The sequence below is a fragment of the Sturnira hondurensis genome, unplaced genomic scaffold (genome assembly GCF_014824575.4).
Source record: "Sturnira hondurensis isolate 20B ecotype Veracruz unplaced genomic scaffold, ASM1482457v3 Scaffold0006413, whole genome shotgun sequence".
NCBI lineage: Eukaryota > Metazoa > Chordata > Mammalia > Chiroptera > Phyllostomidae > Sturnira > Sturnira hondurensis.
The window spans coordinates 55,764,563-55,835,506 of NW_028079044.1; positions in this window are offsets into that span (position 1 = coordinate 55,764,563).

Sequence of the window (70,944 nt, forward strand, 5' to 3'; positions counted from 1 at the left end):
TGATGTGTGTGGTGTGGTGTGTGTATAATAGCATGTGTGCTGCATGTGGGGGGTGTGATGTGTGTGATGGGTGCAGTGTCTGACATGTGGCGTGTGATGTGTGTGGTGTGTGTATAATAGCATGCATGTGGTGTGGTGTGCATGTGTTCTGCAGGAAGGATGGAAGAGCTTGGGCTTGGCTCCGTGGGGACTCTGCATCTCATCACAGGACTGATGTGACAGCAGGCGGTCAGGAAGGTCACTGGAGCTCACGAGGAGGGTGCCGTGGGGAGGGCCCAGGGGTCAGGGACAGCGGGAACTGCAGGCTCATTCCCGGGGAAAGGCCGGGCCTGGCGAGGAGGCCTGACCAGGGCAGTGACAGGTGGCTCCAGTCACCGTGAGGAGCGGCCACAATCACAGACTTGTCAGCAAAGCAACTTCAGTCACCTATTTGCTGACGGGGGACAGTGACTGGGGGTGACTAGAGGAGATTTTACGAAGGACATCTGCGGAAATAAAAAGAGCACCTTCGAATCACTCGTTGTCCTTGCGAGGTGGCCAAAGGGACAGCGTCTGGCAGCTGCTCAGAACCGGTTCGGTTCATCGTTACCGGCCGAGCGAGAGCGCTGATGATTCAGTTTTTGTTTAAGGGCTGGACGGAGTTTACCCGGCCGTGGCAACCGTCAAATAGTTCCGGCTCTGCTCTGATATCAAATTTGCATAGATGTCCATAAAAACAAGCGGAGGACGTGCACCGTTTCCACGCATCTTACTGGGACGAAGGCGATTGCTGTTTTAGCCACTTGAGGAAACACGTGAGCGCCGGCTGGGAATTAGCAGGAGTTCCAACGTCAACGCTGCCAGAGGAAGAGGAAAACCCCAGCCCGGCCTGTGTCCCTCCCGCCGCGCCCAGCTGCGCTTTCCGTGGAGGTAGCCGGAAAGCGGACAGATGCTGGGCTGCGGCAGGGAATGGTGGGGCCCCCGTCTTGCGTTATCGCCGCGGCCAGCTGGGCTTCTGCCCACAGTGTATTTACTTGATGCAAATCAAACGCCCAAGTCCCGGTCGGAGGGAATGAGGGTGTGACCAGTCCGACCGGGGAGGTCAAAGCCGTCGTCCTGGCCAGCTGGGCCGAGAGGCTCGGCTTTTGAAGTTCAAGATCCGAATGCTCTTGGGTGGCCCCCTCTCCCCATTCAGGACGAGGCTTGTTTCCGGGGGACCCCTGCCGAGGAGACTCCCAGGACACGTCTCCCCACTTCCTGCCCTCCGGCCGAGTCCTGGACCTGATCACACCTCCAGGACCACGTGGAGGAAGGCTGAAGTCCAAGCACGGCTGTCAGAGCGCGGCCGCCACCTTGGCTTCTGGGAGAGGCCGCAGCGGCGGGCTGTGTGGGCCGGACCCCTGGACAGCCCACCACTGGGACTCTGGTTTCTGTCTGTGCGATGGTTGTGTTTGAATGGCAGCTTTCCTTATCTTCCAGTTCCATTTTAAACAGAGGTTTTCCAATTTCAAACTCATATATTTTCAGCCACCCGGGAGACAGTGAAGCTACTCTCGTTCGTAAAATAAGAATGATAGAATGGCAGATTTATCAGAGCGGATCAGGGTGTTAATGGGACGGGACGCTCAAAAGGATGGCGGTTCAGGCAGCCAAGATAACGTGCAGGTGCTTCTTGAGTGGCTTTCGGGCCCGTGGAAACGGAACTGTTGACAGAGTGCCGTGCTGGGATGAACGGTTTCTCAGTGTCTTCACAGGTGCTGAATGGGTACCCACCTCCTTCTACCCACTCCAAGTGTCTTCCACCAGGAAGCGTGCCCTGATGAGCGACCTGGGGAAACGTCTGTGTGTAATTTATAAATAGCTCGAGGCGTCCTTGCTCCCTGGGATGTATACTATAGTTATGTAATTTATAATGCAGTATGTAATGTATACATAGCTTGTGGTGTTCTCACTCACTGGGTTGTATACTATAGCTATTTATGTAGGTATCTTATGTCACCAATAAACTAAAACCTTCTTAAAGTCCTAGACCACAACTCGGTCTTTGTTACACACGCAGTGCACGTCCTCTGGCATAGCAGACGCTAAGGAAACAGTTTACTCTAATGCTCCCCCCCCCCAGTGTCCTTTCCACACCCTCATTTGCTATAACTTGAACTCGAACTCACTCTTCCGTGTCATCTCCTCCACGGAGCCCTTTCTAGGTTCTCCAGAATCGAAGGAAACGGAACACGTGGCCGAGGTGGCTGAGGACAGTCAGACCCTGGTGTGGCCGCAGGTAGCACTGGGGACCCGAGGGTCGGCGTGGTCGCTGCAGTAAAGGCACGATTTCAGGAAGAACTAAGTAGGAGATGAAAGCCTGCAATTCAGGTGAATGCTCAAAACAGAAGAAGAGAGACGAGATGGCCTGTGAAGTGGATGGATGAGCTCAGGACAGATTGTATCAGAGCGTGTTTACGGAAGGAGCAATGAGGCGTGCCGACGAGGCAGGCCGGAGCAGAGACTGATTCATGCCGAACACCCTCAGGAGGCCACAGGAGTCTTGCGTTTCAGATCCTGTCTGAAAGCTGGTGGCTTATCGACGAACCAGAACGGAAGAGGTGTTTGCAGAGCGGATGCTGCCAGGGGGGCTGTGGACCACGTTGCAGGAGAGGCCCCAGCGTCACCTCCGCGGCTGACCCTCCGCAGGCAGGAAACCCCGACCCCGGGCTCTTTGGTGCAGGAGACACGCTCACAGTAAGTAGCCTGCTTTGGTGCAGGAGCGCAGTGCCACCTTCTCCACGCCTCCCCTCAGGCCCCAGGAAGGGGCCAATGCAAAGCCAAGGCAAAGCTCACCTCCTCGGTCTTGCCCACCTGCGGCCCCACAGACCGGGAGCACCCTTCCAGGCACCATGACAAGCGTCCCAGAAGAGACCTGGGGGCAGGCAGACTCCCCGCAGCCCACCTCCCCAGCTGGCACCAAAGGACCAAAGTCACCGAACCTGACAGTGGAACACAGAGAGTGTTGTACAGGCTGCACCACTTGGGTCGTCGCATGTGTTTGGAGATGGCTGTGCCCCAAAGGACTGACTGGGTGACACATGAACAGCAGTCTTCAGTGAACCCTGTCACTGCCCAATAGCAGCCACTCGTCCTCGTGTCCAAGACCCTGAGGGCCACACTGTCCCTGCCTGTCCTGCTGAGACAGCCGGGGCGCCACCCCACCTCCCCTGTGCTGCGGACGGAGCTCCTGCCCCTACTCAGAGCGAGGGCTCCGGACCTCGGTACCCCTCCCCTTCCTGGCCAGTGTCGCTGTCCCAGGGCGGCCCTGACAAGCAGGTCTGGACCGTGACTGGGAGCACAGTGCAGAGATTGACCTCCGAAACCTTCAAATAAAAGAATTATAAAACACCCGTGACAGTTAAGTCCACAGAGCCTTGAGCGGAGCGCTGCTGGTTTCAGGGGGAGGCCGGGTTCCCTACCGGAGCACAAGGGGCCCAGACTTCGACTCTCACGACCTCTGTGCAGGTGGGTGGTCGCCTGCGATCAGTGAGTCCCTGGTTGGCCACAGGGGTGGCGGGCGCCGAGCTGGGCCTTTCCATGTGCCTGTGGAGTCACCTCCAGAAAGCAGGTTGGCTTTAAGGAGCCCCAGAACGGCACACCTGGAAGATGGCACACTTGGAAAAAGGCACACCTGGAAAACGGCATACCTGGAAGATGGCACACCTGGAAGACGGCAGGTGCTGCCCTTTGCAGAAGGGTCAGGTCTCTGTGCCTCTGGGCTCAGAGCACGGGGAGGGGGCCCTGCTTCCTAGGCCCATTCATGAAAATCACTGGGACGGACCAGCACCAGGCCACATTCTACCCCTCGAGCTAAGTTGGAATGAGGGTGCTGGGTGCCTCTGACGTTACATCATTTCAACAACCAGTTCATAATCAAAACTCACAATTAGGTTAAGGCACTATTTCAGCCGGTCTAATTAACCAATGCTCTCACGGCGTGTGTGCGGTGAGGATTTGGTGGGAAGGGCGTCTCTCCATTCTTGGGGAAACGTGAGTCGCCCCAAAGATCTCTGAAATCACGTTGAAAATACGTTCCAAGGGCCTCAAAAATACCCATGTGGCATTAATTCCAGAAATCAATCTTGAAGAAATCATGTGAAAGTTACAGAGGACAGTTTCAGGCACAGAGATGTTCATATTGTAAATAATGGAAATCAAACCATTTCAGCCTTAGGGAACGAGCTAAATGCGTTATTATACATCTATGTGAGAAAATAACAGGCAGTTACGAAGAATAGGTTTCAAAAGTATTTATCTATTATGCAAACAGATCAATGAAAATGTTGGAGGCTGGTACAGATGTACGTGGAAATTTAGTATGTGATAATGTACAATTTTATATCAGAAATAAAGGCTACCCACATTGATAGAATTCACTACGTGCATGGAAATAATAAAGCTATCTTATACCATCTTTTTCAGGTGTATTTTATACACACGCACATAGCTCTTTTATACTGCACATTTTTCAAATGAATTATACACACACACACACACACACACACACACATCAACAACTTGTCCATAGGAAATTAAAAATGCACACGAGGTCTATCCAGAAAAAGTCCAGCCAGTATTAATGTAACAAGAGTGGTTCGCACAACATCGATGTCACCTGGCAGCCAAGGAGACGGGACTGGAGCGTGCATGTGTGAACAGGACGACTTCCCTGTGCTAGTCAGTGGGGGTGGCAGACACTGCTGAGTGAGCATGTGCACTGTGTGGTCGTCATATTCAAAACGACAGAGCGAGTAGAGCAACGAATCTGTATCAAATCTTGCATTTGGTTTGAACATTCCTCAGGGGAAACGATTCGAAGGATTCAGAAGGCCGTAGCTGTGGGCCCCTGGTGATTGGCAGCTTCCTCACAATGACACGCCCCCTCCTGCATCGCATCTCGCTCGGAGTTTTTTTAGTGAAACATCAATCACCCAGGTGACTCAGCCCCTCACAGCCCAGATTTGACACCCTGCCACTTCTGGCTTTTCCCAAAACTAAAATCACTTCTGAAAGGGAGGAGATTTCAGACCACTGAAGAGGTTCAGGAAAGTAAGACAGCTGAGGACGATCGGGAGAACTGTGTGAGGGGCCTACTTTGAAGGGGACTGAGACGCCATTGTCCTACGTACAATGTTTCCTGTATCTTGTATGTTCTTCCATCGATGTCTCCATTTTTCATAGTGCCTGGCTGGATGCCTTCTGGACGGAGCTCATACACATACAAATATCGTTAGCAAAGCTAAGCAGTGAGACAGTGCACTTCAGTGGAGAGACAGTGTTGTCAAGGTAAGTCAGAGACAAAGGCACCATATTTCTAATATGTAAACAGTTTCTAAGCATAAGTAAGAAAGATGTAAGCAACCCAATAAAACAAATCTGTCAAAAGACATGGGGACGAGTAATAAACACAAACAGAAACAGCTTTGACGTATGTGAGAAAGGGACGGAAGCTCAGTGGCCCTGGTCATGAATAAGTAGAGAAGATTTCTAAGTTACGGTTTTGTCCTGTTATGGCGGCCAACAGGGAAATGATGGCGGACACACGTATTTGGAATGGTGAGAAAAGGCGCCTTCATGCATTTCTGGGGGAGTCTAATTCGGTACAGGTTTTTCTAAAAGCCATTTATTAATTCCTTCTGAACTGAGCTGATGTTTAAAATTCTCAGCACACTTGCATGCCAAATCTCAACTCGAAAAAATACATTTTCATGACCATCCTCCAAGTACGCAAAGATGTTTCTTCGAGAATGTTTACTATACCGTAGTGTTATTTCTCATAAGTAAGTATCAATAAATCAAAGCATCTGAGTAGGAAACAGGTAAGTGGATTATGACATAGTGAGTATATATTATATTCTCAGATAAATGAGACTGTTACATTTGTTACTTATTAACGAATAAGCCCTCTTGTTTCGGGGTTGGTTCCCCGTACGGAGCCGTCTCTCTCTCCTTTCCCTCAAGGTGGCAGGGGTTTCCACCTTCAGTGCTTGAGGTGTCCTCCACCTGTTGACTGTGGGCGCCTCAGCCTGTGGGGTCTCAGAGTCCCTGAGCAGTGGGGGGCCCTCACTCCCACAGGGCATAGGCACCTTGTCACGTGCCCACACCCGTGAGGCCCCCGGGAAGCCTGGCCCCACTGCCAGTGCAGGTCCGGGGAGCAGTGACACCCCGGCCCCCCGTGCCAGTTCCCTCCACGCTGCGGCTCCGCTAGGAGAGGAAGGAGGGCCGTGTTCTCCCTCGCCGCCCCCGTCAACAGTGTCCTCCGTCTCCGGAGTCCTGGCACCAGGGAGGCCACTCCTTCCCCGGGGTTGGGCAGGTTTGGGAGGTGCAGCCAGAGGCGTCTCTGGTTGCAGAAGCTGGGACGTTCCCGGGAGCTCGGGGAGCAGGTGGAAAACCCTGAGCTGAGACCTGGCCTCCCCCCAGGCCTGGGAGGTGGCCGCAACACCATCCTTAATCTGAAAACAACACAAAGAAACTGTTCCGTTTCTCCGTTTGATGAAACTCGTCACCTGCATCTCACAGCACAATAGGGGAAGAGAGGATGACGTGCTACCCCGGCTGGCGGTAAACGGCTGAAAGAATTACCCCGGGGGAGGCCAGGCCGCAACGCACATGCGGGCGCTCCGCCGGGCAGCTGACAGGACAGGTGCGGGGAGAGAGGAGGCTGAGGGGTTACCCCCAAACGACACTGATGTCCCCCCCAAAATGATGTGTGTACTCCCAGTGACATTTGCCTTTATCGGTAAAAGTCCTCTGGGCTTTCGCATTCTAAACTCGTTTTCCTTTCAGCCGCCTGAGGGACGCGGGAGCCGTGGGCACGCACCTCCACTGTTGCTCTGTGCGCAGCTTGTGTGGGGCTCAGGGGGCAGGGTCTTCTCCAAAAGCTGAGGCTGCGCCTGCTGAGGGGGAACCCTGCCCCCGCACACTCGGGGCAGGACCCATTAGATGGATTTTCCGGGGAGACCCGGGCAGAGGGGCCAGCCCACACAGCACACAGCCGAGCCTGCCACGGGGGGCTCCGCGTGGGGCCCTCAGGGTGCTTCCCGAAGTGACGTCCCCCAACAGGACACGGTGGGGTCACAGGGATCTGCGTTTCCATCCCTTCCACTCTGATCCTCACCTGTTATCACCCGTAGAATGAGGTGCGGCTCCCAAGTCACCAGCACGTTGGACAGCCTGCTGCCCCTTCTCCTGTTTCCTTTTTCTCTTTTCAAAAACCCTCGTTTGATGGTGGTGAACTTTGTAATCTGTGAAATCTCCGAGCTGAAGAAATCCGTTAAATGCTCCCAAAATAAAGCTAGACAATAGTGTACGAAAGTATCAATTCTGCTTGCCTGTGGATGATGGGATTCGGAGTGATTTTGTGTTTCTTTACTCTGTCTTTATACTTTTATAAAAGTTCAACGGGGCACAGAAAAGCTAGTACATGTTATGAAAAGTCTGGACCATGTTCACCCCAAGGAATCTGGGCCAGAACTTGGGCAGGACTGCGGATGCAAACAGCTGACTGTCACTCAATCCACTTGGAGTCATTGCCTCACTCAGGCTAGACAATCCCGAGGGACGGGGACAGAAAGAGCCACAGTAATCATGCCCCTGAGGAGCACACCTGAACGCCCTGCAGGAGTCACATCCGGCTCCGGCTCCGTGGTGGGGGCTCAGTCTCTGAGAAGGGCAGGCGCCCTGAGCCACGCGAAGCAGCGGGCCATACCAGGTGGCCGCAGCAAGGGCTGCTCGGGGTGTGTGGGGGGATGGGGACATGAGGGCGATCTTTGGGGTTCTCTGGGGGCTGCACCTGGCCCTCCAAAGCCCGCTCTATGCTGGCTGTTCATTTCCCTTTGCCCCTCCTCACACCCAGAATGGGCTTCTCTTCTTGTGCTGTTGGGCCTTGAACGTCCCCTTCCCAGGCCAGGAAACGCCCGTGTCCCGTCCCATCAAACTGAGCTTCCACAACACCCCTGCAGTGGAACAGGAAGCAGAGGCCCCCACAGCTCAGGAGAAGGGGTGATGGGGGAGGCAGTCTTAGCTCTCGTTCTCTCCTGCTCCCCCAAAGCACCTGGCCGTCTGCTGCTGCCAATGAGGTCGTGGTGCTTGGCAAGCCTGTAGGCCGGCGATTTCAGCCTCAAAGGCCTAATTTGCTCACACAATAATATTTTTAGCGTGACCTTTAAGAGGCATTTAAGTATTTTTCCTCTACACACAAGTCGTAGTTTCTAAAACAATTGCCGAGGCATTTGGGTGCTGTTTCTATGCACTTTGAGTCCAACGTGTTCTTCAAAGTGAAATGTGACCTCAAGCAGGCAGTTTACCGTCTCACAAACAATCAGACAGACGCCGCGTCGGCCTCAGGGTGAGGAGGGCTTGGCCCAGCAGGTCGTGCTGGGAGGTGCTTGGTTTCGGGGAGCTGGGTGGTTTGGGGGTCCCTGGGTGTCTTCTGACCATGGGCAGTGCGTTTGCTCTTCTACTCATCCTTGTGTTTCTTGTCGCCCAGATGAACGCCTGATGCTCAGTAAATGCTTCTGGATTTCCAAACGGACGGAACTAAACTGAAGCCGGGTACCTGTCTCCCAACGATGACGATTAGGTTGAGGGGATGGAACCGCAAAGCTGGGGCGTGTCCTTCCTCTGGAAAGGCGGGACGTGGGAGCGAGAGTTTGCTAAACCCTCGCTGCCCCCCATTTTACCCGAGGACTGGGGGAGGGGCGTCAGGAAAAGGGCTGCTTTTGGGAGACACTGCGGGCCCCCTCACTGCCTGCCCGGGAGAGCTTTTCTGGGATCAGGAGGAAAATGCGTGTGTTCTGTTCTGTCTGCAGGAAGGTGAGCAGGTTTCCCATCCCTGAACCTCTCTCTCCCCCAAATCAGAAAGACCTCCACCCTTGTCACCCGGTCATGCGCCTTCGTTCCCCCTAGAACCCAGCGTCCNTCAAAGTGAAATGTGACCTCAAGCAGGCAGTTTACCGTCTCACAAACAATCAGACAGACGCCGCGTCGGTCTCGGGGTGAGGAGGGCTTGGCCCAGCAGGTCGTGCTGGGAGGTGCTTGGTTTCGCGGGAGCTGGGTGGTTTGGGGGTCCCTGGGTGTCTTCTGGCCATGGACAGTGCGTTTGCTCTTCTACTCATCCTTGTGTTTCTTGTCGCCCAGATGAACGCCTGATGCTCAGTAAATGCTTCTGGATTTCCAAACGGATGGAACTAAACTGAAGCCAGGTACCTGTCTCCCAACGATGACGATTAGGTTGAGGGGATGGAACCGCAAAGCTGGGGTGTGTCCTTCCTCTAGAAAGGCGGGACGTGGGAGTGAGAGTTTGCTAAACCCTCGCTGCCCCCCATTTTACCGGAGGACTGGGGGAGGGGCGTCAAGAAAAGGGCTGCTTTTGGGAGAAACTGCGGGCCCCCTCACTGCCTGCCCGGGAGAGCTTTTCTGGGATCAGGAGGAAAATGTGTGTGTTCTGTTCTGTCTGCAGGAAGGTGAGCAGGTTTCCCATCCCTGAACCTCTCTCTCCCCCAAATCAGAAAGACCTCCACCCTTGTCACCCGGTCATGCGCCTTCGTTCCCCCTAGAACCCAGCGTCCTGGCCTTGCGTCCGAGGTGCCTGCAATCCCTGAGCGAGGGTTTCTGCTGACGCGGAGTCGGGCGACCTCTCCCATGGGGAGAAAAGAATTGTCTCGGTGAGAGGTGGCTGCGGGCTGACTGTTCACTTGCATGGTCCGGGGGGTCGGGGGGGGGGCGGACTGCGCCAAGGGAGAGCAGTACGATGTCACTCACAGAAAGCCCCTCCATGAGCCGAGGAAGCAGCAGCCCCTCCCCCAGACGCCGCAGGACTGGGGTGCCGGCATGGGCCTGAGCCTGAGCCCAAGACCGATGGGCCTCCCCAGGGGACTCACTATTGGAACGCAATTTGTGATCGATCTTTAGTTTATCGTCCTGGACAATGAAGTCAAAATTCCTGCTTTCTCCTTGAGAGTGGCTATTTAATTGATTGGCTATTGTGCCCAGCAGTCCACAGAAACACCCCTCCTCCAGCTGAGCTGCTGGACGGACCCGACAGCCGTGAATCAGAGCGGCCGGCCCCGCTGCACAGCGTGGAATGGGTGCCGTTCTGCTGCCCCCGGCGCTGCCCAAACAGACCTGCGTCCCTTCCCAGGGTGGCCGAGCCTGGAGGAAGGAAGTAGTCAGACTGGGGGAGGCACCGGACACTAGTGCTGAGCAGAGGGACACTCGCAATGTCACTTGTAGTGTCACTCGCAATGCCCACCTGTGGCACCATAGGGGCAGCCCGGGGGCAGCTGATCGTGGGGTTTCAGCTGCCGTCTGTGTCCGCAGTGGGTGCCGAGGGGCTCCCAGCCTGCGGGCACCGGCCCAGCCCCGCCTGCAGTCGGGCACGCCGCACAGCGGGCAGGATCGGACGCGCGCTCGCACCCATGTCTGTGACCATATGGACATGGACCATGTAGCCACTCTGCAGGGCTACATATTTAAAACATGGGCTTACGTATCAATCCATATACACAAGTATAAGTTTACATATTATGTAGTATACATAAGCATATTATTTGATTCTGAACGTTTTCTTCTATTTCCTGGCTCTGGGAATTTTTATTCTGTTTTCTGAAGAGACAAAGGCATAGCGTCAGAAAGTGGTTGCCCAGGGCTGGGGACAGGGGGCGGTCGAGAGGGACTCCTTAAAGGTCCCGGGGCTTCCTGCTGGATGGTGAGATTTCGGAAGGAGAGAGAGGGGGTGATTCGACAACACGGGGAATGCCCTGAAAGCTGTGGATTGGCCACTTGTAAATAGTTAATGTTGTACGATATAAATTTGAACGCCATCCCAGAAAACGACACTCGTCTGGAAAAAGTGACTTCTGTACCAATACGGTACAGATTAAATATGTCAGCGGAGGGAAGGAATACGTGGCCAGCCCATGAAAGTGAGGGAAAGGGAAGCGAAAGGGGGCCCGGCAGAGCTCAAGCGGGATTTTTCCAGTTGATAATCATTTTTGTGATTGAAACTCCTGCCTTTTAAATAATTGATGCGGACAATTGCCACAGTGAAACAGGCAGTTGAAATCTGCTCTCAACAGATTAGAAACCAACTTCTGTTTCTCCAAATTTGCACTAACTCTACTTCAGGGTTATGTTTAGAAGTAATACGTGCGTGTGAATTTAAATACCAAGTCTGGTGCCTGAATACCAGGACCGAAGACTTACAGAATTAACTACCGTCTAAAAATCCCCCAGCTGGCATATAATCCCAAGACAATGCAATGTGTAAAGATCAAGCCATTCTCCGACCCTAAAACAGAAAGTTACTTGTTCAGCGTCCGCACTTTCCGACAGGTGTGAGGTGAGCCACTCGGATGACCCAGTGCCCCAGTAACCGCACTGAAGAACAGAAGACGGAAGACCGAAGTCACTTTCTTAATACACTTTATTCACCAAATATGTCTGAAATATTATCATGTCTATGTATACCCAACCTAAAGAACCAGTGATATATTCAGCTTTTATTTCCTCTCAATGAATGTTGGAGAGCTCGCGTGTGTCACCCTCACAGCGCGACTCTGCCGGGATGAGCCACACTTCGGGGATGCCTGGCCACTCGTGGCCAGAGGCTCCCTGGCTGGGGACTGCAGACAAAGCTCCCGATGAAACCATGTCCATAGCGCAGGGTGACGAGCTGGGGGCTGTCCTTCACGTGTGTGGACTTGCAGGAGATGAAGGCTGGCTCATTTTGGAGGCAAAGAGGAGGGAATTGGACCTGGCTGTTTTCAGCCGTCCATTCGACCTTCAACAAAAGACCATCTGTCCCAGGTCCTCGCAGAACAGGCTGGCCTTTGTGGGGGCTCCTGTGTCTACGGCATCCTTGTTAATGAACCTGCCAGCCAGAGAGAAGTCCCCCAACCCAGTGGGGTTCATTATCTCCCCCTCACATGGCTGACAAGCTGGTGACGCCCGCACACACTGGCTCTTGTTATGAGTTCACACCTTGGGAGGGCAGGGAGCATTTCCATCGCCCCCACCCCCCGCAGCCACTGCGGGTGTAGACACGTCACTGTTGCCACACACCCGCATGCCATTGGGCATCTCACAGCCAGGGGAGGGCCATTCGAAGTCCTGGACACACATGACAAGGAGACCGAGTCTGACAGGGTGCATGTGGGGGGGTCTGCGTCAAGGAGAGCGCGTTTTCAGCGGAGAGAGTGGGATGAGCCCGTGATGGCGAAGGAGAATTCGGGGCGGGAGAGCAAAGCTGGTGTCGCTGTAGAAGGTGCACAGCTCTGTCCCCGAGCTGCCCACCTGCGACAAGAGTGGCATGTTCCCCGTGGAGAGAGGCCCTGTCGGGCAGGCTCTGTGACCTGAAGACAAACCCGAGGACTCGAGTTCGTCCGAACGCTGCTGCTGAATTAATCACAGTCTGAAAGCTCCCTGGCATGGAGGGGAGCCGGCTCCGAACCTTGATTTGCTCACGCCGTGCCCAGAAAGAAGATGTGCGGTGGGGCTGAACTGCGGGTGGCTGTGAACCACGCGGCCGGCCCGCCTGGGGAGAGCCGGGAGTAGTCTCCTCCCGGGGTTTGTTTCACTCCGGGGCCTGTGAGACCCCTTACCTAGTAGAGGGCCTGAGGACGGAGCGGGGTTTCAAAGAGGCCATCCCAACACTTTGGCTGGGTTCTTTTCACTGAGGTTGTAGCGTTTTGACACAGGGATTTGACTGACTCAGGAAGACGGGATGAACTTTCCCATCGGGTTTGTAGGGTCAGAAGCAAATGCTTCCAGGCAGAGGGGCAACCCTGCTGTAGACTGGAGGGGCGGTCTACAGCAGGGTTGTAGACCCTCCGCTCCCCACGCCCGCCGCTCCAAGGGGCCAGCAGAGCCCAGACGAGGCTAACTCCTTGTGGGTGAGAGTAACGCCGGGCGTCTTAGATGAAAATTTGGGTGCACCAGTGAGCTTTCCAAGAGATTCTTGTAAAATCTACTTTCAAACGGCATCAGTTCTAAAAGCAGCGAATCGATGTCCGACGCAGTTCACCCAGGGGACAACTGTACGACTCCGTCATCTTGTCAGACGCCGCCAGACCACGCTCACTGCTCTCCACGAGGGGAAACTTCAGCTTCAGAAAGGAGGCTCTGGACTCGTCGGTGGTCAGTGTCTCTGGGGGGCCCTCGCCTGCGAAATGCACTCTTCCCATCGCCCTCCCGCTCACCCAGAAAAGTGTCCTGGTGGGAATAGGAAAATCAAAACTGGTGAATTACAATAATGTTACATAAATCTGCCGAGCAACATAAAAGTTCTGTTACCATTCCCCAAGGCTGATGTCATGGAGTGCTTTAGAATGTATTGTCAAGAAAGGACCTCATGTGCATAATCTTATGTACCCCCCCCCCCCCCGACTTGCCAGATGAGAACACTGAGGGCCACCTCCCCCTGGACGGGATTTCTTCGAGGTTCTCCAGCGCTGGGGCCTGGCGGAGTGCGGGTCTGCCCAGTTCTCACACCGGGGGGCTCTCAGCCTTTCTAGCTCAGCCCAGAGAGCTAACACAGACGTGAGATTTGGAGCCTGGGTGAATGAGGAGGACATTTTCGTCCCAAATAGCTAAACTGGCTGCTTTTACTCTGGCTTCGATCTGAGCCAATTTTCCCTGGACATTTGCTCTCAATCTCGGAAGTGATTCGAAATGACCCAGAGAGCTGGTCGATGACGCACAGCCCACGCTTCACTCTCCGAGATTACCCATGGCTCCACCTGAAGCCGAGTGAGAGAATGTGTCTTGTCAGCGAGCACCTGGGTGACTGTGGTGTCGCCGGGACCCGGAAGACACTGGGGGGACCGCTGTCTAAGGTGTCGTTTACAGGCTTGGCGATCTGTGGCACCTCTGTGAACGTGCAGGAAACAGCAGGGCGCAGTCACCCAGTCTGTGGGCCCCTGCCCCGCAGCACGGACCACGGGAGGTGAGAGAGGGCCCGGCACCGTGCATGCCTGTCACCCCCCACACACGCCACAGGAAGGAGAGGGGCCAGACGGAACGGCCCTTCCTTCCACGGGCCTCGTTCGTGGGCAGCCCTTTCGCTTACACTGGATTTAATGGGACAGCCGGTCTGGGGTTCCATTTATAATGATGATATAGCTAATGAAGCGGATTCCTGGTGGCTCCCAGGATCTTTCTTTCCTTCCCCAACCCAACCCCTTAGTCAAACTGGCTTACAAACAGGGAGATAGACGAACTCACACAGGATTATGTTTACAAGTAGGGTTCAAGCAATGACGTAGTCAGTGGCCCCTGGCCCACCAATGCGGTGGCATCCAGGGTCCTGGGCACCACCCCCGGCCCCTTGTCCCATGCCCACCTCTGGACCTGTCACCTCCAGTGAGAAGCTCCCTGCCGCGGCTGAGGTCACCCAGATCACCCAGGGGGACCTGCCAGGTTCGCAGCTGGAAGTCCAGGGACGGGGTATCCCCATACAGCGAGCCCTGGTCAGTGAGAGATGGGACCCGGGACACAAGTTCTCCCCCGCGCCGTCACGGACGACGGGGCTCCCTACAGCCGGCGGGCCATCTGGCGTCTCTGAGGAGCGAGCCTGGGGAAGGGCAGATGGTTTTTCTCAATACGAAGCAGCACGCGGCGCAGCGGCGCTCGCCTGGAGCCGTCTTCCCTCCCGGCTGTCTGGCGCCCCTCCTCCTCAGCCCGGGCCCTGGCATCTCTCCGGGGCTGCACAGACTGGCTCCTGAGCGGCAGAGACAGGGGAGGCCGAGTTGCCGAGGTTAGGGGCGGTTCTCCGCCTGCCTTGTGAACTTAGGGAATCACAGGGAGGAGAGGACCTGCGATGTGTGCCCAGGTGTGCTGGTTCCAACTCAGCCAGGGTGGTCCTTGAATGTCCCGGGACCAGAAGCGGTCAGCACACGGACCGGCGCCAAATCTTCCCTAATAACCCCCCCCCCAAGTTTTGTATAAATAAAGGCCACCTGGGGTATGGGTGGTGTCGGGGAGAAGGACCGAATATTTGCTGGTGCGGCCAGAGCCCCGCCTTCAATGACCAAAGTGCGCGCGCACGGAGAGGCGTGGGGACACAAGGCCTTTGCCTCCCAGTCCCCTCTCCCAGTCAGGGTTTGGGGAACCTCTTCCAAACGGAACTGGACCGCGCATGTGCGCACTGCCTCCTCCCAGCCTCCCCTCGCCCCTAGCCGTGTCCATCCACCCCCAGCGGGGAGTCGTAGTCCTCCAAGTCCACCCGCAGCTGTTTGGCTGTGGGCCGCCATCTCCGGGCTACACCCGGGGGCCTGGGATCAGTCAAGGTGCCCCAGAGCAAACCCCCAAACGGCTGACCACCAGGGAGAGCTGCGGAAAGACGTGCGCCCCCCTCCCCACGCCCGGTACCCAGGCCGCAGGAGCTCGGTGGAGAGACTCCGGGGGAGAGGCAGACCCCGCGGTCGGACTGGCTGGGCAGCGCTTGGCGAAACGGTGCGAACGCCTGGTCCACAGGCCTCATCGGCGAGGGAGGCTTTCCCTCCTCTTCCAAGAAGCTCCAGTTCGCCTCCCCTGTTCAGAGGAAACTTGTTTTCAAATGGTAACAGTTTGATTGCCCCTCCCGTACCCCTCCCGTGCTCCTCCCGTGCTTCGTTAGGCACTGAGATGGAGAGAGAGGTTGCAGTGGACTGGGGTTTACGTTTGAGTTAGGAACCAGCCAGGGTGGGTCGTTTCTTTAAGCGCTGATGGAACACGAGGCGGGTCAGTTACCCATCTCGCGGCAGACTGGTTTGCCTCCAAGATGCCAGGGTTTCTTTTTCGGGTGTATTTGTTACTCGAATGGCTCTTCCTTTCTCTTCACAAGCTCACTGGCCTCCAGGGGGTTCGCTTTTAGTGTGGCTGGGCCGAAGTCCAGTATAGATTCTGCTCAATGAGACCTCTTTCTGCTTCAGCGTTTGCTTGACTGTTAGTGCTGCGAAGTCAACTGTTAAAACACAGCGGTTGTAAATACAGAAGAAAGAGAGACCTAGCAAACCCCACCTAACACAGCCCCTGAATGTTCCCTAAGGCTGTGTGTGCAGGCTGGAGTTCCTGCACGTGGAGCCGAACATCTGGAAGAAAATGACTAAGCCTGTTTGCATCTTTGGATGGATGGATTACTTGATGCAATAAAGCCTATTTTCCATTTAAAAAGTAAAAGCGAAAGCAAGACAGTCTGGCTGGACAGCCGGCCGCCAGGCCCACTCCCTGCTCTGTCTGCGGTGGCCCTGGGCTGAGACGGCAGAGCCGGCGGCGCAGCCCCCACAGCCCCCACAGCCCCCACAGCCTAAGCCATTCACTCCCAGCCATTTGCACAGGGAGTTTGCCAAAGGCTGCAGCCGAGATTTGGACGCCAGACCAGACAGTAAAGGAAGACCGTTTGAGTGGGATCAGGACCCAGTGTCTCCTCACGTGCCCTGAGGGAAGGGTCTGGTTGGAAGGAATTTGAAGGCGATGATGATACCGCCGGCCTGTCCATCACCCGCTGGCCACGATGCACGCACCTGTGTATGAAGTCTGCAATACTTGTGCTCGGGTCACCTCTAAAGTTTGACACGTAATCCAGGGTGCTGCTTCCAACCCTCCTGAAGTTGTCCTCCTCATCTTGGCACCTCCGGAGCCTGGCCTTAAGGGATCAGGAGTCCAGCGGATACACATCATGTCTTTCGCCATCTCAAAATATTCTCAGAGAGGCAGGCAGGTAACTTGTAGTCTTTTCAAAACGAGCATTTGAGAGAGGTTTTATCTGGCTCCTGGAGATTCCTGGGCCAGCTATTTGGGGGAACCAGGACGAGGCAGCGTTTATTTACAATTTTGTTTAAAATTGTTCAAAGAGTTAACTCTGATTTTTTCCCTCCCAGAACCGCTGAATCTGGGGATGATGCTTCAGGAGCCGAAGGAAGGCGGCAGGGAGGGCAGGGCGGGGGTCCAGGTGACCAACCCCGGAGGCAGGGAGTGGGTGTGAGCCCCCCGCGCCACTGCCAGGACCCCTGAAGTAGATCCGATTGTTCTGGGGTGGGTGTCGGGGTGCACCACTGCTCCGGGGGGCTCCTAACCACCAACCGCAGGGGAGGGACAGACAAATAATGAGGGCCACTCAGGGTGGGCACGGCCGGAGCCCTTGTGGGGGGCGGGGCACATGGAGGGTGGAGGACTGTCTGTGCCTGGGAGGCGGGTGAGCTGCTGCGACAAAGCTTTATTCTTGCACTTTGGGCTTAAAACATATTTGTGTGTATAAGGCGCATGTATCATGTGTGTGCATATGTGTGTGAGTATATCTGGGCATGCATGTGTGTGCGTGCACACGGGTGTGTCATGTATGTGCATGTATGTGATGGAAATGCAAATCCAAATCCAAAGGGAGGGTTGCCATGGGAACCGGTGTTTGGATGCAAGTGGAAGGTTCGGGCCCTCGATGGGGCCAACAGTCTGGGTCCGGCTGCTTCTGTGACCAAACGGTTCCCTTTGGGGAGCAGAGATCTGGCAGGGAAAGAGAAGTAAGGGACCAGAACACCCATGTAAACACACTTGGCATTTACACGAAGGCCGAGAGCCGTGGCCCCACGTGGAGAAGCCTGCCGGGGGTGCCGAGAGGCATTCTGGCCCATCGGGGGCACGTGTACTTGGAAGCCAGGCAGAGCAAGACTCTGACCCACACCTCAGCCCCAGGTTCTGCATCTGTGACTCATCACATCAGTGGCCCCAGGTCGTCACAAGAGTCAGAGAAGCACGCAGGAGGGCATCTCCCCAGTGTGGCCCTCAGCGAGCAGGCAAGCCGCATCTGTGCCGTTGAGCCTGTTCGATGCCGAACCTCGGGGAAACGGTCTCCCTCTGAGAGGGTCTGCGGGGGACGGGTGGCCATCACCTGGCTTAGCAGGTGCTGCAGGAGGGGGCAAGAACCCTCCACTGCCCATTAAGACAACAGGCCTTGCACGTACCTGGACCCTGGACAGGGCACGCAGGTGGCAGCTCAGGACACGAGGCCCCACTCAGGTCAGGGGGAGACACGCTCAGGCCAGGTGCACCCGCATGGGGCCTGGGGAGGGCTGTGGGGCTCTGTGGCCAATGGGCGGCCCCCGAGCGGTGTTGGGGTGATTTCTCTAGGCAGCGAGCGTAAAAAGTCCACCGGCACAGAGGAGCACGCAGATTAGGCATGGTGCCCCAAATGTGCGTGTCCCCGCAAATGCACGGTTTCCTCCACTCTGAATGAGACGGCCCAGCTTTTAACTGGAAGCCCTTCTTCTACCATATTGGACTCAAAAGCAAGTGTGTTTGGATTTCGTGAGGGAAGCCGTGATGGAAGCCGTGATGGATGACTCTGCGGTACTGAAAGCTCATCATCTGGGGAGGCGGTAGCTAGCGGAGGGGCCACGGACACAGCTGGGCGGGTGTGGGCGGCAGCGACTCGAGTTCCGGTCCAGCCGTGGACTGTGCTGTCGCCTGCCAGTGGCTGAGGCTCTCTCGGTCGTTGTCACCTACAACGTGTGCTCATCTCCAGCACGAACAGGCCGCGGTCACAACTGAATGAGGCAGATTACAAGGACTGTGCGGACTTTCTGTGTCCGAAGTGAACTGCACCCTCGTTTAAGTCCTTGGTTTTCAAAGAAAGAGATGTCTTGGTCCTTGCTAACCCCCACCACTAAAAACGGACTTCTGGTGTGGGAGTCCTGGTCACCACCCCGTGAACCGGGTCATCCTGGACGAGACACGTCGGTCCTCAGTACTCCCCTCCTGTGCAGTCAGGGAGATGGTGGTCGCTGGGGTGCTGGGAGCGTGTGATTCCGCCACGCACCAGTGACACCTCACAGGCGTCAGCTCTGTGTCTGACCTCAGCCAGGCCGGCGTCGTGGGCCCTGAGAGATGGCTGGAGCGTGTTGTGCTGAAGGTTCTTTGGGTAGAGGTGCCAGAACTTGAATTAATGAAATGACAGTCAGCGATGGCAGGTCCCAGCGGACTCCAGCTTGCTTGTCCACAGAGCACCCCCCGTGGTTCCTGTCAATGGCCCCCACTCTCTGCATCCAGACACCATGGCTGCGAGTTCCCCCCTCGCAGCGTGTGGTCTAAGCGCTAGATTGGCGCTCTCCCCGCCCCCCGCACCTGACTGCTCTCGAATTGTCCCGGGTGCATTGACTGAGAGAGTCAAATGGCTTCCTCCCAGCACGCGTCCAAGGCTGCACAGCGGTCAGCCCGAGTCCCTGCGGATCCCGAGGGGTTTGCAGAAAAGCAAAGATTTCTTCCCCTGGTCCCAGGTCGAGTGAGGACCGAGAGCTTCCCAGCATTCAGTGTACCTCCCCCTCCCGGCTGCCCTTCCCACCGTGTTTAGCTGGATTCCTCTTTTCTTTCCACATGCTCCTCCCCAGAGCAGGGGAGCTCAAGGCAGGTGCCAAATTAGCTGTTCTTATAAACACTCAAGTAGTAGGACCCACGGAGCAGAGGGGACCCTGGATGTTACTTGGTGCAACCTCCGTGTTTCTCTGATGAAAAAACCCTCGGCTCGAAGAAGCCGCCTTTCCCCCCATCCCAAAGCCAGCAGGGGTGGTCCTCTGGCCGGTTCTGTGGACGCCCACCCAGCCCAGAGGTTCTTGGTGGCATTGTACGTGTATCTAAGACGTCACCCTCGCTGTATCACCTGGTACACCGGCTGGGCTTCTATCCCTGCACTTTGGATCAGGATAGGATCTCGATGGAAGGGCCCGCTCAAGTCCCGCTTTGGTTTTCTTTCCCGAGTTGGTTCCACTCTGCCCTGCAGCCTGAGCCCTGTGAGTGAGTGCTGCCCACGCCTGCCTCCCTGATCCAGACACGGGAGTCCTGGTGTGGGAGACCTGAGCCCAGCTGTCCCAAGGTGTCTATTTTGATCTCGGCTCCTGAAATGTCTCTGACGTCTGCCGGCTCCATCTCTGGCTTTTATCTCTAAGCTGAGCACCACTCACTTCCGATCTGCTGTCTTCTCTCTAACTCAAGATTGAATTTACATCTCCACAGAGTCGCCCAGTGTTGAAAGTCCCCTCCCCCACCTCCCAGGACTGCAGTGAGAGCCGTGTCCGGAGAGAGCGCGGGCAGCCTGGAAGGCACGTGGGCTGGGGATCGGGCCATCACACCTCGTCCTGGGGTGTCCGCCAGGTCTAGGGAAGTCCTTTTTGAGAGTGACGGTCTGTGCCCACAGGGCGGGTCATGAGAGCCCCACCGACACCGTGTGGACCCACCCCTCGGCCACAGGGGAGGACGCTGGACTTGGGCTCCACACCCGTCAGTCGGGCCGAATGCCACACGGATTCTCACCCCAGCAGACTCACGATGGGCGCCGGTGGCGCCGGCATCTGCCATCTGTAAGCCCGCAGTGCAAGCAGAGGAGGAGTGGCGTGGAGCCGCAGCTCTGAGAGAGGGGAGGGGGAGGGGACAGGGTGGGGAGATGGAGAAACGGGGGAAGGGGAGGAGAGGGGGAGGAAGGAAGAAAGGAACGAGGGAGGGAAGAAAAAAATGGAAAGAATGAATTTTAACATTGCACAGTTTGGATTGGGTGACCACTTACCTGAAACAATCTATTCACTTTACAAATGTATCTGCATTGCCAGGTAAAAGATGAATGCATTGGTGTGCATATGTTAGAACACGACACATGTATATGATTGCATTCATGTGCTTATCACACGTGTGGGCATGCACCCCACCAATCAAATGCTTGGTGTATTCCAGGAAAGGACTCGGCTTAGGTGCTGTCCTCATACACACTGTTTTATAAAGGATCCATTTCACAGCCCCAGGCCCTTGAAATACACACACTACCACTCACCCGTTTTTATGCTGTCCCCGAATTTAGTTTTTAGTGTCTCACACTGCACGCTGCTCTCCACTTGCAGGAGTCTCCGGAGATGAGACGCAGACGGACCCAGAGGGTGATCAGCAGTTGCGCTGAGTTGCATTAGTGCTTTTAAGGAAACTGGAAATTTTGTATATTCCAACCTTGTACTGGAAATAGATTCCGTTGCCCCAAACCCTGGCTCCTTGGGAGCTGCGGAGGACACCCTAGGGTGTCGCCCTCCGAAGTTCTCTGGGTGGCGGCAGATGGGCCTGCAGTGAGGGGGGGGGTGCGGACGCCTCACAGCTCCTGGGAGAGACACCTTCCTCAGGACTCAGGGCCTGGGTGGTGGCCTCCGACATTTTCCATGTCTCTTCCCAACGGGCTTCCTGGCTCTGCACTTCCTTGGGACTCGAAAGCACCTTTCTGAGTCCTGGAGTCGGCCTCACCTGGTCACTTGTGGACGAGCAGCGGGAGGGAGCCTAACCCCACGGTTTTCCGCACAAAGCCAGCTCCCCACGGGTTACAACACGGGAACAGACCTGTCCTCCCCGCGGTGCCTCCAACCCCCCAAAGCCCCACTGTCCTTCTGGGCTCCCTCCCCCAGCCCCAGAGCAAAGGAAGAGGCCCTGCCCACCACCCTTCGGTGACCCAGAGGGCATCCGGGACCGCATGGCCACCAGAAACCGGAGAGGCCTCCCCAGCAGCTGCCACTGGGGGGACCTGGGGCACATTTCCCTTTAAGGACCAGTGGGGGCCCAGTTGTTGACTGTGACTGGGAACTCCCTCCCCAGAGGGCTGGCTTCGGACACCTTGTTCTCCCACACAGGCACCTCCTAGGCTCAATTAGGGGCGTGTCACTGGGGTGGCTGATCCCTGTCCCCCACGGGGGAGGTGTAGAGGTTCAGGCCCAGTTGTTTGGAGCTGGCGAGCATAGCCAGACTCCCTGAGCCCAGGGCACAGTGGGGTAGGGGGTGGTGACTGCGGCAGGTTCACAAGAAGAGAATAAACAGGTAGGATTCTCTCCCTGTTTTCTTAGTGAACCGGATCTTGTGTGCCTTCCTTAGGCAGGAGTCTGCCTGGGGTGTCTCCTTTCCTCGTCATTTGCATATTTCCTAGGAGACGGCCTCCCATCCAATCACGGGTTAGGATTTGAAAACAATCAGTGGACGTTGTGCTTTTAGAATATCGTTTTCGCGGTGGCCGCTGCTCGTCAGTCCCAGGGCTGCGTTTCCCGGGCCCTGCGTCTCGGAGACGCACAAGCGCCGCCCCCAAACGGCTGTCAGAACGCCCGCCCGCACCGGCTCTTCTTTCAGCCCCAACACTCCTCGGAGCGGGGAAGCGTGATGGGGCCGCGCAGCGCAGAGCAGGCTGCCTGTCCGTGCGCTAGCCCCGCAGAGCACACGCGTTTAGCACCAAATCCCATCTTTATTTTTCTCTGTGCGTAGTAATCCCAACTTCATTGTATTTTAAATGCAACTTGGATATATTTATGTGTGATATGTAACAGATAAAGTGCATCCAATATTTAAAATGTGTGTGCACGTGAACATGTGCATGGGTCTACGTGTGTGCACATGTCCTTTCGTTGGAGAGAGAGTTCTCAGCACTGACTCCAAGCCGTTGCGTGTAGACAGGACAGCCCGCCGTTGTGTCCCCGAGCTTGCAGGCCGTCTGAGAGCTCGAGCTGCACGAGGCGCCACCGGCTCCCTCCCCTGGAGAAGGCTGGAGGGGACCGGGCCCTTCAGCAGGTCCTCCCCAGCACCGTTCCTGGCTGCCAGACCCTGCAAACCAGAGGGCTCCTGCTCCAGTGCCAGCCCCCACCCGCGTGCAGGTGGGGTTATGCGTCTGGGAGATGGTGCGATGAGGACTGTGGGGAACAGGGACATAAAGCACAGGTGCCTTGTGTCTAGGGCTGTGCCAGGCTCCCTTTAGTTGGCCAACTGCAGCTTCCTAGGTCCAGCTGGGGACTGGTGCCCCCTGCCCCCAGGGCCATCTGTCCACAAATCAGCAGCCACTGGGATCTGCACCCCCACGTGGCTTCCCTGGGCCTCCGTGAACTTGGGGGCTCTTCAGTGAAGAGCAGAGCAAATGGGGGGAACCACGCCCACAGTCCCCACCCCCCAGAGACCTCTGGGGAGGGTCCAGAGCCAGGTGGCTCAAAGGCCCAGACCCGGGGACTGTGGCGGCTGGGCCACCTGTTTATTTTTGCTCCCATGTCAGTCCCTGAGAACCAGCGGTGGGGTGATCAGACGCTCTGCCTGCGGCTACGGCAGGAGAGGTGGGAGCTGGACACAGCGTCCCTGCTCAGCTCTGGACCACGTCCGGGGACTGTGCACCGGCCTCCAGGGCCACCTGTTCAGATGCTCCTTCGGGGGCAGCGTCTCCGCGGGCTGCAGGGCTTGGGCTCTGGGTCTGGGACTGAGGGTGCCGTTGGCCGCCTCTCCCCGGAGGTCAGCCAGAGCCTCCACGGACGACGGCTCTCTGGGGGCCTCGCTCTCCGGGCGGCACCTGTCTGCAGGAAACGCCACAAAACAAGAGGGACGCACTTTCCAGTGCTGATGCAACCCTTGCAGGAGCCCAGGGCTCCGCCGCAGACCGAGGTCACCCTTCGGGGACACGCAGGAATGGGAACGCACGGTGGAAATGCAGAGCACCATCCTGGAGATGGCGGGGCTCCGCCAGGAACTTGGGGGCGCCCTTGAACCTGAGCTCGCACGTAGATCCTGAGGCAGGATCCACGGTGTGAAGCGGCCCCTTGGGGTGAAGAGGGTTCCAACAGAGTCTTTTTGGTCCCTCGGCACCTGGGCTCCCAGACAAAGGGGAGGTCCAGACAGGTCCTTCGAGAGCCGGCCTCTGGGGTCAACAGAGCAGCGGGGTTAGCAGGGCAGTGTGTAGACAGGTGGCTTCTGAAACAGGTGATTTGTAAGCTTCAGGGAAATGAGGCCTGGGCAGGTGTGGATGGCCTCAGCCTGGCCAAAGTGCACAAGGCTGAGGGCAGTGCGGGGCCCCGTGGGCACTGAGTGGGAGTCATCGCCCCTGAACTGCACCCCTGGAGGCAGCCCCTGGGACCAAATCTAAAATTCCTGCCGAAGTCTGAGCCCACTCTAGTCCTGGCTGGGGGAATCTGGCCCACCTGCCAGGAGCTGGGCCAAAGCACAAGCCCAGACTGAGGCTTCCCTGGGAGGAAACGGTTCTGCAGGTGACAGGCACCTCTGGGACTGACCTTTTGGTCTGCAGACACAGAACGGTTGCCCAGAAGCAGGGGCAAGGCGTGAGGAGTGGCCCAGTGAGGGAGCTCGGCCACAGCCTCGTCCCCAGGCCAGCAAAGGATTCTCAGTCACTTCCTGCCAGCGCAGGGCACACGTCACGCACCTGGCCAGGGGAGCGTCCCTGTACTCCCTGGGAAATGAGGCCTTTCGACCAGCAGTCAAGGTCGCCACGCGTTTCCTGTGCAAGGGAGGGAGGCAGCCAAGGGGCGAGGAGAGCACTCATTTCTGCTTCCCCGGGGGCTGAAAGGCATCCGCTGAGGGACCTGTCCAGGTCTGCGCCCCGCACGCACCTCACCCTGAACCCCCGCGCAGGTCAGTGCGGGGGAGACCCTGCAGGGAACGGAGTGGTGTCACCGCAGCACCAGAAGGTCGGCACGGGGACCTGAGTGTGGTGTGTGACAGTGCTCGGCGTTACGGGGTGACGCTCTCGGGAAATTCCTGCCGGCCTGACTGTGTGTGTGTATGTGTGTGTGTGTGTGCACAAGTGGGTGTCTAATATACTTAGAAAGTGCTCCCCGGACCAGCAAGGAACTCTGCTCCCCATCACATGGACCCACACTCGCTCCGCACTGGAGACCACAGTGCCCCTCTGGCTCAGGTGGGGCGTCTGCTGACACGTGGGTGCGAGAGATGGATGGGCAGGTGGATGCCAGGTGGACACGTTGAGGGACAGACAGACGGATTTCGGGAGCTTCGGAGACATCCGGGCTGCCATCACGCACAAAGAGGGGGCGGTGATGTGGGGTGTTTGGGGTAAGCGCCAACGGAAGTGCTGAGAAACGTGGATTCGGGGTTCTCCCATTGACTCCCTGTGTGCCTTCCCTCAGGGCCTCAGGTTTCTGCTCATGAGTTTATTTATGTGGGATATCCTCACGAGGGGGAGGAAATCTTATGTACTCACAGGTTAATGAGTCAATTTTGTTACAAAAATAACATGTTCTGAAATCAGAGAGGAGCCCCTCCCTCCCAAACTCACCCAACACGCCTGCGTCACCCTCTCCCCTGCTCCCCAAGACCTTGTTGTATTCGCACTCAGACTTGGCTGCTGAGACAGAGCTGGCTCCATGCAGACTGAGGAAGCCACCCACAAAGTGACAGCAGGTGCCCCCAGGGCAGGGACAGCCAGGCTGGCTGGGGTGCAGGGCAGGGCGGATGGGCAGGCAGAGGGCCTCCGGTGGGTTGAATACACCGTCGTCACAGCCATGACGGCGTGTAGGCGCGAGAATGGCACGGCCCGATTCATGTTTTCTAAAGGTCACGCTGTGAGTTGACATTTGAATTGTATTTGAGAGGTGCCTGGAGAGCACAGGTGGGATTTGGACAGACAGAGAAGGTTAGACGTGTGCTTCAGGCGCAGAAACCTGGGCCCAAGGCCTGGGGACAGGAGACGTGAAGACTGGAGACCGCAGCACAGGCCCCGAAGGGACCTGTGACTGAGGGGACTGCCGTCTCACACGTCAGAGGACAGCCAGCCCAGCAGATCCGCCCGGTGCACAGCCGCCTGCAGGTGACGGGTGGGACCCCGCGTGGCGACTCCACCCACCAGCAGAGCCACACAGCCGCCCGCAGAGGAGCCAGCTGAGAAGGGCCAAACGGCCTAAAACGGTTACACATTTGCATTAGTAAACATTTTGACCCCAAATAATTCATTCCGTGTGATCACTGTGCTATCAAAAGACAGTTGTAGAATTTACTTACTTTTTTTTTTTTCTGCGAAAAGCTTTGTTCTTCCCATTTGGTCCTGTGCATGGGAGACAGCCTCGGGGTAGTTCAGGGGTGGCTGGGGGGGTCAGGGGGAGGCTCAGGCAAAACCAGACAATGCAGAGGGGCCTCCACAGGCCTCCAAAGGCTTCCGAGTCGTGCTCGGGGTGAGCCTTCCCAGGAGATGCTCGCCCTTCCCAGCCTGCAGAGATGCCAGGCGGCACCCACCTTCCAGATGCGTCTTCCCTGCTCAAGGCAGAGCGGGTCTCCAGGAAGTCACAGCTCTGAGGGCTGTGTGGTCGGGACCCGGGCCTGCAGACCTGCAAGGGCCTGGCTCAGGTTCTTCTCCAGCGCCAGGGCCAGGGCCAGGGCCAGGGCCAGGGTGGCTTCCGTGGCGTCCTGAGTTTCACCCTACTTGTCTTAGACGGCTTGGCCACGTCCTGAAGAACGCGGCTGCTGGCTGGTTTGGCACCTTTAGGAGACGCCCCCAGCACCCGCCCGCCTCTCCTCGGCCACCTCAGGGAAGAAGTGGCCCTCGCTCTGTGAGTCACAGCATCACGGTGGAAACAGGACCCCAGGGAGAGAGGAATGTGCGGAGCCTGGCAGGTACAGGGTGGCCTGGGGGTTGACGGCAATTCCACCTCCGTGGAGTAACTGTGACTAATTCGGGCACTCACAGTCCTTTGGCAAGGAGGAGTTAAGGTCAAAAATGGTGCCGGCTGGTCTCGGAGGCTGAGGGCGGCTGAGGTGCTTTTGAAGGTGGAGATCGGAAACGAGGATGGGCGTCATTGGGAAGAAGGGGCCTCCCCGCTGTCCTGCGAAATGCACCTTCGTGGGAGAGGGCGAGGGTGTGAGAGCCCAAGAGACCCCGCCCTGGTGGATGGGGCAGCCAGGTGGCCTGGTTCCGTCCTTGGGGACCTGCCCATGCTTGTGAGGTCACCCTGGTGGGCCCCCTCCACTCTCCTTTCCCATGCATGTCCTCGGACGGGTCAGCCCTGGGAGACTGGGTGCAGGACCCCATTTCTGACACAGCACAGCCACACGCGGCGTCCCTGTAGCAAACAAAGACCATCACGTCAGTGAGTGCAGCGAGGAAGACGGACTCGTTACGGATATTCACTCTGGGTCCGGTGTGTAGCGAGGGCTTTCCGCGAACGGCCTTAACTTCATTAAACCTTGAAACAGCCCGGGGTGCAGTTACCGTTGCCCCATTGTGCAGACGCGGAAACTGAGGGTTCAGTGTCCTCAAGGTGGAAAAACTGCATTCAAGGTCAAATGAGGGGGCTGCAGCCTGACCTCCGCTCAGGTGCGGCTCCTGTGGGTGCTCAGGAAGGGCCAAGCAAAGAGATGTGGGGCGGATGCACGCAATCACCCCGAGGGGGCAGCTCGGCTCCTGGGAGAGACCTCGAACAGAGCGGGTGGTGACCCTCACTGCAGCCACACTGCCCCGTCCCAGGCCACTCTGTCAGCCACCAGAAAATACGGGAAGCACCCAGCACCCGGGCTCACACTCACCGCCACCAGTGAGTCCGGCCTCGTTCCCACACTGGGCTCGGATGAAGGCCTTTCCTCCCGTCTCCCCCACGCAGACCTGGGAGCTGCTGCGGACCTGTGTCCCTGCACATGGCGTGAGGCCCAGCCCTCAGCACCCCTGTCACTGGCTGAATGGAAGGACACACAGGTGGACAGACAGGTGGACAGACTGATGGCGGTGATTCAAGGGAGAGGAAAGGGCACCCGTACATACATTTCCATTTTCTGCCAGTCGGAAAACCGCGTCTGCAGTATTTCAAGGGCAGACAGTGGCCCCCAGTGACTGACATTAAGGCTGTCCCAAGGCCGGGAATGGGGGGCCGACTTCAATAAACAGATAAGAACGATGCGCAAGTTGGAAATTAATTAATAATTCAGAACCCCTCGAGTATTCAAAAAGACCCTTGTCTTCAGTAACCTGATTTCTAATGTTTCCTTACTTTGCAAAACTTTAAATGCTTTACACTTTAATGAAAGTAATAAGTGCTCATGGCTAACATATGAAATGGTGTGGAGGGCTGAGTAGACAGGGAGAGATGGGGGGGAGGGAGGGAGGCAGCCTTGGAGGAGGGGACACGGGAGGGGCGGGGGAGAGGACTGAGGGCAGGGCCCCCAGCCCACCTGCCCACCTTCCTACCTGCTCCTCAAGGGCACCACTTGAACTGGCACTGAGGTCACATCTGTGGGGGTCCCCTCCCCCTGCAAACACAGGGCTCAGCTTCAGTGCGCTTCCTGCTGCCGGGTCCGGACGTGGCTCCCAGGACGGTCACCGTCACGTCACAAGTCTGTGGTACATTTGCAGTCGTGTCCGCGGCCGTCATAGACTCACAGTGCTTTCTCTCCCCGAAGGAAGGGGGTGCCCCTGATGCCACCATGCCCTCAAGGTGGCCACCTGGTCCCCGCCTGTCCCCTGTCGTCCTCTGCTGTGAGGACGCCTTGCTAAGGCTGACTACACCGACCGTCTGCTTTCACTCACAGCTGGGCCTCTGAGCTTTGCCTGCAGAATCTGGAGAGCAGGGCCCGGAGCCGGGACGGAGCTGCCACGGCCTAGCACCGGGAACGCACAAGCTCACCGGGAGAGTAACGTCCCTGACCCAGAGTGACGTGAACAGCGCGAGCCTCTCAGAGTTGCTACGTACGACAGGTGCCTGTCAGGACGGAGGACACCACGGTGTGCTTACCCAAACTGAGAAACACATGTTTATGAGAAAGTGGGCAAAGACCACGTGACTTCGCACCACACAGAGGCACAACAGCAGAGGACTTGACACCCTGGACGGCACACGGGAGAGCAAGCCCCGGAGACATCCCGCAGGTTCCGACCCCGGGGGAGAGAGAGCTCCCCGACCGCCGCCCCCTCGAGCGATGCCTCCTGGCCCAGACCTAACTGGGCACTTTGGACCCGGGTTCGTAGCCCCCCAGTTCTCTGCGTGGTGTCATTGCTGACTGTTTCTGAGTGTCCAGTCGCATTGTTGCATTAGGAGGGAGTTGGGTTTTGTCTATGTGGATAAAAGCCGAGTGAGCAGCATAGTCCCCTGAGTTGATTCGCTGTTATCCCTCAGTGCCGGTGTCACCTGCAGGGCTGGTGGCCTTATAGGTAGCCAGCGCTTTTCGTTTCTGATGCCCTGGTCACACAACCTGAGTGGGGACCGAGGGTTGAAAGACGATATTGCAAAACACGCCCTTGGACAAGGTTGAAAACCAGCCTACCTGAGGGCATTAGCACAGCCAGTCTCTGGGACAGACGGGCCCCTGGATGACCAGTGGCAGCCGTGCCACAGGCGTTGGTGCCCGAGCGGGGCTGGGAGACAGACTGCTCCAGGGGGGCGTGGCCCTGGTGACACCCTCATTTTGGACTTCTGGCCTCCAGAAGTGTAGGAGAGGGAGTTCCTCGCTGGTGGAAGCCACCGAGTGTGTGGCACTTGGTGACAGCCGCCCAGAGACCCTGAGTTCCCATGTGGGAACAGGGCCCTGCGGTGGCACAGGCAGCGTGTGGCACCAGCCGGCCCATGTCCAAGGACCTCTGGACCGACCACACTGTGGCCCTCGACCAGCAAGCAAGCGACTCGGCCTCTCTGTCCCTCAGTGTCCTCTGCGGCCGGCCCTGGTGGGGGCCACATTCGCAGCTCCCAGCCGTCTGCGGTGCACGCGTGCACTTTGTATGACGAGCACCCGGCACAGAGCCCGGCACATGGGAGGCCAGTGGAGTAATCTTTGTCCCCCACTTGCCTTAGTGCCGACTCTCGGCAGACTACTGGGAGGAGGAAGCCCTCTGCAGGCACGTGGCCCTGGAGCCCACTTGAGGTCCAGGGGATGGTGGCTTGATTATTTCTTGATAAAAAGTCTGAGGTCCCCAGTGACCTTGCTCAGGCGCCCTGCCCTCCCACTGGGACTGGGCTCCTGGGCTCTAGTCTGTCCCTGCACCGCCCGTGCCTGCACACGGTGACTTACCTGTGATTCGGGTGGCACCACCAGTACCCCCACCCCCATCGCCACCTCACCTCCTGGTTAGAACGCACCTCTGGGGACAGCGGCAGCTCCTGTGCACCTGCCGCGCCCTGAGTTTGCACGGGCTCCTGTGCTCTACCTTCACAGCAGCTGTTTCAGGGGCAGAGTGGGGCCAGGTGAGCCAGGTCATGTGGACAGGAGACCCTCAGATTCTAACTGAGATGCATGCTCAAGCCACTGTTCCGGGACCCAGCTCTCTGAGAAGCTCGGCGGGGCCTCGGGGGAGGGCCAGGGAGAAGAGAGGACGCAGGCTGGAATGAGACCAGCCTTGGGGGGCACCAGGCCTGGCACAGCAGGGCGGGCAGTGCCGTCAGCCCCCACTCACGGGGGCGAGGGCAGCTGGAGGGTCAGGAAGGAACCGAGGAGATAAGGAAGGAGCTGGGACGGTCCTGGGCCAGGGCCAGGCACGTCAGCGTCCTTCTGTGACACCCGCAGCCTTCGGAAGGAGCTCATGGAATTAAACCAGAGGGGCGGACCCTGGTGCGGCACAAGCCGCCGCGTTCTCCCTTCCCCCCTCGCTTCCCCTCCGCCATTTCACATCTTCCTTTTCCCCTCAGTGCCCACTGCTGCCCCACCCCCACCCGAATTTCACTCCTCCGCCTCTTTAACACACACATTATTTGCTGATGATAAGATAGGCCAGGCTGCCTCCTAGAAAAAAAAACACAGATATTATTTGCAGAGGCTAAAAGGCAGGTGTTCTCAGGCTTATCTGAATATTTAGAGTAAATCCCTGCTTTGAAATGTAAATGCCCCCGCAGTCTGTCTGGTTGGAGATAAAGCAGAGAACAATGCGTTAATCCCTGTTTTGTGAGGCTCATTACCAGGAGCCTGTGACAGGCCAGCCACCTTCCGAGTGTGGGGGGGTGGGGGTCACACACAGGTAGAGAGCACCCTGTCCCCCCCAAAGGGAATTTATTGCACAGATGACGTCAGATGGGGCAGAACAGGGCATGCATGTTCCATGTGTGCTCACACGTGCAACACGCAAAGGTGACCTCTTCAGCTGTGTACTCCACGTTAGATGCCGCCGTCCTTATAAAATTCTGCCACTATTGCCCATGCAAAAAGCAGTTTTTATTTCCCAGGCTGAAGTTGAATGCGTTTGTCTCTGAGAAGCACGATTTAATCTTTCTGAGTGCCAGTGGGGAGGAGCGCAGAATCTCTTTGATTTTTTTTATCATCTTTAAATCCTTGCAGAGGAAAAATTGAACAGCAATAATCTGCCCAGGTCCATTAAATTCGGTCCTATCAACATTCTTCTTTCTCCTCTCATCCCTTTCCAAAAACAAACAAGCAAGCAAGCTAACCTTTGAACCCCAAACTCCAGGGTTCCCTCCGAAGGAAACAGTGGGCGGGGAGCTGGTGCAGTGGGCACTTTATTGGGGGGACGTTCTTTCTGTTGCCACCGTAGCGCATAGTTCACAGCTGGAGCAACTGTGAAACGTCACCTGGTTCTTTCATTTTGCCGTTATTGCAGCGTAAGTCCTACACCATGCCTTTTTGTCAGGGACTTCCTACTTTGTGTCCTTGTGGCTTGATTTAGAAGCTTCTGTCTCTGCATTCTGTTCCTTCCTCTTCCTCCTCCTGGCCACCGGCCGTCCCCATCTGGTGACCCCTTCAGGCCCTGAGCGTCCGTCTGTGGTTCTGCATTTATGACGCCCTTGGGTGCGGAGCAGCTCCTTTCAGGGTGCAGAGGCTCCCAGGCCGAAGGGGCTGCTGTGTGTGGACGGCAGCAGCTCTGCCCGTCACTGGCTGGGCCCTGCACCCACACCTCCGCTACCGAACGTGTGGTGGGGGACATCCCCCTTGGACGCGTCCCTGGCTCAAATACCATACTTAAAACAGAGAAAGAGCCTTGGAGAAAGGAGCCATCTGTGCGAACTTGTCAGGCTGACAGCGAAGGGCATTTGGGTGGAATCCGCCCTCCCTTCTCCTGTCCCTCGCGTCACCCATGGGAGCATCTCACCGCCCGTTCGTTGAAGGTGGGGCTGGGTGGCAGGAGACTCGGGCTGGGCCGCGTGTGTGGCGTGCTCACTAGGGAGAAGGAGTTTGCACAGCCTGTTACCGGGGAGTCACGCAGGCCTCTCTCCGCACGGCTGGGGAGGGGCGGCCGTTTGGTTTTTACCCAGATGTGGGATTCTCCTTCCGATGAGGAGCGGTGATGCCACAGCGGCGCTGTGCTACGATGGCTACTGATGGCCTGCTCAGGACCCTACGGGATCGTGGAAATGGGGCAAATCGTACCGCATTCCTAACCACGGCAGTGCCGTCGCAGCTGCAGCGGGGCCCGGGGCCGCCTCGCTCCCACACGCCCGTCACAGGGGGTGTCCACAGGCGTCCGAGTCCTGACACCCTCTCGCTTACAGCTCTGACCGCGCAGCTGCCTGCAGCTCCCTGGTGGCGCTCACGGGCACAGTGGTGGGGCAGCACTAACGAGGCTTCGGGGCAGGTTTCCAAGACCAGCTCATCTGTGGGGGCCGCCCAGGCTTCTTACATGTGGGAGCCTGGGCGTGTTTCGGGGTTGCGTTGACAGCTTGGACCATTTGGTCATTTCCTCCGGGCCATCTGGCTGCGACATCTGTCACCCCACTGATCGCCAGGATTGACTCGGCTGCTTCGGCCTGCGAGGCGGGTGTCCCCCCCACACACACACACATCGACCCATGTGCGTCCCTCCTGTGCTGTGCGCTCGGTCTTCCCAGCTAGAGGACAGGACCTGTCTTCATCAAGGGCACGGGAGCAGCACTCCCCAGCTAGACCCTCCCAACAAGCTCTCAAGGTCATTCCATGCTACCTGACAAGGCCGTTTAGTTCACGGGACTCTAGTTAAACAAGCTCTTATTGGTGGGAGTCCTCGGAATGGAGAGTGGGAGACAGGCTCCACCCCTCGGGGGTCAGTGCCGCTAAGACGTTTGCTTGGGTTCAAGTGCAAGCCAGCAGAAATGAGTCCGGATTTACTGAGCGCTTGCTAGGTGCCGGCCATGATGCTGGTGCTTCACCATGAGGGACCTACTGTGACCCTGCGTCCATTTCCTTAACAAAGGCCCCCAAACTGTATTAGCGTCAGGCCTTACGAAGGCTGCCCCCCTGCGGCTTTATACAATTCCCAACAAACTTAGTCTTGCGCTGTGAATTTGACAACGATGTCAGACCCCAGCACACCGAAAACCAGAAGAACAAATGGAACGACAGATGAGCTATGGAGACATATTATCGCTGAGCCCCAATTCGCCACGCTCACCTCAGCAAACATCTCTTTCGATGCGGCTTGCTAATTCGAAAGGTTCTGGTTCCATTGCTTTCCTGTGTTGAATGCACACGTTCTATAACTCGACAGGACTCTAGCCCTAGGGGCTATGGAGATGACCTTAGATTCGTTATGTGGAAAGCTCATTGTAAGAAAATCCATTTACGTCCACCGGGGAATCTGTGAGTTTCTCCTTCCGAAGAGTAGTGAGACAACACTCAAGTTCAAAACCACGGAGCCCTAGAATCTCAGCCGGTGCTCGGGGCGAGGCTCTGGACAGGCAGCTGTGGTCGACCTGGGAATGGAGCCTGGGGACAAGGGCGGCAGGGTTCTCTGGGCCTCCCCAGTCATTTCCCACGTCTCCGCCTCCGTCTTCTCCAGCGGCTGGCTGAGTGCTGGTCCAGCCTGGCTCCCAGAGCGCGCACGTGGCCCGGGTTTGAGCTGCCGCAGGAGCCGCCTCAACACAGGTGGGACTTGAACTAGGGCTGCAGCCCTTCACACCTTTGGTGGCCCCCCTCGGATGGCGGGGCCAGACCCCTGGCAGGACACACCACCGGCCCCTCCACGCTCACTGGCCCCTGTTACCCCACAGCAGGGAGCCCCTTCTTGGCCTGCTCCCTGTTCCCTGAACAAGCCAACCTCGTTTGTGTTGTCTACTCCACGCGGCTCCCCGTAACCCGGCTGCGGTCCCAGCAGCCTCTCCACCACCTTCTCCTTGGGGCTACCCCTCCTGCCCACACTGACATTCCCCACATGGCACCCACCCCCTTCCAGGCCAGGCCCCAGTTTCTGGGACATTCATCACACCGCCTGGAACACAGGGCCCAAGCCAATGATCGGCTCCCGCAGGGGCCCATCGGCATTCGGGGCTTGGGTCCTACATCATGAGTTCTGTTTCCCTGGTCCGACCACAAAAACAACGGGGTGTGTTTGCCGATCCTGCAACTTTTGCTGACAGAGCTTTCTTGAACTTGGGCTTGTTTGGAACTTGGATCAACGTTTTGACACTCTTCAGAGAGAGGGGCCCTCCATGCGGTGGGCTCCAAACACCCCTGAGTGGACGGGCCACATGCTTCCTCCCCGTTTCTCTCCAGGACGAGTGTCCCTGGCTCCCAGGACACCAGGCAGCAACAGGAAACAGCGATGGGCGCACTTTCAAGTCGATCTTGTCTCATTTAGTTTTTTACGAGTCAATACAAATGCAAAAATGCGTTTTTCTCTCCCCAGGGAGAAATAAGATTTCCAGAGGCTGATTTTAGTGGGAGTTCATTTCCAGTTCAAACCAAGTGTCTGCAAAAGTCAAATTTTGCTTTTCTCCCTCCTCCTTTTTCCAAAGTTCATTGGCTGAGCCTCAGCCAGAGAGGGATGTGACTGGGTCCCTGCTGGGGCCGATGCCCTGAGTTTCACCAATGTCCCCGCATGGGAATCCCGTGCTGATGAGATAGCGTTTGTGGCTAGAGCCAGAAGCAAACACAGAGAAAAGCGCAGTAGGGAGTTCCGTAAATCTCCGGGAATTCTTAAGTCATCCTGCTCTCGCCATTCTCCTCAGTCTCACCTTCACCTGGGAGAGAACCCAGGATGGCGACTCCTAGCCAGCCCCCGAGGCCCAGCCACGACTTTGCTCAGCCCCGTGGCCCCGACTCACGGGCTCCGTGGCCCTCAGCTATGGATAAGTGAGATAAGTGATAAGTGAGGATAAGTGAGTTCTCCATGCCAGGTTGCCGTGAGGGCTGAAGGTGACAGTATGTCCAGGGACGGTTCCTGAAGGTTAGCTGGGCTGAGGCCTGGCTGCCCTGGTGGGGGCTGCACCCTAAGTCAGCTCCGCTGTGCCTGGGGAGCCCCCCTCCTTTCCCACTGCAGGGGGCCTGGCCCCGGGGCCACATCACAGTCACATCATATCACAGTGGAGCTCTTTTGTCCTAAAGTTGTTTTCTCCACTGCACCCCAACGTGGGGACTCCCGTGGGTGCCAACGGCCACGAGCTGATGACCTTGCGTCCCAGAGATTGTGTTATGAGGTTTAAATGAGAGTGTGAAGTGTGGCCCCCCCGCCCCCGAGCTGGCCGCCTTCCTGGAGCCTCGAGGAGCCCTCACGGCCCCTCTAAGCACAGCCAGGTCCTGCCCCGCTCTCCACTGGAGGGTACACACGCCTATCAGCTGCCATTGGCCGTTGCAGGGGCCGCCCTGTTGCCTCCCCACCAGTTTTACGCATCCTGAGGTCAACCTTGGGCGGCCTGTGCCCCCACTCCTGCGTTGGTCCACAGCCCCACAGCCGCAGCCTGCGTTTTCTGTCCCAGGCCCGATGGCTGCCGGGAGAAGCAGGAGATGGACTTTTTTGGAAACCGGATTGCCCAGCGCATCTGCGCCTGGTGCCTGGGTGCCTGGCGACGTGTTCTCCAAGACCCCAGTTACCACCACGTGGGTCTACTAGTCCCTGGACCGCATTCCAACTGCGCAGGCTAGGCCAGCCCCCTGTGAGCCTCACTGCAAGGCCCCTGATTTGGGGGGGTCAGAGGCCACCCCTATCATCACAGACATTCAAGGCACTCACCCACTTGTCAGGAGAAGGACGCACGGCCTGAGGTGTGTGCCTTTCAAGGGCGTGCCAGTAGACAGATGACATACATTAACAACCATGTTTTCTTCTTCTTCTTTTTAAGATTTTATTTATGTATCTTTAGAGGGAAAGGGAAGGAGAGAAGGAGAGAAATATCAATGTATGGTTGCCTCTCGTGTGTCCCCTGCTGGGAACTGGCCTGCAACCCAGGCATGTGCCCTGACTGGGAATCGAACCGCGATTGTCTGGTTCGCAGGCCCGTGCTCAATCCACTGAGCTACACCAGCCAGGGCCATAATGTTGTCTCGAAAACAAATGGCACCTAAGGAGGCCAGAGGTTCGCAAATGCTCAGTTTAAGAGCCCCGCTGCCCCAGGGCTGGAGGCCCCGGCCTACAGGCTTCGCTGGGTGGGAACGTTCTCCAGCTGCCTGGGAACGCAGCCAGGTCTGCGAGGGGCCACATCTGCTCCAGGCTCCTCTGCGTCTCCGCCTCCAGCGAGGATGGTGTGTCCGGCTCCTCTTCCTCCCTGGCCATCGCCAAGCAGGTGTGTGGGCCTGGTCCCCCTCTCGTCTCTCCCAGAGCGCCTCGCCCTGCCTACGACAACGTCAGAAAGGAAACGCTGGCTCACGGACTCGAGGAGGGCTCCCTCCTCCCTGAACTGGGCGCCGTTTTCTCCCTTCCCCCAAGACATTTGATCCCTATTAACCAGAGCAGACTCTCTCCCCAAAGACACATGGAGGGGGGTTCACAATCAAAACTCCATGTGGCTGAGATTTGCCTCTTCGTCCCAGTGCCTGCCCCCCGCACCGCCCCCCCGCCCCCGCCCCCCCCCAGACAGCAGACGACTGCGTACTCCCAGCACTCTGTGCACCTACCCTCTTCCCTGCACCCGAAACAGGGCACTCAGCTCGTCCGGCTGGTAGTGGAAGCAAATCTCTACCCCAAGCAAAACAGGCACCCTGGGCACCGCCGGGTGCCGGCACGCCACGCCGCTCTCCCAGGGAGCTGCGGGATGTGCCGAAATGCGCCGTCTCCCAGGGGACCTAGCGCAGGGGCTTTCACGAGCCCTCGCAATGGTTCTCCTATTCGTCAGGGTCGTGATGGTGATCATGGCAACAACAGCAGCATCTGTCACTGCCGGGCCGACCCACGGCGTCTCCACAGGCCCCCCTCAGTGGCACCGGGACAGGGGCTGGGAAGGCAGCCTGAAGCCGTGAGGTGCAAAACGTGAACAGCACGGATTTTAAAAACTCTCTTCTTCGGAGTCAAAAACTGGTGTCTTTGTCGACTATAACGGCCCTGCTGTGCCCACTGACGTTAGCTTAACTTTCCCGAAGTCAGGGGTCATCTACTACTACTATCGTTACGCTACTCCTTCACCCGGGCCGGTGATAGCTGCCCCCACTGTCCCCTTCTGGGCTGTCACGGGTGACCCTGTGCAGCCCTCTCTTCACATGCAGCCCCACGTCACCAGCTTCGACCTGAGCCTAAGACGTGCCCAAGCCTTGGAGTCTTTCTCAAAACTCTTCACACCCGCTCACTTCTCCGGGTCTTTTCAACTCCGACGGAAAGCTCTTTGTCAGGGCTAATTCGTCTCTAGACCGTGCAAGGAAGAAAAGGCGATGCCAGGGAGGCCCAAGGTCGCCAGCCAGCCAGAGGCCCTGGGCTGTGGGACCGGTGTGCTCAGCACTGGGATTGCCACCAAGCAGCGCCCACGGTCACGACGGCGAGCACCGCAAGCTGATGAGGAGCAGACCTGGTCCCGGCTTCCTGCTGGAGAGAGGGGTCCCTGCGCCAGCGGCAGCAAACATGCTGCTGTCCGCCGGGCGACTCTGGTCGCTCTCGGGTGGCGGGTCCCTCCCTCCGCCAGCCTGGCTCTGCTTCCACGGAGAAAAAGAGGGCGAGACCATGTCTACGTGGCCTTTTAAATCGAAGAATCTCTGAACTCCCCGGGGGCAACAAGCACGTGGGGGTCAACATGAAACACACAGTTATTTCTGTGTTTGCTATGATGCGTGTTATTCCTCCTGCTTCGAGATCGGGGCTTGAACGTGGGGCTGCATTTGCCGGTTTTCCCTGAGAATGCATCCCGGGCCCAGAGGCCTCTGGGCGGCCGGCGGCAGACAGTCTGGGGGCCAAGGAAGCGCAGGGGGCAGAGGTCCCTGTCATAGGGCCTCAGGGACACCCCCTCGAAGCCTGAGTGGCCCGCACGTGGGCCGTGTTTTAAATGTTTCGGTTTGCGGTGCTGGGTTTCAGATGCTGGTCTCCCCACGGCCTGTGAGCCTTCATTTAGTCCCTTTCCAGGTCAAACAGAAGTTAAAACAAATCTAATGAGAGACCCCGGCCAGCACAGATTTGTCCGTATTGTTGTTGAGCTAGGGTTTCCCATCGGAAACTGGGTGATGATCACAGTTGGCACCCAGAGCTCTCCTTTTATGGAAACGCAGCTGCCAACTTCTTTCGGAGTGTATTTTGTGCTTAATGTAAATGCATTTTTTAAGAAATATGGGCCAAGGTTTGGAATACAGCCTCAAGTTAAAGGTAAGAAAGCCTACCAAAGCCCAGCAGGTCTTTTGGTGTATATAATTGGTATACATAGAACTTGTATAATATGTTAACTAACATGTACTTACTGCATATTAGCCTATGTCAATGAATTTATCTTTATATGAAAATTTACAAAACATTTAAATATTAAATAATTATATCACACATATTGTTGGATACATTTGACTCACTGGAATAAGGAAACACTGCTCTTTAAAATGTTTCCCCATATTGACCCTTACGAGAACCTCAAGTGAAGCCAGCAGCTTGCACTAACACGCTGAAGGAATATGCGTCTAGTGGGGGACGGGGTGTTTTCCTGGGCTTGTAGACAGGTCACCTGCCTTAAATGGGGGGGGGGCAAATCCTTCCCGCCCTTCCTTGCCCTCCTCTGAGGCTCCCAGATGTGAGAAGAGAAAAGAATACTAGTAAAAAAATAGAAAAAGGCTTCATCTATTCAGCCCGAAATGGGTCACTCAGTGGAAGGGTTTGGAATGGCTCCCTGTCCCTTTATGATGGAAATGTATGTTAATTGACGTTTACCCCCAAGACTTGCCTCCTTTTGTGACTTTGCCTGGGGGTGGGGAGGTGCGCAGGGCACCCCAGGGCCCCCCTGGGCTCCCCCCTCCGCAGACCAGCTTCACTGTGATTCTAATGAGACTCACAGACAGCAGAATCCAGGCTCTCCCCACCTGGAGCTCCACCTCATCAGCCTCATTCCTGGTTCTCAAAGGGATCTTCAGCCCTAATCAAATCCTCTGTTTACGGGTTAGAGGCAATTTCTCCTTCTCCCCAGAGGCTGAGGGCAGAAAGCCAACAGTAGTGAAACTCGCATGAATTTCCCTTAGAAAAACAGGACATAGACATTATTATAAAAAACTCAGAAAAAATGTACGCGTAGGTACAGACCTATTCCTCACCTCCGGGAAGCAGCTGCTGGCACCTCGGTTCGGCATCCTTTTCTCCCCGGTCTGTGCAGATATAGAATTCTATGTCTCACTGACGATGAAGCTGACGAGAGGCAAACTCACTCGACATCAGCAGAAGACTTAGCGATGCTATTTAGTGAAGGGGAGAAAGTGAAAGCCGGCCACCAGCCCCTCTGTGTCTGCACACGAGTCAGGGACTGCTTTTCCCCGAGGCCCCCCACTCCCACAAGTTGTCGAACCAAACCAGGCCGTACTGCTCGAGCGGTGCTGTCACCTGTTTCTCCCCTTCATGTGACCAGAAACTTCTCAGGAGTGGGCGGGACAGAAACCCGGAGCCTCAGCTGCCACCAGGGTTGGGGGCTGCTCTTTCCTGCAGGCGTCTGCTGGCTGCGGAGAAGGGTTCCTGGGTTCTTGTTAAACACGGGGCACGTTGGGCACCTCTGCGGGGAGCGTGGCGGCAGGGGGTGGGGGCAGCACACTGCTCCATCATGGCTGGGGGGCCCGGAGAGTCCTGGGACTCAGGCAAGCCTTCAGGTTAATGTCTCGGGAAGAAAAACAAAGCTTTGTTGGTGCCTCTGGCTGGACTGGAAACTCCACTTGGCTTTTGGGACAAGGCTTTGGGAGGAAGGAGAAGGGGGGGAGGTGCAGAGAGAGACCCCAACAACGTGATGGTGCTGTCTCAAAGGCTTTGTCCTCAATGGCTCCAGCGGAGAGCTGTGGAGGCCTCAGGCCCAGCCCTCCTGGGCTCCCCCACCGACTCCTCCCCGCCTCCCCCACCGACTCAGTAGCGTGTTTGTTTGCTTTTCCCGCCAGCCAGCACTGAGACCTAGAAATCTGACCCCTGGGAGGCCAGAGCCTGGTGCTTAGAGGGATTGCCCTGGGGGACAGCTTCTTGCACGCAGGCCAGCAGCCCCGAGAAGAGGCGAGGAACTCGGGCCGTACACGGCAGGCTATTCAGCTCAGACCGAAAGAGCTCCCGGGGCAGAAAGAGCCCAGCTGCTCCTGGGGTTGGGTGGCTGGGGGGACGCGGCCACTGTTCTGGGCACTGGCTGCCAGGGTGGCCTTCCCATGAGGCTGACGGAGCCCCGTCCTCCTTGGCAGAGGCCGAAGACGCCCCTGGTGACATCAGCCCGGGACAGCTGCGCTGCGTTCGTCTGGGCCACCCTGCAGCCCCGCGGTCGGAGCGGGTTGGGTTTTGCAGGAACACAGCTGGGCCCCGGGCCCAGGAAGTGAGCTTGCGTGGAGGCTGCCTTCTAATCCCCGCCCCCGCGGTGTTCCCGTCTTCCGTCTGACGTTTGCGGGCGTCTTCGGTGAGGTGTCTCCAAGATGTGAGTGAGAGAATGACAAACCACAAAGCAGACCAGGAAAGGGCTTTCGTCCCCTCAAACTCGTCGTCTGCATTGCCAGATGCAGGTTCACCCCGATGTCGAATTACTAAGTCGGGACGGATATGCATATTTTAAATTCTGTAATAGCACTGAAGTTTTTAATGCACGAAATGTCATAAAAGCCATGGTGATACCTGAACTGCTCTGAACTAGTTTCGTCAAGGTCTAGTTTTGAAGGGGTCACGTTACAAAAGTCTTAGTTTTATTGTTGTTATTGTTTCATTTTTATTTTGCTGACTCCAAGATGGTTTCTTTGACTGCTGTGGGGAAAAAGAATATTTAAAAATATCCACTATTAATATTTAGATAAACTAATGTTTCTTTTCCAGCTTTATTATGCTATCTTTCGTTTAATTTTATTTTACTTCCTAAGAGAACTTCTATTTTTAAGGAGAAATGTAGTTTTCACACTAAAATGATTTAAAAAATTGTGGTACTTTCTTATTGTTTACACTATATCATGCATTTATTTATTCAGAAAATGACACCACTAGATATAGGGGTATGTGTCATGGCGTGTGCATGTGATGCAGTGTGCGTGACTCAGTGTGTGTGATGGAGTGTGTGTGTGTGATGCAATGTGTGTGTGATGCAGTGTGTGTGTGTGTGTGTGATGCCGTGTCTGTGGATGCGTGGGGGGGGCAGCCTGGTCGAAGTGGGGGGCAGCCTGGTCGAAGTGGACGGCCGTGACTGTAAAAGTCAGTCGATGTGGGTGAGGGCTGTGCTCCTCGGGAGAAGGGTGACTGGCAGCCTCCCCGGGGAAGGTGAGAGACCACACCTTTTTTGAGGCTGGGGCTGACGGCAGGGGCCCCGCTGCAGCTGCCCCGGTGCACAGACACAGGAGGGCTCCACTCTGCTTGCTGCCCTCGGTCAGAACTGGGAATCGCTCTCGACCCGTCCTCCCCCCGCCCCCCACACTGCCCTCACCCGGACGTGACAGCACCTCTTCCCTCTCACGTCCACACGGCCCCAAACCAGCCTTCTGAACTCTGTGGGCCGCATCCCTGCCCTTCAGACTCAGGGCAAAACCTCTGCCCTGGCCACGAGGGGCCGTCCCTCCATGGGGCTCGGGGCCCCTCCTTCGTCCCGCACCTGCTCAAATGCCCTGCTCCAGCTGCCCCTCCCCACTGAGGACCCCCCACCACAGCCGGGCCCTTGGTCCTCCCTCTGCCTAGAGCCTTTTTCTCCAGCTGCCTGAGCCCCGAGCTCCCCTGAGTTCCTGCCACCCCCACTGCCGGAGCCACCACGGGACACCCCGCAGCCTCTGGTCCCTGTGTGCCCCTCCTGTCTCCCCCATGGGCACCTAGAAGCCACCAGGAAGGGAAGAGGACTTGCGTGGGGGCGCTGCATTCCACACGTCCAGAACACGGCTGGGCACGTGGGGCTGTGCCCGTGCCCAAAAGGACGGAGGGGCACTTCTACTCCCTGGCCCTTGGCCGGCCCAGCATTCACACGCAGGGGGTTCATCATCTTGTCTGAGCCCCAGCAGACGGCCCGGCCGCCCCTCTACCTGCGGCCACTGCAGACCTTGCTGTGCTTCTCCTAGGAGAAGTCAGAGGGCGGGTGGTCTCAGAGCAGGCTTTTGTGTGGTCGCTGCCAGCCCGCAGGCTGACCCCGGGAGCCCACACCGGAGCCGAGAAAGAGCCGCGGCTGACCTCACAGGGCCGAGGCTTGCTGTCCAACGTGAACAGTGCTGTGGGGGCTGGGAAGACTGCTTTCCAGGCCCTGGTGGGTCCTAGACCCCCAGCCACGCCGTGGCCAGGGCCCCTGAAAAGCTGGTGGGATTCTTGGTGCAATTTCCTTAATCGTCTTCTCAGGGGGGCCGGAGCCCAGATTGTGCTCAAGGAGGTCACACCAGCCAGGCGCCGGTTTTCTAAGGTTGCTGAGTTATTTGCACTAAAGATAAACCGTGATGTTTGCTATTGTTGTCATTTTAACGTTATGTTGTTAGAGAAAACAGCTTCTGTGCCGCCATTCTTCGGAAGGGGAGGGGGACGAGGGAATCTGGTGAAGAAGGGCTGGGATTTCTCTCCCCGAGGCTTCTTGAGCCACAGCCACGGTGTGACGATGACAATTTCACTCTCAAAAGGAGCCGACCCTTCCCCACCCGGCTGGGAGGAGCGGCACAACCTTGGCTCCAGGGCCCGGGTCTGCGGGCGACCGGGTGTTCAGGGTCGGTGGGCTCATGCACTCCGGCTTCCTGCAGAACCAGAAAGGCAGGAGTCCCCCAGACTGGAGCATCTCCAGTTTCACACGGTTTTCTTAATTTTTGTCTTTCTCCAAAAATAAATGGCTTTAGAGTCAAGCTCTGGTTACCGACACTGAAACTATCACAGGGAATCAAGCAGCAATACCAGCAACCCCAAGGAAAAGAACAACAAAGCGGATTAATATGCATTATCTCTATTTCTATGTCATCAGCATAGCATGAGAAGCCATTCATAATAACGGTGAATTTGTCTTTCGCTGAGATCTTGACGATGGCAGGGTGGGAGCCGGAGCTGATGCGGGTCGGAAAGATTTACTCAACTCGTTTCTGGACAAGAACGCTGCAAATGAGGCTCTGATTAAATCCAATACATCATGTGTATGATAATTATTCAAACACACACACTACATCATCAAAATTAGTACTTAGTATTAAAATATGCAGGCGACTGCGTTGTCTTTTGACTTTTGGTGAGATAGTTGCTAATATCCTGGTCTCGTTTCATGGAAGTGTTTCTCGGAGCCTTCTTAAAATGCCAAATAGTAATCCTGGTTTAAAGCGGACGTTAGGCTTTGATGGATAGCGCACGCGTTTCCGTGGTGGGAAGCACAGTATCGACAAGACAAGTGTGGGGGCCAGCAAGGTCTCGAACCCGGAACATGGTCCCTCCCAGACGAAGGGAAGGAGCCGTTGGCAGACTGACACACGGAATGGACGAAACAGTCGCCTGTGGACTCTGCTCCCGGTGTAGATAAAGTCATTCCTGATGCTGCGTTTGCCCCAGGCTGAGAGACTTGCCGCCAGGTCCTGAAGAGGCAGCATTGACTACGTCATTCTTCCCCTGGTGCACCTGGCAAAAGCGGACAGGAAAATGGGTCCACCTGACTCGGGCTCAGGGCCTGAGCTCTGAGAGCAGGTAGGAAGTGTGAGCAAAACCATACAGCGATGATGTCGTAGTGTTTCCACAATTGTTACAAGCAGCAACATGTCCATCAGTGCAAAGCCACAAGAGTCCTCTGCCCTTTCCGGAAATACAGACGTAAGCTTGGAGAGCAGAGGAGAGAAATGGGCAGAGAGGAGCTGGAGCCCACGGGAGAGAGAGGGTCTCCGCCTCAGAAGGTGCCGTCCGCAGTCCCGTACGGAGGCGAAGTGTCCTGGAACCGGGATGGGTGTGAACAGGACACTGATTAGTGTGCAGTTCTGTGTGATTGGGGACTTGTCAGAACGTCACCGATATAAGCTTGTCTGCTGCGGAGTGTTAGTGCCCATTGATCCTAACCAGGAGAAGGTGAAATGCTGGGCATCGCCGCGCTGCTCTGCAGGACAGAAAGCCCTCCGGGGCCCTGGGCACCTCACGGTGAGCTGCAGGTGTGCCCTCCGGGCCGAGACCTGGCTCCCGAAGGCTCAGCAGACCGAGGGGTTGGATCAACATGGACTCCGGCCTCATTTTTTCTTTTTTAACAAAATGAGACAGCCTCATCGTCGGGTCGCACTGCCGGAAAGGTAAGACACACACAGGCTGTTCTAACAAGTGGTCAAACCCAGGAGGTTGAGGTGATAAAGTCCAAGGCACTCGGCTCGTCCTGGGCGGAGCTACCCTGCGTGAATGCTGTGTGCGTGCACCTGAACGCCTTGTTCTTTGACCTCCCCCACCCGAAAAAGCTGCTTTACGACTGAATTTCCCAAGTGCAGAGTCTGTGGTGAGGTTCTCCTGATTTTACTGTTCTTTCTTTGTGTGTGCCTGCTACACGTCAGCCTTTGCTACACGTCCTCATGCTTTGATTTGGTTTCTTGCCCTGTTTAACTTCAGGGAATAATCTGGTTTTATCACACGAGTGACGGACCAGCAGTAAACAGAGGGTCTCCGCTCCCTCCTCGGAAGAGAATCCTGTCGGGGAACCTCTGCCCCCTGCTTCACGCCCCAGGCCTGCCGACCCGGTCCTTGAGTCTTTCCCCGGGCGGGGGGGGGGGGGGTTCTAGTTAATGCTTTTGCAGAACTGTGTCTTACTCGGGACTGGCTCGCCCTCGGAACTCCCGAATCTCCCGGATGAGACAAAAATCTCACATCTTCAAAATCCCCCTAGAAAACCCCCAGGAAGAGGCCGTACTCGGGGCCAACAAAGCCTTTTAGCAAATTCCGTTTTCCCCTCACAGCGTGGAAAACAACAGCTCTCTCCTTGGCTGAGTACGGGAGAGGGGAGCAGCCCACTTCCAGGGACCCGTGTGCCCCAACACGGACACCGGCGAACGTGGGCACCAGGCGGGACCTCGCTCGCACTCGCCTTGTGTGGCGCCGCAGCAAGGACCGAGGACGCCTGCAGCTCTCCTGTCCCCATCCTGTTTTTCCCTTGGGGGGTAACTCCAGCACGCCCAGCCGCACGCAGCCGACGCTCCCGGACGCGGCGTTCCCTCCCTTACGGCCTCCTGTCACGGAGGACAATGCAGACGTGTCGAGAAAGCGTGGTTCCTAATTACTTGGACTTAATGTCGTATATAAACGGCGTCGGCCTCAGATTTTTGTGCCACAGCTTCCAGTTCATGGGCTACTTTTTCCTGTTCCGTCTTCGAGAAGACCATCAGGGAGGAAGGCAGAGAGCAAGTGCCACGTGGCACACGGGGACTTCGTTCTCGCTGACCACACGGGCGCATGGCAGCTCCGGGCTGCTAATTCTCCTGTGAGGCTCTGATAGCTTTCCCTCTCTCCTCGGCTGATTTCCTCGGTTACAAAACTCCCTTTATGTCTCAGGATGTTGCCACCAAAGCATCTTTTATTTCAAAGAATCTTGTTTTCCTTTTTTCACACATATGATGCATGTGGTAGGAAGTTTTTTTCCCGATGTATGTCATCCAAAGTAGACTTTTCACACGCTCTGTTGATGATGTGGATTTTGCTCTTTTCTGCCCCTGAGCTGTTTACTCTTCTTTGAAATTTTGGCCGCCAGCCGGTTCCAAAGCTGCGTGGGTGAAGGTGGGTCTGGCCCTCCTGCCCCGCCGACCGGAGACCGTGGGCCGGTTCTGTGGCAGCAGAGCGGAGCGCCGGTCCCTGTGCGAGCCCCGGGCTCCAGGAAGGGGCGTGAAGCTGGAACCCCCGCAGACGGGATTGGGAACCCTCCCCCCTGGTCCTGGTTCCCACCACGACCCCCGAACCGGAGGTGCAGAGCCCATTTCTCCGTGGGTGTCCTCCTTGGAGGGCCCTCCCCTTCTCATCGGCCTTGGAGGCCGTCCGATGAGCCGCAGCCTGGGTTTGGAGATTCTGTGTCTGGTGTGGCAACGTGAGTTTTCTGTTACTTTGGTCACTGTGGATTTTCAGTTTTGAAAAGTTTTTTTTTAAAACAGCCCATGTTCTCCCCTCCACAGATCGTCGACTTTGCCCTCAACATCCCTGCGCCCCAGGCTGGGCAGGTCCTGCCAAGGCTGGGACAGGCCACTGTCCTTGGGCGTGCTGGCCCTCCTGTCAGGGGCGGCTCCTCCTAGGAGACGGGCCTCAAACCAAAGAGGCTGTGCAGGTCCCAGGAAAGGCTCCGCTGTCCCGCTGTGTCAGTATGGTGGCCAAAGGCCCTCCCCTGAGCCAAGCACCCGCGTCCCCTGGAATGCAGTTACAACTTAAATCCCTGCTAGGTGACAGACAGGCTGCCCTTCCCCTGCCCCTCCCCTACGCCTCCCCAGCCTGGGCCCGGAAGCTGTCCGGAGGGTGGGCATGAGCAGAGAGGACACTGGGAAGAGCTGGGCACACAGACGCTGTGCATCTGGGGTGCAGGCACGTGGAGAGACAGGGAAGGAAGCCTGCCCGCGGGTGCTGACAGCTCCCGCCTGCACCCCCTCCTAGGGACCCGGCAGTCTCGTTCCCTTGTGAAGATTCGCTTTTGTCCCTTTAACACGTCTCTTCCTTGTTTCTCCTCTACCCTCTTCCATCCCTCATATCCAGCCACTCAGAGGGCCCCCCAGGCTGCGCAGGAGCACTCCCTGCCCCCGCAGCGCTTGTACCGCTGAGCTCATGGTCCTCCCCTCGGGCCTTCGGAAAGAAAACTGCCCAGTACAACCTGCTCTGTGCACCCCACATCCCGAGGTTAGAATCCCTTGTAGATCGCGGCTGGGAACAAAGTTATCACTGACGTGATTCAAGAGCCAACTCAGACTCAGAACAGACCAGAAAAGACCCCAGAGATTGCAGTGTCCTGAGGCTTTTGATCAGAGAAACCAACCAATTAGAAATTTTGGAAACCACCCAGCCTCTGGCCCGAGAGGCCTGCTGGGTAGAAGGCCCAGAGCCCAGCCTGGCTGATGGCTCTCCGCTGTGCGACCCCTGGCCCCACGAACTCACGGGCGGCAGCTCACGGCAGCGGGGCCTGCCCTCTGATGCCTTGTCCACACCGGCCAGGCAGAAGCACCTTCCGGTGGGGGGAGGGCAGGGGCTGCATCTGTTCCCTTCCTTGTTAGCTGTGGACCTGAGTCAACAGCGTGTTTCGCACGTACTTACCTTGCTGAAGACGCTCCTGCCCCTGCGGAGCCCGGCAGGCGCGGTTTCCACTTGTGTGTGCGCCATAGAGCACTGAAGCGCTCGAGGCTGCTCGGAAGTTCTCACTGATGACGTGCACGCCGGCACTTTGCCAGGACGCCGCCGAACACCGCGCGCCAGGCGGGTGGAGGTCTGGGGGGGACTGACAGCTCCCCTCCCCCATCTGCAAGTGGTGCTGCCGTCTTTCACGGAGAGAATCCTGTTTGCAGGTTACCGGCCGGTGCTGTTCCGTGACACTGTTTAGGCTGGTGCCAACGCGGTCCCCAGCACGTCACAAGGGGTCTGTGCACCCCGGTGTGTTAGGATAATGGCACTTCTGTGATAAATGTCGGAGACATCCTGCTGCTTCCGGGACCCCGACCCCCCCAGAACATGGCCCTTGCTCCTGCAGCAGCACGAGGGAGACCTGAGGACGTGGGGCTTGTCTCCGGGAAAACCTGCCTGTGGTCCCTTCTTCCTCCACTCGGCACCGTCATGGCGGGGAGGACAGGGGAGTTTCACAGGAAGCGGCTGTCGCAGGAGTTTTGGAATCATATTGGGAACAAAGAGAGCAATGATTTGGGGGCCACACAGTGTCCGACTGCGAGCTAACACCAGTGGGAGCGTGAACATGTTGGATCCCCCCGATGGGCACACAGTGAGCTTGTCCACAGTGGGGTGCAGAGTTCCGAGGACGCTGGTCCCTGGGCCCGCTTTGCGAGTGACGGCCCCCTCAGTCCCGTCTCCAGAGCCCCGGGCCCGCCTGCTGCTCCGTTGAGAATGGCTCTGTCGTGTGCACTTCCCGTTTTTCAACGACTGGTCCCAGCTGTCCGGGCAAAGTTGTCAGATGGAGCTCTCCCCCACCGGCTCCCAGATGGCAGGCCGGGCTGCAGCCATCTGGGGTCGCAGCCGTTTGCCCTGGAGCCGGAGTCACCGCACGGCGCTGGGGCTTCCAGGCCCACAGCCTCGCCGACCCCCCCGCTGCTGGTCGGCACCATCCCAGCCCCAGGCCCCAGCCCTCACCTCCTGTTCCCTTTACCTGGGGCGAGACGCAAACACACGAGTTCCTCCGTTACGGAGATCCTTTTCAGGTGGCGTGTCAGCTCTGTGTGGTTCTGGCGTGAGGGACTGTGGGGCTCGGGGGGCAGTGATGGGGCACTGGGGCGACGATCACCCCACTGCCCTCTCCGAGCAACGTCAGGGACACGCAGGGAATAACACCCCCATTTCATGGCAGCTGGCCCAGGGCTGTCTGACCAGAAGCCGGCGGAGGATGGACGTCCCTTCTGCCCTCACAGGGACCCCGCACGCTCCTCCCCGAGTGCGCCGGGGCTGCACACCTCCAGGCCCCCAGTCCCGGGGGTGGTCAGTGCTCACCGATGTTGTCTAATGAATCCGGGAGTGCAGTTACGTCCTTGAGAGTCTGAACCAGCACGCGGAGCCAGACAGGACTTCAAACCGACAGGCACAGGCAGCGGCAGTCACGACCACGGGGGAGCAGGACACCCCACACAGCAGCACCTGCCGCGGACCACCGTCTGCTGCTCCATCCCCCGTCCCGACCCACAGGCCAAGGAGACCGGCTGTTCATTTTGAACCAACTCCCTGGCCAGTCCCACCCCACCCAAGAGCTGCTGCCCTCCCAGCGGTCACTGCAGGTGTGACCCTCGTGGTCCGAGGGCGAGGCCCCTGCTCAGGGCCATCGTCTCAGGGCCGTCGTCTGACCCAAGCCGCATCCCACGCTGCAGGGAGGGAGAGCCATCCCCTCGAGGTGCTCCTGCCCCCGCCACCATTCATTCTGCTCCCCAAACGACCAGGTCCCCAACTGTGGCACAAACCCCCCTCAACCCCTCCACACCGTCAGGAAGGGGTTCAGGGACACACGGTGTTTATCCTGCAGCAAGATCTATGCAAAGACGCTGGATTTAGAACCACGGAGCCCTGGCTCAGTTGGTTGGAACGTCTGAGGTTCTAGCATGTTGCAGGTTCGATCCCCAGTCAGGACACATACAAGAAACAGCCAGTGAACACAGGAGAAAGTGGGACAACACACCCATAACCCATTCTCTATCTCTCTGTGTCTCTTGGACCCTTCCTCTCTCTCTCTAAAATCAAGAAATAAATTTAAAAAAATGAAAGCCATGAGAGTCGAGTGAGGAAGAGTCAGAATAAGTCCCATCAAGCTCTGGGACCATGCGCCAGACACAAAATTCTAGAATGTTCTTTTTTTTTTGTAAAAAGCTGCTCAATAAATATCAATCGGATATGATTATTTGAGATACTAGAAAACAAACAGACACTAAAATTAGGCTTATTTACTGGTTTACTATGACTTATTATTGATTATTTATAGGCGTGCTTTTACCCAGTTCCCTGCCCCCAAACGAACTGCTAACTGCTGAACGTAAGGCCCGTGTTAGAATCTGTTTTCTGACACCATCGCATGGCGCCTAGAGCCGAGTTGGCATGAGATGCATTACACGTATGTTTATGCCTACATTTGTTCTGTGGGACCAGAGACAACTTTTATGTGGCCCTGCACGGCCTGCCATCACGCAGAGGGCAGCCTGTCACCCGGCGTCCGTGGACAACACCCGCGGGCCCCTGACCATTCTGCGGGTGTCTCCCTGGAAGTCTGATCACAGAGCCATCCTGTCCGCCGTTTCCGTGTTGTGAGTGAAGGCAGCTTCACAAACACAGAGACCACCTGGCTGGGGGATTTTCCATCTGACACCCCACTTTGTGAAAAAGGAACATGAAAGAATCCCAGCGACAATGGGAAAACGAGGAAACTCCAACTCAACACGGACCCTTACCAACACAGAAGCTTTGGTCTCCGGCCGCACTGTCCCCTGTGCCCCGCCCCCCCGATTCCGCAGAGTAAGGGCATCGTTCAGTTAGCTGTATATTCTCACCTTCCAAAGGTAGGAGCTGTAGAAATTGATTCGATGTCAAGCTTGCTGATTTAGCAAAAAATAAAAAAGGGCCTTCAGCCCTTTTAAAGAGTCCCTTTTAAATGGCTTTCTTTAACGAAGTAACCGGTGACAGAGAGAGGCGGGGTGGCCGGCGTGAGAACACGTCTGGCAGGGTGGAAAGAGCTGACCTGGCAGGATGTCCCTGCTCACCCGCCAGCAGTGGCCAGGAGTGGCCCAGGCACAGCCCAGAGGAGGGCTCGCTGCTGTTCCCTGCCTGCTGGGCCTCTTGGTGCCTGAGTCCTGGCCGCTGAGAAACCAAACTGCACCCCGTTGCGTTGCATCCAAGCCCGTCAGCAGTTCCCCTGGTCTCCCCTCGGTGTTTCAAAATGAAGGCATCGCCTGCGTGGTTTCCGGGAGACGGCCGGACCAGACGGGGCATTGAACAGAAAGCATTACAGCAGGTGCGCCTCGTGGGTGTGGCTCTCAAACATGCCCTCCTGTCAGAAGCAGGAGGGGACCCTGGCGGGAGCCACCAAGGGCTTCAGAGAAAGGCACACTAGAGTGCAGCCTCTCATGGCCATTTTAGGGTGTCAGCGCGCGCGTGCGAGTGTGTGTGTGTGTGTGAGAGAGAGCGTGTGTGTCTGTGTGTATGTGCATGTATCTCTGAGTGTATCAGCGCGGCCTGAGATGGGTTCTCCCGCCTTCTCAAAAATGTATTTTTTCTCCAAGACACAACACAGTCAGAAGCTCAGACTCGATTCCAGCGGATTCCATTCGGGCGACTGAGTGTTTAATCGTCGCTCCCAAACCTGCAACCACCGGGGAGGGGCTCACGGGCGCGAGACGAATCTGCTCGACTTGCCACTTTTCCTTGGAGGTACTGAGCCAGTGAGCCCGTGTTGTTTTCAGCGGTCCTTAAAATTTAACAGAACTTCCAATAAAAGTTTCCTTTTTTCTGGTTTTTGATTTATTTCTCATTTGCTAAAAAACATAGTAAGATTTCCTCAGTCTGGATTCAATATCCACTCCAACTATTGGCTGTTGTTTTTTTTCCCATGATGCTTCATGCAGAGCTAATGCCTCTTTTCTGTCCCAGACTCGAGCCCTTCACCATGCGTGGCACCCACTCTGTGGGAGCCGACTGCCCCAAAGTGCGGAGAGACGGGCGCTTGGGTGAATCGCTGGGGTTTCTGGAAGGGTCCTGGGACATGCTCATTCTTCACTGGAAACAGGATTGAAATTGGATGTTTCTACAACTGTCCCTCTTTGTAGGGAAAATTTCATCTTTCATCAGTTGGCCCCATAATTCCATGCCCGAGTTAATATTGAATTAATTTTAAATCTCCCGACCCCTGATGTAGCATTTTCCATGGAAATGTCGAGAGTCAGTCTTTCGTCAGCCACAGGTGGGAGGGGTCAGCCAGCCCCTGGGGACTGCAGTGCAGACCCCATCCGGGCAGGCCTGGTGCTGCCCTGTGCCTGTCCACGGGTGGGCCCTGCAGGACGCACACACGGCTTCCGGCAGCTGCGGGCTGAAACCTGAACCGGGGACTCTGGTTGGAAAGGGCTGTGTGTGGAGGGGTTGGTTTGTTAGCCGGTGTGCAGGCCTGGTGCCCCTTGAACTGCGCTCTCCAGCCGAGCTGCCCCACCTTTAACGAGCTGTGGGTAATACAGCCCATTTCAGCTGTAATCACAGCCCTTCAGTGGGAGGAAGCGCACGTCCCCTCGGGGACTGGAAGGACCTAACCTGTGAGCACTGGGCTCCGGGTCTGCAGGGCGCTGGGTTACAAGCTGCAGGCGCTCTGAGATCTGAAGGAAACCCGCAGAACCAAGAACTGTTTCTCTCATCAGAGCAGAGTGTGGCCGGGACACAGCTCCAGCTCCGAGTGGGCTGCCTCGCCCCACTGTAGGCGCAGCCTGGCTGTTTCATTTTGACGCTCTGCCTAACAACGAAGGTTCACTAAATGTCCCAAGGTTGCCCCCGTCACAAGAGAGGGGTGCAAGAGTGAGCTGGAGGTACGGGGTGGGCTTGGGCCTCTGCACCCTCCGGAACTGGGCACCCCCCCCCCCCACAGAGACTGCCGGGCTCACCTGGGCTGGTGCATGCAGGGGATGCAAGTCCACTAGCTGCTAATGGAGCTGAGGTCAGGGGCCAATCCCCAAAGGAGAGCAAAACTATTCAAACCCAGGGACCCCTTCTGACCCCGGTCATTGACCTCAGGAGGGGCTGGGTGGGAAGGAGCCACAGCCCTGGGTGAAAGAGCCAAATAGACACTCAGAGGCCGACCTGAGATAAGATGGGGGAGGCCCCACCCACTGCTTCGGGACAGTGGACCTGCTGGATGCCCAGATTGGATGGATAGGCAGTGTCAGGCAAAGGTGGGTCCTCTCTGCTTGGGGACATCCTTCAGTCCCTTTGGTCTACTCACAAATGACTCCAGTTCTGCTGACAGCCAGGAGACCAAAGACCTAGCGGCCAGGGTTAGGGGTGCCGGCTGGGGACCCTCTGCAGGTCTGATGGGCAACTGTTGAAGTTCACAGACTCCAGAGAGGGCGGGGCAGCAGGGGGGCAGACGGCCCTTTGTCTATCCACTGCTCCGGCTGCTGGTGGAGGGTCTGCCAGGGTTTCTGTTTTCAAGCAGCGACAGGATGGTCGTTGCTAGACCCTTCCAGGGTCCAATTTTTAACAATACCCTCCAAGCAACAGAACCGTGCTTACAAACTTAAACACTGGCCAACGAGAAATGCACCTAACACAGCTGGGGAGGGCGGCCGGCTCTGGAGGGCGGAAGGACAGATCGGCACCGGGGCCGTTTGCTCGTTAATCCGGGATGGGGACTCGCCGCCTGCCCTCAGCGCCGGGCGCGTTTTCTCACTTACTCCGAGAAACAACCCCCTGGAAAGTGCTGCCAGTCGCATTTGGCAGGAGAGAACCGAGGTGCCCCCGTGTATGGCAGAGACAGGGTTCTGGCCTCAGTAAAACTCCAAGTTTAAGAAGCAGCTTTGTTTGTTTATGTGCCCCCAAAGAGCCATACACGTACGCAGAGTTAGGCCTCAATCAATCACGACTTCAAAATTCTAGAGATTAGAAAACACATGATCATAAAACCAGGGAAAATTAAAGATTGATTTAAACATTACGGCGTCTCTCGTTTTTAAATAAACACAAGTGACGAGTGTCGTCCACCCGAGAAAAGGAGAGCTGGTAGGCTGGCCCCCCAGAGGAGTCTGCCTGTGCACCTGTGTGCGCAGTGGCGCGGGAAACTGAGACACGCCCGCGTGGCCCAGTTGGGGAGGCTGAATATGTGCCGGATGGTGAGCCTCCTGGGATCCACCCCCCGATTCGGGGGACGTGATTCGTTGAAGCCCCCAGTGACTGGTTTTGCCCAATAATCAGGGCTCTGGAGACCAAAATGAAAATCTGAACTCCCATTGTCGAAGGCATTAAGTTTCCAGATTTTCACTTTCAAAGGACACTTCTAAAAACGCGGCAGGGTGGGCTGGGGAGGAAGGGCCGGGACCCTGCAGCTACCGGGGGAACCCAGACAGGGCACCAGCTACAGCTCTGAGGAGCCGCGGGGAAGAGGTCCGCGTTCTCCCTCACCGAGCTCCCGGCCCTGGAGGGACCTTTGTTGGTATCAGTGCCATGGCAATGTCAAGGAAGTTAGCTTGAAATATAATGGGCCGGGGGACCTTGAAGGTCACTTTGGACCCCAGTGAAAACCATTCAAGTCCACAGGCTGATTTACATGAGCACATTCGTGGCTGTTACATTTCCCTGTCAGTGGATCCAAGTTTCTCAAAACCACGTGATGGAGAAGGGTAGCCGCCCTGATGGCTGCAGGACCCAGATAAGCCATCTGAGGGTCTTGGGAGAGGGCACCCCACGCTGCAAAGGCCCAGGGCTCCTTACCTCAGGGGACTGTTTCCATGACGGGAACACACGTGTGGCTTCCGTGCAGCCCAATCCAATGTTTAAGAGAAGGCTTCGGTTTGGACACTTGCGGGACATCAGTCCTGTCCACTTAGAGACGTCAGCGGCTGTTCACAGAACACACCTTGGCCTCGGCACCCGCTCGGCCCTGGGGCCATAGCCACCCACCCTGCTGCCCCCGTCTGGCCTCAGCAGCCATGTGCACTCAAGCAGGGGTGTCCCCCATGCTGCCACGGGGGGGTCTGCTCGGCCCCCCAAATTTAGCTGTCAGCGTGATGCCATCATTTGTGTCTGCCCTGGGCTTGATGGCTTGAGAAGATTCATTCCAGCGCTGACCGTGGGTCCCACCCCAGGTTGACAGAGGCGCCTTGGACAGGGACACAGGGCTCGCACATGCAGTGAGCTCCCCTCAGTTCCCATGTGCCCCGATGTTCAAAGCCCACACTCGCCGTCACGCTTCTGCACCCACACCCTGTGGGCAGTTTCCAGCTCTGAGATGAGCTTCACCAATCATCCACTCCAATATTCACTGCTCCGCCCTGGGGCGACCAGGACCACGACATGGAATTCACTAGTGGTGCAGGCGGTAGTTGGTGGCAGGAGCCCAGTGCGGACTCGCCCACGGGGCGGGTCCTCCGCTGCCGATCTGCCCCACTTCCTGCGGCACCCAGAGCAGGCTGGCCCCTTCCTGACAGGCGGGCACAGCACCGGCGCTTTCCCCGGGGGCTGGAGTGTGTACGGCATCTTCCTCCAGCACGCAAACTCTCGAAAATCACCAACAGGGACAGGAAAATGAGGCCCCGGGAGTAGCGAGGCCTCCTCTCTGGGGACGGGCCTGTGCTCACCTCCCCCTCACCTTCAGCCAACGCGCCATCTGGGGACCAGAAGCTGGCATTTGGGGGAAGGCGGAGATGGCTGGGAATGAGGATCCTGTCCTCAGGCAATATGGGCGCATCGCCCGCTCCGCCCTGGCCCAAGTTCACACTCAGGGCAGTGGGTGGGTGGACATGGCAGATCTGGAAGGTCTGGTGTGGTATTCCGGTGACTTGAGGCAAGGCTCCACCTTCCTCCAGGTAGCCGGAGAGCCTGGGTCTTCTCAGCTTCGTGGCAGCCACGGACGAATCAGAAACGCCGCCGCATCAGCCTGGTAGTCTGGAGGGCCTTGACCTTGACCTCAGGAGAGCCCCGCCACAGTCCTCCCTCAGCGTCCCATTTGATGGCTTCCTCCTGTTCACTTTGGGGAAACAGGCTGGCGTTTCAGTGGCCTGGCTGAGGTCCCCTGTCTAGTGAGCCGGTGAAGCAACCTGACTTCCAGCCCACGCCTCTCCGCACAGCACGCACAGGCCCTGCTGTGTCCACGCTGAGGCTGACCCAGGACTCAAGGCTCCCAGATGCTCTCCAGCTAAATTTTCTCTTTTGGATAAAGGACAATAAAAGTAATAAAAATGACATTTTTCTGTTAGTAGGGTACTTTGAGATTCTATTAAACTCATCAAGAAGAGTAGGATGTGAAAGGGGAGATTTTAAAAATAAATCAGAGTGGACACGATGCCGCGTGAAGTGATGGATTTTAAACCAGGCCACACTCAACCACTGAACAGACCTACATGTCAGTCACTCACAGGAGCCTGGGCCACGCCGCGTCCAGTCAGAAATGACCTCGGCCCTCTGGGCCCCGCCCCTGCCCCCAGCTGTCAACTCAGAAGCTCCAAGTGAGAGTGGATCGCACTGGAAAATAGTCAGTAAAAATGGCGTGCACTTCCAGCCAGAGAGAAAGTGCTCATCTCAGAAATGGCATCTCCCAAAGAGCTTACGCAGGAGTCGGGCCACGTCCATACGGTCTTTGTTAGGATGGCTGAAGAGCATCTTCTAGACATTAGAATGTAAATCCTGGCAGTCTTAGTCACAGCGCCCAGAGGGCCAGAAGCAGCGGTGGCTGTGGCACCCAGTTTAGGGCCGCTGAGTGTGCTCGCAGGCACATCCGGGGCAGCTGGACCGCCGGCACAGTTCCCGGTCACTGCATTTACTGGACGTCGCAGAGGGCCTGTCACGGCCTCACCCCCCACCCTCTCCTGGTGCATCAGGCCGGTGCTCAGGGGACAGGACTGCACCGGGCGGGGCCGTTCCCACGCGCTCACATCGGTCTGTGGGGTCCAGACTGCTTCCTACCTCTCATCTCCCACGTTCTTACAGGGACACCTTTTGAAAACCACTTCTTAATTAGCTTCCTTTAAAGAAGCTAATTAAGTCTGCACAGCTATGGCGACAAAGGAAATGGGACCCTTGCCTCGTCTAAACAGAGTTCAACCCACGTGGGACTATAGGCACAGCCTTTATGGTCTGGAGGAGAAAAACACACAAGTTTACCTGAATTTTTTTCTCTCCACGAATCTAATACATGTGAAGACCAGGGATGTGGGACTCAGGGCCACCCGTGGAAGGGCTTCACGCTTCAGCCCAGCCTATGAGCCCCGGGCAGAACCCAAGGGCAGCAGGGTGACAGGTGACATGGGGCCTGGAGCTGGGACAGAGGTTCTGCCTGCGGGATTCACAGGGCCCTGACTCTCAGCTCCAGAACAATGGGAAGCCACAGAGCATGGGTGTTATTTTCTGGGGCACCTTTTTTTGACTTGAGTGGGGGAGGTCGGGAGCAAGCTGGAGGTGGGAGGTGCCCAGGAAGTGACACTTCCATCCAGTCCCTGCAGCCCCCGGGGCAGGAGGCCAGTGATGCTATCTGAGACACTAGCTCTCTGCCCTTCCTCCAGGAACTGCTGCCGTGCATCAGTCCACTCTCCGACATTCCCATCAGCTCAAAGGACACACTCTCTGTTAACACGCAGTTTGCCTGTCACTAGTTGACGGGGACCGACCCCACTGCCCTTCCTTTCCATCCTTGCAAAGGTTTGGAGCGGGTGCCCCTGTCACCTCAGGGGCCTCTGCGGGAAGAAGGGGCAGGAGCCGGGGCCAGTGCAGGAGGCGGGTGCAGCAGGGTCACCCCATTTCAGAGCGGCTGCCCCGGCGGCTGCAGTGAGGGACGCAGATGTGCAGCGAACCTCCCCAGGGGACGGACAGGGAGAACGCGGGGACAATGCACGGCTGCCACCCAGGAAAGTCTGCGTCACCAGGGTCATGGTTACCGGGACGCTGCTTTCCCTCGTGGCCTCCCACATCGCACAATTGCTGGCGATGGAACTGGCCACAGCGTCTCTTCTGCCACCTGCCCATATTTGAGGAGCGACATCCTTGGAGAACCAAGTGGAACAAAGACAGAAATCCGGCACCTAATTTGCATGTGAGTAAATGCAAATACAGTCCACGCTTGTCCTTATCTTGGACCAACAGACCAGCCTTCTGAGGCTGTTTGTGCACTTTGGGGTCTAGCTGTGTGTGAGTGTGCGTGTGTGTATGTGTACACACACTATTCAAAGTGGAGAGACCAAAACGGACTTTGAAAATGTCGAAACTGTGTTGGGCATTTGCATATCCCTTCTCACAGCCGCGCACACAGCCTTGCAGGGCTCCTGTTGGCCATGTGCTTAGGGACGGAGGTTGCAACGGTCACTCGTGCATTGTGGCAGCAGACCCCCCGTTTTGGCCAGAATTCACTAAAATGTGCTATAAAAGAAAAAGAATTTACTGTGATGTCTGAAGTTTGGAACCTGGAAAGATGGTCCCCATGTGAGTGACTGCGGGTGTGAGTGGCCCCGCGATGGAAAGGCGTCCTGTCCAGGGCGGGTCCCACCTGGCACCCTGGGGGGCCAGCAGAGGCTCCAGCCACTGAGACTGGGGACTGGAATAAGCAGGTTCGACAATACTGTTCTTATCTTTGGGGGTCTTTCCTAAATGTATGCAGAGGCTACATTTATTTCAGTGGTTAATGTGAGAAGTGTTGGTCTTTATTTAGACGACCCGTTCACACGTGTGCGGTGGGCCCTGTGCTTCCCCACGGGTGGTGCCGGGGGTTTCTCCAGTGAGCCCTTTGCAGCAAGTGTGCTTGGTGTGCACATATGTGTGCGGTGTGTGCACAGGTGAGGTGTGTGCAAGTGTATGTGTGTGTGGAGAGCTGTGGTGTGTAAGGGGCTGTACCCTGTGCCCTGGGTTGGAGGGATCATCGGCTCAGAGGCCCCCAGGCTCCAGCAGACGCCCTGCCACCCATCAGCTGGGCCCAGGAGGGTGCCCAGCACTATTAGAATAGTGTGGTATAATGGAAGTCTTTTCTAGCTTCTTAAGAAAAAGGAGCTTTTGATAAAGTTTTAAGTTTTTCTTTGCATTCATTTTTCTTACCTGGAAACAGCCTTACTGCAGAAGTCGTGCGTGACCGGGTGTGGGAAGTTTCTGGCCGTGGTGGGTCAAACTCCCCGGCTGGGAGAGCAGGTGGGTGGCCTTAGCAGCGGGCACCCATGGGTGCTGGCATCCTCCCACTTCCAGACCTGCGCCTGTGCGCCCAGGTAAAACCCAGTGGCATGCGGTTTGGCTTGTACGCATTTTCTATAAAGTGCCTTATACTTCAACTGTGACGTTACACGCCGTGCACCCCAAGTTCCCTGCAGGCACCCACCGCCTGGACACACGGAAGCCCAAGGGCCCCCCCGTGACAGCTCCCCAGGACAACCCCCTGACCCAAGGGGCAGCGTCCACAAGGCAAACGAGCTCCGACAGAAGTGTTTTCAACAAGATCGAAGCGGGGGTCTGTCGACACCTGACTCCACCGAGGAAGTCTCCGCCCAGAAAACCCTTCGTTACCAGAACCTTCGGTTTGCGAGACTTCAGTGAGTAACGGACGTGAACGGCGCCTGTGGCTGGTCCTGCCTCTAACAGCCCCGGTGCCTTCCTGTCCCCGTGGAGGTGGAGCTGGGCTGCTCCGTGGGGTGGTCGCCGCTGGAGGAGATGCTGTCTGAGCGGCGGAGAACGTGATGACCCGAGACCACAGACGTCTGAAACGTGCACCCTGCTCTCCGATGGACCGCTTAGTAGCAGCAGCATTTAAATCTGTTGATGCCAAACACAGGAAGTCAGGGGCAAATGCCCAAAATATCACCGCAGTGAGTGAAAGATCTCCCCCTCCGAGGGACCAAAACTTTGCAACGTTTCTTGCTCGTGGTTTTGCAAATATCGCATTGTTCTCGTGCTGATGCAATGTCTGCCGAACAAGACAAGCTTTGGCAGGAAAGAAGCTGCAATTAGTGTTTGATAGGAAACATGTTATTCTAGGACACAGTTTCTCAAGCCCGTGTCATCCATGGCGGGGCACATGTATGTGTTTTTAAATGTCGTCTCTGTAGCTGGTGGAAAGGAAATGCTGTCTGAGTGTGGTTTATTTTTGCCTCTCTCTTTCCCAGACCCTCAGTATCTGTTTATATGGATTTACGGGAGAGAAAGCTGCCATCCTGTTTGCTAGCAAAATGTATTCGTGAAACCTTATTTCGCCTCCTCAGAAGATCCCAGCTTCATTGGGGACAAAACCCCAGGGACCGCCACTCCCGCCCATGGTCGCACTTATTTCGGGAGCACCTGTCCATCGGCGTAACTGGGGTTGGGGTCTCCTGAACCAGGACAGTTGGGTCTCGGGGTTTTGCTTTCACTTTTGCTTGAATCTTCATATTCGATCCTCAAAAATGCTTGTGAACTTGAATGTAAACAAAGGATGCGGGGAAGAGGAAGGCTTCAGGCGCCCCCGTTCGAGGTTTCTCGGTCTAGACACACGGCAGGTGTACGAGGCACACTGTGAAACAGCCCAGTAGCTTGGTAATTACCATCCAGCAAGGTCTGGCCGTGGTCCACCGGGGGCCTGGCCATCCCCACAGCACGTCTGTCCCTTCGAATCCGTCTGTTGCTCCCTGGAGGGCTCCCTTGGGCCGAGAGCCAAGATCCCCCACCCTGCTGTGTACCCCCAGAATGCCTCTCACCAGCGCGTCACCAAGCCCGGGCAGTGGGGGAGGTGCCAGGGAGTGAGCCTCCCGCCGCAGAGAGGAAACTCGCTGGACGTTTGCTGTCCGCGGCGTGGCTGCGTGGCTGCGTGGCGGCTCACTTCTGGTCGCAGATCCGGGGGGCAGTTTCTCTCTCGGCGGCAAAGCACCGTGGAAGGAAAGACGCTGCCAGAGTGTTTGTTACCGCCCGACGGTCCACTGTAGCTTCTCACTGTTTTAGTCCAGAAAGTGACGGGGAAGGCACATAGGGCAAAGTCTCTCCTGTCAATTACTTCCCCGGGGAAAATGTGTTCTTAATGCCACTGAGTCGGACAGTTTAACCAAGCACAAAATAACCTTCAGACGGTCGCGACACCCTAGGGAAGGAGACGCACGAGCACTTTATCTCCGAGATGTGGAACAACTCCTGCTGAGTTTATCAAAAGCTGCGTTTTACAGAGCAGCTAAGATCTGAGACAAACCACAGCAGTTTGGAAAACAGGCAAAAGTATGTTGAAAAGTCTGTTAGCCATTAATTTCTCTGTAACTTAAATTCATATTTTATTTTTAAAAAGAGAAACTAAAGAGAACAAAAGAGGAAGCAATGGTTCCCCCTGGGCGTTCAACAGCCATTTGAATACTAGAAGCCACCTGCCCAAAAGGTAAGCCCAGGTAAGGCTGGGCTTCTGAGGGCTCTGGCCAAAGGGGCTGCGGACACTGTAACTCACCCCTGGGAAAGGCGCCTCTGGCTTGAACTGGTCGGCGAGGAACTGGGGGTGATCTGCTGTCCAGCTTTAAAGGCTCTTGGCCACAGTGGAAACGAGGCACCCACGTGGCCTGGGATCCCACAGCCTTTGCTGTTGCTTCACGTGAAAGCAACCGGGCAGGGCTGCGTGTGGTGGCCGCCATGGAAACCACCATGGAGAAGAGGAAACCCGGTGCCTGCCCGCACTCGCTTGTCACAGGAGGCAAGAAGCCAATGACACCAACCGTGGGGGGTGCTCGGGACACCCAGATGCCTCCCACGGGCCACCCTGTGAGGGTCCTTGGTGAGGTCGTTGTCAGAGTTCACATCCTGGTACTTCCTCGCGTGCTCAGTTTCCCCGAGCCCGAGGGCCACGCAGCCGCGCGCCTGGAGGGAAAGCTCGCGGGTTCAGAAACGCTGAGAGCGGAAAGGTTGCATCAGACTGTAAGATGGTTTTAAAAAGCTTTCAGGGTCTGTCATTAAAAAAAATTAAAGGAAAAAAACACAGAGACGACGTAGGAACTACTCATCAAACGATAGAAATGGAATATTTCTTCTTGGGAGATGGGTAACACTAAAGACCAAACCAACCCACTGAACACCCAGAAACACTGAGAAAGGCGGATTTTTTTTCCGAGGGAAGGGTAAGAAACGTATGGAAGAGGCTCCCAGAGGAGCCTGCAGAGGCAACAGTCTAAATGAGTTCCATAACCACTAGGTCTCTGTCTGGGGGAGGGGGGTCAAAGGGCAGCGTGAAGCGAAAACAGGGGGCCGGGATGGCGGGGGACCAGGTGGGCTCCTCCTCCCACAACTGCTCGCAGAGTACGTTCGCCGTGCGACATCGCAAACCACGGGGCAGACAGCGCGCTTCTAGGAGGGCCTGTGTTTTATCCCTGAACTTGGACATCACCACGAAATCGTTCTCAGATGTTTCCGGATCACAAATGTCTCCAGGGAAGGGAAGGTTTGCTTTGCTCTCTCAGGAGTGTTTGGTCATTTCCATTTTATCCATAAGCTGTCCGTGTTTTTCGGTTTCCTCGTCACTTGGCGTGGGAGTCCGTGCAGAGAAAATGAGTGTGTGTGTGTGTGTGTGTGTGTGTGTGTGTGTGTAGGCCGCGGCCCGTTCCCGAGGCTTCCCCGACAGCCGCTCTGCCCGCCCGGGTCTGCGGGGGCTCTACGAGGACGTGAGGAGTGACGACAGAAAGACAGAGGTCGCAGCCGGCACAGTGACCTTCCTCACAAGGGGCCAAGGAGTCCCGTGTGTGCCTTCTGCGTGTGCGCAGACTTCTGCGTGTGCGCAGACTTCTGCGCGTGCACCGAGGAACGGAAAGATCGGCAGCAGGTGAGAGGAGCCTTCCTACCGGGTGCGCAGAGTCACTGTTTCGGAGCATTTTCCCCCGGGGCGTCCCTGGGCAGAGCTACCGACTGTTGCGTGTGTGCCCAAAAGATATCGACATTGCGCTTGCCTTTCCAAAAACCTTTAATCTTTGAATTAGATGTTATTTTCCACGGTCAGAAAATGGCCCCTACAGAGATTAAGTGACAGCTTTGGTTCTCAGAGCTGGTACTCGGCAGAGGCAGAGGGGACGCCAGAGCCGGCCCCACCCCTCGTCACGTTATGGCCCCTGTTTTCGGAGGGAGGGCAAACCCGGTTTGGACTTCCTGCATTGCCAGGGCCAGATGTGCAAGGAAAGAGTGAAGACTATGAGGAAGGTGATCGTATAGTGTGTGTGTGTAAATATAAAACACACATGTATATGTGATACATATATACATATACATATATAATGCATTGACAGTAAAATGCGCTGATCTCACATTCCCAGTTGACACGTGTTAAAGCATGTCGACACCTGTGTGCATGTCTGTGGAGCCTTCGTCCGACCGTGAGGCAGTCTTCAAGATTTCCAACAAACCTGCGCCTCCCCCCGACCCTGACCATCTCCTTGCTGCCTCCTGGGACCACAGCCTGGCTCAGCTCATCCTCGACTGACACACGGAGGGGGTCGCACAGCCCCCCCCTTTTGTGCCTGGATTTTCCATGGGACACAGACTCTTTGAGATTTCGCCACAGTGGTGCAGATATTAGGAGTCTTTTATATTGCTGGGCAGTGTTTTACTGTGTAAATGTTCCAATAGCTGCCTATAAATTCTTTGCTGATGGACATTCCGGATGTTTCCAATTTGGGGCATTATGAATAAAGTGCAATACGCGTTTTTGCTCAAGCCCTTGTACGTGTGCGTACGCTTTTATTGGTTCTGGACAAGTGCCCAGGAATGAAGCGGCCGGGTCAGATGTGAGTAGCACAGCATTTCCTGGTGTTTCTCACATTTTAAACTCCCAGTAATGGGTAAAGGCTTCTGTTTTTCCACATCTTGATGTCAGCCTTCTCGGGTTTTGCTGTTCTAGAAAGTGTTCACTGGTATTTCATTAAAATTTACGTTTTTTCCAGTTTACTGTTTGCGTTTTGACTTGGTGGGTGATATTTTTGACCACGGAGAGAGTTGAGCCTGCACACAATTTTACTGTGTTTTCATCCGTGTTGCCCTGCGGACTGGCGGAAAGGGGCCTCTCCCGTGCGCTGACGTCCACACACAGACTCCGAGTTACATGTCTGTGTGGGGGGCTGACGCACAGCAGGTTTGCTTGTATTTTTGTTATTGGTCGGTAGCAGCTCTCAGGTATTTTGGACAGACGTCCTGGGCTTCCGTCGCCTGTGTTATCAGTGGAGCTTCTCCGGGCATCTGCTCGTTTCTCACCGTCTCCATGGAGCCTTGTGTGTCCCACCCAGGAAATCTTCCCCTGCGTTAAAGTCAGGAGGGTTTTACATTTGATAAAAGTGTTATCTTTTATGCTCTGACACAATTATGTGACTGTGTGAGGGGGAAGACAAGTTAGTTTTCTATGCAATTATTTACCTATTTGTTCTGGCACCATGAGAAAAACACTTCAGTGCCTCCGACCACATGAGTCGCCCAGTCAGCTGCGTTGAGGATCGATAGAAGACGTGTGTGGGTCAGCTGCCTGGCTCCTGTTGTTCGGGGGGTGGGTCTGTCCCGAGCACACGGTCTTGACTGAGGAGACCATCCAGCAAATCTTGGCATTGGACAGTGCACGTCCTCCAACTTCGCTCGTTTTACGATTCTTCTGGCTTTTGTTAAGTGCTGTGCATTTACATATAATTGAATCAGTGTGTCAGCTTCTACGAAAGGAACTTACAGAGAGGTCGACTGGGAATGTGTTGAGTATACAGATCAGATCTGGGGAAATCGCCGTTGTAACAGCATTGGGTTTTCCAGTCCACCAGTGTGGGCTGGCTCTTTCTTAGTGTCAATCACTTAAAAATGTCTTTCAACAGTGTTTCCTAGTTTTCCACACACAATTTTACAGGTCTTTTATTTACTATCATGGACTTTGTATTTCTCAATGGCGCTGTGAATCGAATATTTTAAACTTTTCCAATTGTGTTTGCTTTTAGTAAGGATATAATTAAGTAGAGAAGCAGAGTTTTACATGCAATTGAAGTCGTTATCAGTTTAAAATGGAATGCTAAGTTTGTTTTATGTAATTTCAAAGGTGCCCACTAAGGAAATCTCTGTAGAATATATACAAAACGAAATGGGAAGTAAATCAAAGTGTTTCACTATAAAAAGACAATTAAATACAAAGAAAACCAGTAAGAGAGGAAAGGAGTAAAGAAGCCAGGGCACTCACAGAAACAATGAACAAAACCGCAAGGGGAGGTTCTTCCCTATCAGGAATTACTTTAAATGTAAATGGATTAAACTCTCCAATGAAAAGACACTGATTGGCTTAATGGATTAAAAAACCCCAATTCGATTACCTGCGGTCCACAGGGACTTACTTTAGATCTAAGGGCATCCACAGCCTCGAGAGGGGAATGGGAAGGGTACACCACACCACGATGACCAAACAGAACCAGGAGTTGCTATAGTAACATCAGACAAAACGAACTTTAAATCAAAAAGCTATTAAAGAGGCAAAGAAGTGTATTCTATAACGACAAAAGGACCAATATGCAAAGAAGGAATAACAATTATAAATATTTATGCACCGAACCTCCTAGCAAACTTTGACAGAATTGGGGAAGAAGTAGAGAGTCATACAGGCCAGGAGGAGACTCTGACACCCACTTTCAATACTGGACGGGACGACCGGGACAGAAGATCAGCGAGGGAACAGAAATCTGAACTGGAGTGACACTACAGACAAACTGAACCTGCCGTGGGTCCGGAGATCTCTACCTGACAACAGCAGAATAGAAATTCCCACGTTCACAGGGCACGTTCTCTGTGCTGGAACCCAGGTTAGGCCCCCCAAAGTCAGAACAAATCCAGAGAGGTTGAAATCATGCAAAGTGCCTGTTCCAGTCTCACTGCAATGGAACCGGAAATCAATGGCACAAAGAAAACCGGGAAACCCACGATATGGGGATACAAATCACATTTTCATAAGGAGCTAAAACAGAAAAAGCGGTGTTTAACACACACAAACACCAAGGGCGTCAAAGAAGCAGCCACACGGGAAATCGGAAGACAAGGCAAGTGAACATTAAAACGCAGCGTGATGGTACCTATGAGATGCGGTAAAAGCAACGCTGAGAGAGGAGTCGACAGCCCTCGGTGAATGCCTTAGAGATGCTCTCAAATTAGCAACCTGACTCCACACCGGGACCAGTCAGAAACAGAACAAGTTCAACCCAGAAGCAGCAGAAAAGGGAACTGATAGAAATTAGAGCAGAGATCAACAAAATCGGCAGTAGAAAGACAATTGGGAGCGCATCAACAGCATTAAGGGTTGTTTTTTTTAAGCCACCAAAATTGGCAAACTCTTAGCTAAGTTAACTGGAAAATGAGAAGGGACTCAAATGACTACAGTGAAAAAACAAAAGAGGAAACACCACAATTGTTGTCACAGAAAGAAGAGGGATTGTAAGAAAATACTCTGATGATTTAGGTCATCTAGAAGTAGGTAAGTTCCTAAAAATGAAAACATCGAGACTGAATCATGAAGAAACAGAAAATCGGAACAGAACAATAGCAAATTCTTAGAAGATGTTGGTGAGGTTTTTATTATTTATTCTTTCCGTATAAAATTTGCCTGTAAAGATTCCTGGGTCTGGAGTATCTCTGTAGGATTAGTTTTAATTATAAATTCAACTTCTTCCATACATGCAATGTATTCCAACTTTACATTTCTTTTTGGGGTCCACTCCAGCAAATTATTTTTTCAAGGAGCTTGTCCATCAGGCGTGGACGACGCGCATTCACTGCCTCGGGCTGTCTGGGATCGGGGAGGCCCCCGCCTCATCCCTGACGTGGGTCACCGTGTACTCTCGACCAGTGGTCTGGAGAACACTCAGCCTGCTAACCTTTTCAAAGAGCCAACTTTTAGCTCTTCGTTTTCCAAAAAATAATAATAATAATTTTCTGTATCTTTTGCTTGCTATTTCATTCATTTCTACTTTTCCTGTCATTTTCCCCTACTTAACTGAGGTTAGATTTGCACTTCTTTTTAGCTTCTTGCTGTGTAATCTTAAACCTTTGATTTTAATCTTTCTTCATTTTAATACGTGTTTTGAGTATAAACCTCCCTCTGAACTCTGCTTAAAACATGCTTCATATTTTATACATTTTATTCTTATTTTCTATTGGTGTAAAATATTTTATAATTTCCCTTTTTGTGATTTTTTACTTGATCCAGGGGTCATTTTGAACTGTGGTGTTTGTTTTCTGTTTGTGAAGATATTTAATATGTGTCTGGAAAAAGTCCAGCCGTTGCTAAAATGAGGGGAACGGTTTGTGCAACATCAATGTGACCTGGCAGCCAAGGAGAGTGGACTGGGATGCGCATGTGTGAACAATGACGGCTTCACCGTGCTGGGCAGTAGAGTGAGCATGTGTCCTGTGTGGCCATCGCATTCAAAATGACTGAGTAAAGCAACGAATCTGCCTCCAATTTTGTGTTAAGCATGAACGTTCCTCTGGGGAGACTATTTCGATGACTCAGAGGCTTTCAGGGACGATGCAGTGAGTGCAGTGCAAATAAAACGTGGCACAAACGCTCCAACGGTGGTCGACAGTCTGTGGACAGAGACCCACGTCTGGGAGGCCTGCAGCCAGCAGGACACCAAGGGTGTGGAACGTGTACAGGCTGCAGTCCGCAAAGACCGGCGACGGGCGGTGTGAGGACTAGAAACTGCCCTGGGGATTCCAGACGCTGCCGTGCCGAGATTTCGACGCAGGACCTTGGCGTGAAACGTGTGGTAGTAAAATCCACTGTGTGGCTTCTGCTCCCAGCTCAGAAGGAACACGGTGCTGCAGATGCTAATGGTGCTGGGAGAGCCGCGTGAGGTCCCCAGGTGCCCACTTTGAAGGGGACAGAGGGTCACTGTGCTGCATACAATGTTCCTTGTATCTTGTGTCTCCTTCAGTAAATGTCTCTATCTTTTGAACGGTATGGCTGGCTTCTTTCTGGACAGACCTCATACACATCTCCACACAGAGACCCAGAAACGTAATTTGTAAGACTGCAAAATCCTGAAATTTATGGAGGCTGATTTCGACCCAGCACACGGCCTGCCTTGGTGAGTGACCAGCGAGCCCCTGGGTGCGCCCTTGCTGTTTTCAGGTGCAGCGCCCTGGGCTGCCCTGTGCTTTACACACTCATGGAATCCTCAGCTTCTGTTCACGGTGGGCCCAATGTGAGACGCGGAGTCGGAGGGGGAGCCGATCCTGTACTCCTGACGACCCCGGTTCTTCTGACTACTTATCACCAATAACAAATTATTCACATTTCACATGAATTTTTAAACACTCGCAGCGGAACGGAGGCATCACATTAGAATGCACCCCAGTCCCTCATGCTCAGCGTGCCCTCCGGGGGGAGTGAGCGGGGCAGAGGTGCGGTGAGATTACGGGGGCAGGGGGGGGCGGCGCCAGCCTCTCGGCTTAGCTCACTGTGGCCAAAGCCCCGGGTGGTGGTGGGGGGTCTGCAGCAGGTGGCGGGCGGGAGGGGCAGAGGCTGTGACGTTGAGCAAGAAGTTTAGAAAGGAAAAGGTGCGAGAGTAAGGTCTTTTAATGCCAGCTCCGTCGCTTCCACAAACCACTCCTCTTGGGCTTCAGTCTCCTCACCCAAAAAGGAGGCTGCTGTAGTGACGTCATCACTACTGAATCCCCCTCGGACCTCCCTGCCCTCTGGGATCCCATTATATTTTTGAAATCATTCCATGTGCTCATATTCAAAGGTTATTGCCTTGGCATGTTTTCTAGCTCTTGAACTCAAACCGTGTTCAGATGACTAGAACTGTTCTGTGTTTTTTAAAGAAGTGCGTGAGTAGTTTTATGGTTTTGGTCACGTACACACGTAAGTTTGCATCATATTTCAGCATTGGACGTTCCATCAGAAAGTGCTGATGAGCCCACACTTTAATGCTTGAATAATATTCTGTCATGTGGTCAAATCATCCTCTATTCAAATATCTATGATTCTTGGCCATTGGGCCGCTCTCCACGGTCTCCCGTGACAAAGGACACGGCAGGGAACTCCTCATGGGAAGAGCACGGTGGCCCTGCAGGTCCCACGGGCCAGGTGGCCAGAGGCTGACCAGAAGCACTGCCCCTGCACCTGGACAGCCTAGAGTGGGGGACCGCAGCCCACTGCCTTCCCGCTCAGACAGGTGGACAGGCGACCCCGGCCTGCACGGGCCCCTGCTCCGCCAGCAGCTTGGGGGCCTTACCTCCTGGCACCCCTCCTCCTCCTGGAAGTCAGCGCTCTGCTGCCTCTGCCACGCTGGGGCCTCCCCACAGCTGCCTCGGGGGGCAGTCTGGTCCCTGAAGCTGGAGAGGATCCTGTGGGGATGTGTGGGTGCACATGCCTGTGTGCATCTTGTGTGCATCTGTGTGTGAGGGTGTCTGTGTGCATGCATCTGTGTGTGCGAGTGTGTGTGTGCACACCTCGATGGACCGTCTCGATTCCGGGGCTCTGTGACCCCACCCGTCCTCACACCTAATTCAGTCTCATGACTTCGGAAGCCCTGCCCCTGTGAGGTTGGTGAATACGGCCGCCAGGTGCTGGAGACGCCGGGGGAAAGCAGGCACGATCCACTGGCTTGTGCGGGGCTGGCCCGCACTGTGGTCCTCTCTTTGGAGCTGCGCTACCCTGCCCCCAGGGAGGGTCTGTGGTCTGTCCCAGCGCGGTCTTCTACAGCAAGCGTCCCTGAGACCTCTGCTGCCACATGGCAAGGGTTAGGCCCCTCGGTCATGCAGGCGGAGTATCAGGTGCTGACCTGTGTCCCTGCACTTAGGACACATCACATCCCCGCGAGTCCCTTTGCCCAGTAATGGAAATATCACCGGGGGCAGAGCCTGGTTGCCGTTCGGAGCTGCATTCCTTATGCCGAGCGCCATGGCTGCCTATTGCTCAATAAAGCCTTTGACAGAACAAATGAGGGAGCGGGTGTGTCCCCGCCAGGACGTAATGACAGGGCTCTCAGACACTCTAACTGAGGGAGAAGGTCCTAGATTCTGCTGTGAACTGCCCTGGGGCTGAGTCAGAAAGCAGCAGCAATCGATCTACCACAGAGACCAAACCAGGCCGGGGCTCGGGCCGACGGCCTATGGGGAGTCCGGTGAGGAGCGGGCTTCACACGAAGCTTCAGTGTTTGGCCACCAGCACTGTCTGTGCCCACCAGCGTCCTCTGCAGCCCCTGCCACTGGGCAGCCAGGGCTCAGCTACTGGGCCAGGGAGCAGCCTCTGTGATGGCGGCCCCAGGGCCTGGGGGCCGAACAAGCGTTTTGTGTCGGACTCCCAGGAGCACCGGAGAGACGCTTTACTCCCGGGACAGGGCCCCCTGCACGGTGACATTGCTGCACACTTGCATCCAGAAAGTGGGCGCGGGGCATGTCCAATGCTCCACCTCTTTGGGTCCAGGATGTGCTTTCCCTGCACCAGACCTCAAGGATGGCGCAAGCCTCGTGGAGGGAGTCGCTTCTTCAGGGGAGTAGTCATTCTGCTCTCCTGCAGGAACAAGCTCACGAACATTTGCCACCAGGTGATCTCAGGTTTCAGAAGACCCCCGGCACAAAGGGGGCCCGAGGGGACGAAGGCAGGGCAGCTCCGAATGGGCCGCTCTCCTTCGTTCTTTGGAGAAGCTCTGACCGGAGCAGAGGTGAGGGTGGGGACCGAGAATCCTGGTGACGAGGTCACACACAGGGGCTCCCAGATTTTCTGGGAGAAATCTGTTCCCATTGGCGCTGATTTCTTAATACTTTGGGGGTTGCTGTTCAAGTTCCAGTGGAGGAAGCGGCTTGTCGGCAGGAGCTGAGGGCCCCTGAGACTGCACGTCCCCCCAGAGGCCTCCCCCAGCTCCCTCAGCGGCGTCTCCTGGAGCCGAGAGTCTGGAAGTTGCTCACTCTTTCAGCCCAAGACCTTGGAGGCTGTGGCTGTCAACTAATTCGGGTCAACACACATTCGCTTAGCGTGGGCTCCGCTCTGGCCAGGTGGGAACGGCGTTCTCCCTCGAAGTGTCTACCAGTCTGTGGGGGCAGAGGTTGCATGTACACAATGCGTTAGAGTGAAACACACAGTGAGAGGGAGGGAGGGGGAGGGACAGGGGCAGAGGGACAGAGGGACAGACGGAGGCTGGTGGAGTCCAGAAGGAAGCTCGCACTCACCGCCAGTCATTCTGCCCTGAACCCCCGGGGTAGCGGGCCTCAAAACCCTCGTGCGTTTCACTCCTCACCCCACACGGGCAAACGACCCATGAGGCAGGTCCGCATGGCAGACCCTGCCCTCGAGTTGGGGGACTGGACAAGGGTCCCCTCAAGGGGCTAAGTGACAGGGAGCGACAGAGCAGGGCTTTGAGTCCCTCTTCCTACAACTCCACACCAGCTGCCGTGGGGAACATGTTCCTGGCTGACTTGGGAGGTGTGAATGCTTGAACCGTTCAGAGATACGGACATTCCAGGGACAAGGTACAAGATGAAGGCACCACATTTAGGGAAAGAAACGGAGTTTGGCAGTAACCCGACTCTCTGAACACCTGAGGAGACATAACATTGTCCAGGAAAAGGTTACGGGTTTCGCTGCTTTAATGTCAGGGTTAGCTCTGCCCGTTCACTCAAACCCTGGGCGGAGCCTCGGGTGGGGACCCTGCGCACCAGCACCTGGCGTGAGGCAGGGTCCGGCTCCCTCTGTCGGGGTGGCGGGTGGGGTTGCT